A 72,089-nucleotide genomic window follows, 5' to 3' on the forward strand; every position below is an offset into this window, starting at 1 on the left:
GAATTAGCATGGTTATTCACACCTTGTTTTGTGATCCTCGGCATCCCAGACACAAAACTTGAAGGGCACAATCGAGATTGAAACATGCCATTGAAAAGTTCAATGAACCTCAAAAAAATCTAGGAATTTCAAATCCAATTAAAACATAATAATTCATTTCGTTTTTCATGGTGGAAATTGGTGAATCGTCATTCACCTACCTTTCAAATATATTATTACTTAGATTACGACATCCCTCTTCTAAGTATAATATAATGTGATTGGATCCTAACCTTAATATTACATTTGGGTGTCTTATTAAGGACTCTATATATCTAATTTAAACTTGTTTTCTTCTTTCAGATGTCTTCCAACACTAATGCTTCGGGCTCTAACCCAACTGGCTCTTTCTCTCTCATGAATCTTTGTGGGAGAGTCATCTTTGATGGTTCCAACTTCATGGACTGGATCAGGAACATCAGGATGGTTACTCGTTATGAGGACAAGGAATATGTCCTCGATAAGGAGTTAAAGGAGCTTGATGAGTCCACTGCTACTCTTGAGGAGATCGCTGAATTCAGGACACATGAGAGAGATGCTACTAAGGTGGCATGCATCATGATGGCCACGATGACAGCCGAACTCCAAAAGTCCTATGAGGACTTCTACCCTTTTGAGATGCACCAAGACCTGATGGAAAGGTACCATCAGAGTGCTCGTCAGGAGTGGTATGAAATAATCTCCTCCATGATAACAACCCACATGAAGGACGGTGAATCCATCACAGGCCACATGCAAAAGATGTGTATGTGGACCGTTTGCTCAAGCTGAATGTGAACTTCCCTGAGGAGTTGGCAATTGACATCATTTTGCACTCCTTACCTTCTTGTTATGACCAATTTCGTATGACATATCATATTGTCACACCCCGAAACCGAAGGCAGAAACGTGTTGGGGCGGACTCCATGTTGAGTATCAAATCCAATGTACATAGTAAGCAAAGTAAACAACCATTACATTACATATTAGAATTTACATCTATTCGAAAGTAAAGTTGTACAAGTGTTATACATATGTATCATATTAATAAAAGTAAAGACGAGATCTTCAGTACGCTCTGTCTTCTCCAAAAAGGTCCCTGGGTACCTGTCTAACGCGGACCTGAGAATACAAGCAGTTTGAAAATTAGCATAAAGCTGGTGAGTTCATATGATGTTTGTTTTTCTGAAAATGTTTAAGATTCCTTTGTTTTTCTGAAAGAATACGAACCCAAGAAAATCCCATATTTTCTTAAAAGTAATGTTTGGTTAACTGTTTTGTTACACGATTCTGGTTATGTATAGTGTTATCCCAGGAAAATCCTATATTTTCCTAAAAGTAAAGTTTTAGTTAAGAATCCCATCGTATAGTTTTGTACATAGAGTTATTTACTGAAAATCATGGGATTACTATCCCGCACCCGATATAAGATTAGCCTTAATACATGAAAACTCAAGATAGATATAGATTGAAAACCATGGGACTATTATCCCGTACTAGATATAAGATAGTTTGATATACACAAAACTATAGATAGATATATATTGAAAACCATGGGACTATCATCCCGTACTAGATATAGATTGAAAACCATGGGATTATCATCCTGTACTAGATATAGATTTAAAACCATGGAATTTATCATTCCGTACTAGATATATAAGATACAAAACCATAGGATTACCATACCGTACTAGATATAGTTGAAAACCATGGGACTACCATCCCGTACTAGATATAGATTGAAAACCATGGGATTATCATCCCGTACTAGATATAGATTTGAAAACCATGGGATTATCATCCCATACTAGATATAAGACACAAAACCATGGGATTACCATCCCGTACTAGATATAAATGAAAGTAGGTATAAGATATCATCCATGAATAAACTTATATTAATACGTATTGTGAGTCGGGTAACCATGCTGATACAACAACGAGACCTCCTTGACGTTTGTCAGACGTCGGACGATATCCAAAATTTGTCACCCCAGGCGTGCCCACCTAACTGTAGCTAGCAGTTTAGGTGTGGGATTGTCAGTCCCGAATAGATCTATCCACAAATTCCACGCTCTCCCTCCAGGAGACTCTGGTTACACTTCCAGGGAGGATTTACTAATAATGATGACGAACCTCACAAGCTAGTATTATATTATTCATGGTGTTCTCGAACGTTATCAAACATACTAATCGTTTAGAAACATAATACAATACAAACAGTTTGATACAATGAAATGATCTGGCAATATAATCTAATTAAACAGAGATAAATTGAATTAAACATAGTTTATCTATTAACTTTACGTAAGTCTATATTCGTAAAACAAGAACTAAAGATCCCAAATTATTCCCATAATAATTTAATTGGTTTGATTGTTTCCTTTACAGAAATCCACGTAGTTATAGTCGAGAAAACATCCCTTATGCTCAACATAATACATAAGGGGTAAAGATATCTAAAGGTTAGCCAGATATTTATAGAAATACATCAGTTTTAGGTTTTGGAAAACATTTGTAGTTTTGCTTGTATTCTCCCCTAAAAACATTGAAAAACATTGAAAAAGGGTAGGGGTATGAACTAACCAATCGCGGAAAGTGTCGGTTTGGATGCTAAACGTCAGCTCAAGGCTTGAAAACGTGCGTGGTTCCTATGTAATGTGAAATGATACACATTTGTATCTAATTAGACTTTAGTTCACTAATTATATATGATTATTTACTCTAGGACGTGAAAACACCTCAAATCAAGCGTTTGGAGCGACCCGGGTGACATCTAAGGATGTATATGGCTTGGATATTGTGTATACTCTTCAAGAGTAAACTCCTTATGGATTTTTCGGTCCTAAGACCATGTCCACATGAGTTCACGGCTGTGAACTCATTGATGATGGGTTTTAAGGTGCTAAATGGTCTTATTTCACTTGGGAAAATTGGCTAGGATCAAATCTATGGCATATGAGTGGATTAAACTTACAAATGGACCATTTAATGGAGTTTATGGTAGTAAACTAGGAGTTTACAGCCGCAAACTCCCCCATACCCATTCCTTATGTGTTTTGGTGGTATAAGGACAATCACATGTGATTTAAACTCATTTTACAAGCCTTGGATGGAATTTAGGGCATCATTTGACCATGTTTTAAGAGTTTACTGCCCAGGAACCCATCCTTGGGGGGTTTACGGTCGTGAACTCCTAAGGGAGGGGTTTTCATTGAGTTTAAGGCTTCTAATTCAATTGTGGTTGATTCTAGAATTTAACCCAAGGCTATTGGTGTGTTCAAATGGCATTTTAACACTTTAAAATGAGTTTACTCTCCAAGATATGGAGTTTACGGCCCAAGCATGTTCTTGGGCAGTAAACTCATGTTTACTCTCCAAAAGCTAAGTTCAAGGTGTTCTAAGTCCATTTTGGTAAGCCCCTAAGTCATATCTAAGCTCCAAAGGTCGATTGGAAGGGTTTAAAGGCTCAAAAAAACCCATCATATGTGTGGTTACAGTCCAAGCATGTTCCAGGGCCGTAAACACATGAAAATGGTCCTAAATGATTGTTTGAACTCGGATTTTAAGGTCTAAGATGCTATACTAAGAGTTAGGGAAGTTACCTTGGTCATTTAGAGCTTAAATTTGAAGTTTTTGGACCTTAGATTTGGTTTGAGGAGAGAGGTTAGAGAGAGAGTAGTGAGAGAGAGAGAGAGAGAGTAAATGCTTCAAATGGAAGCTTAAACCACTTTAAATGTGTTCCAAGTTTGGGACACGGTGGAATTCTACCCGATACCGACGTTAGACGTGATTTTTGGTCGCACCCGATTGAATTGTCGTAACCCGATATGGTCGAAACTAAAAATTTTCTAAGTAATAGTTTGGGATAATTTCATGAGTTTCTAACATGTTTGGATACTAATTAAGTCACAATAGAAGCCTCAAAAATAATGACTTAATTTAAAACTTTAACGGAAACAATTCGAAAAAGACGAATTTTATGGATGGAAACGGGTTACGGCGATGGAGCAAACTTCGGGTTGTCACACATATGAACAAGGAGGAAGTTACCCTTAGCAAACTTCAAGGACTCTTGAAGACCGCTGAAACCGGTCTTAAGGGAAAGGCGGTTGTTACCTCTACTACTCCTACTCCAACATCTACCTCTGTTTTGGCTATCGGGCAAGGAAAAGGGAAAAAGAGGAAGTCCCCTTCAAAGGGTACCAATGGAAAGTCTCTTGAAGGCTCCTTATCAAGGACCAAGGGTGGTTCTGTCACTCCTTCTGCCATTCCCAAGGAAGCTAATTGCTACTATTGCCAGGATAAGGGGCACTGGAAGCGAAACTGCCCTAAGTACTTGCAGGATCTAAAGGATGGGAAAGTGAAACCCACCCATGCAGGTATTTACACAATATTATCTAATTACTCACCATATTCTAACTCTTAGGTGCTTTATACAAGATGTGGTATTCACATATGTTCAAATTTGTAGGGCCTAAAAAGAAGTGAGGATGTGGAGCACGGAAAGATAAACTTGACCATGGGGAATAGGAAGGCTTCACATGTTTCCAAGATTGGAGTTTATACTTTGTTGCTGAATAATGGGTTGAAATTAGATTTGAATAAATGCGTGTACTCATCTGAAATGGCAAGAAATATTATTTCCTTTCATGCTTTGTACAAACAAGGTTTTACCTTTTCGTTTGTTAATGAATGTGGTGGTATTAATGCTTTCTTTAATAATGTGTTTTATTTTAAAGCATTACCTTGTGATGGTGTGTGTGAAACTGTGTCGATTGTAGACAACTCAGGAAATAATGTGTTGTATATTGATTCTTCTACTGGCCTAGATAAAGCATCACTGTGGCATTGTCGTCATGGACATGTAAACAAGAAACGCATAGTCCAACTCCAAAAGAGTCGAGTCTTAGAGTCATTTGACCTTAAATCAGATGATAGTTGTGAATCTTGTCTACTTGGAAAGATGACAAAATCACCCTTCACTGGTACTTGTGAAAGGGGTGAGGGTTTGTTGGACCTAATACACACTGATGTATGTGGGCCATTCAAAACCACCACAAGGGATGCTAATCGGTATTATGTGACTTTTATTGATGATTTTAGTAGATATGGTTATGTCTACTTGATCAAACATAAGTCAGAAACCTTTGAAAGGTTTAAGGAATTCAAACAGGAAGTAGAAAATCAATTGGGCAGGAACATTAAGATGCTTCGATCCGATCGAGGTAGTGAGTATCTTAGTACCGAGTTCCTTGACTATCTTAAGGAGTGTGGGATTGTCTCACAATTGACTCCTCCCAGGACACCACAACTAAATGGTGTAGCTGAGAGGCGTAATCAAACCTTGTTAGACATGGTTCGCTCTATGATGAGTCGAGCTTTGCTACCAATCTCTTTTTGGGGGTATGCCTTAGAGACTGCCGCCCATATCCTTAATCTAGTCCCTACAAAGAAGGTTACCAAAACACCTCATGAGACGTGGACTGGGAAGGTTCCCAATTTAGACCACATCAAGATTTGGGGTTGCGAGGCTTTCATGAGGCGTGAGACTCATGATAAGCTCGAACCCCAAAGTGAAAGGTGTATTTTCATCGGCTACCCTCAGAAATCCTTCGGTTACCTCTTCTACAGACCCAGTGAGAATGTAGTCTTTGTAGCAAGAAGAGGGGTCTTTCATGAGAGAGATTTTATGAACCAAGGATATAGTGGGAGGCAAATTGATCTTGAAGAAATTCAAGAATCGATTGGTGAAGGAACCTCAGACACTAGCAATCAACCTGAGGAGGAAACTCCTGTTGAGCCACCTGACGAGTCTGTACCTCCGAGGCATTCCACACGGGTTAGGAACACACCTGCGTTTTATTATGGCTTTCATATTACTACGGAAGGTGATATATTTATCAGCGATAGTACACTGGTAAATTTAGATGAACCTAGCAGTGTTAAGGAAGCTATGGCAAGCCCGGAGTCTGTTAAATGGAAGGAGGCTATGGACAGTGAGATACAGTCCATGTATGACAATCAAGTTTGGAACTTGGTTGACAATGTACCAGGCCGTAAAACAGTCGGGTGCAAATGGATCTTCAAGAAGAAGACCGACATGGAAGGAAAAGTGCATACTTATAAGGCTCGACTGGTTGCGAAGGGTTTTACTCAAACTCAGGGTGTTGATTATGATGAAACCTTCTCAACGGTAGCAAATATTAAGTCTATTAGGGTTATGCTAGCCATTGTTGCATTTCATGATTATGAAATATGGCAAATGGATGTCAAAACCGCTTTTCTTAATGGAAAGTTGGCTGAGGATGTGTTCATGAATCAGCCAGAAGGTTTTGTCAGTGCAGAGTACCCTAATAGAGTATGCAAGCTTGAGAAATCCATTTATGGATTAAAACAAGCATCTCGTAGCTGGAATCTTTGTTTCAATGAGAAGGTCAAAGAGTTTGGCTTCTCGAGAAGTGAAGATGAGTCTTGCGTGTATGTCAGAGCTAGTGGGAGTATAGTTAGCTTCTTGGTACTGTATGTAGATGACATACTACTTATAGGAAATGACATCCCAACCTTGCAGGAGGTAAAGTCCTGGCTTGGGAAGTGCTTTGCTATGAAGGACCTAGGGGAAGCTGCCTATATCTTAGGGATAAGGATATTAAGAGAAAGGAGTAAAAGACTAATTGGACTTAGTCAGAGTACCTACTTGGATAAGGTGTTGAAAAGGTTCAACATGCAGAATTCCAAGAAAGGAGATTTACCGATCCAAAGCAATGCCAAACTAAGTAAGACTCAGAGTCTGAGTATAGAGGTCGAGATAGCAAAGATGATTCGATTACCGTATGCTTCCGCTGTGGGCTCGATCATGTATGCTATGACTTGTACCCACCCTGATGTGGCATTTACTTTGAGCATGCTCAGCAGGTATAAGGGGAACCCTGGCAAGGCTCATTGGTCCGCGGTAAAGAACATTCTCAAGTACCTACAGAGGACTAAGGATTGGATCCTTACCCTTGGTGGGAGTGATGACTTGAGAGTATTAGGGTATAGTGATGCTAGTTTTCAAACTGATAGGGATAACTTCTGCTCTCAGTCGGGCTGGGTCGTTACCTTAAATGGAGGGGCAATCTCTTGGAAGAGTTCCGAGCAGGAGACGGTGGCTGATTCGACTTGTGAATCATAGTATATAGCAGTGAGTGAAGCAACGAAGGAAGCGATATGGCTGAAGAACTTCATCGGAGACCTTGGAGTTGTACCAGCTATTAAGGAGCCTATAGAGATTTTCTGTGACAGCAATAGTGTGGTTGCCTTAGCCAAGGAACCAAGAGATCATGGCAGATCCCGACACATTGATAGAAAATATCACTTCATAAGACACAAGATTTAATAAGGACTCCTCGTGGCAAAGAGGGTATCGTCAGATGAGAAACCTGCAGATCCCCTTACGAAGGGACTGACGAGGGTTAAGCATTTACAGCATGCGAGGCGCATCAGGCTGAGGGATGATATTAGTTTTACAGATTAGATAGCCTTTTCTGAAACTTGTAAAATGTAATCGATGTTTGATGATGAATAAAATTTTTGATTTATTTATGAGTAAAGTGTTACTATCATTGTCAATTATTTACTATTGTTTCAGTTTTGCATGTTTTGACTTCAAGAATAATTAATTTATTCAAACCTCCACAATCGGTCATACATTGGACGTTCGTATGAATCAAGATTGTCATGAATTGGGTTTGTAGATGGCTAAAGGTGTTTAGACATGGAAATGGTTGCTACAACGTTCATGAGTGCTCATAAGTTATGAGTATTGGAATAAACCCACGCTCACTTGTATCACTTCACGGAATTTATCTCGAGTGATCGTGAGACGATAATATCATATAAGTCTTCAAACCTAGAGGTATGAGTTGTTACCTATGAGTTGGTTGTGCATTGATTGCACGTAAACGTATCAGTAACTTGATGTTATAAAACGTGCCTTTGTGTACAATTCAACAAGTAGTAGAACAAGCATATGAGTCGAAGTTTATCTGCTCCTTCTAGAAATAGAAGCGATATGTGGGCCCCTCGATAATTATGTGTTGACCCATGTACCGGGCCCGGTCAGAACTAAATTGATGTGTTCAGTTAAGCTCTTTGTCAAACAAATCGGAAATCGAGAAACAACTGCCAGACAATAAGTAACACATTGTTCCATGTATTTGTCCGGCTGATATCATGAGAACAGAGGATTATGTGATCACTTACCATAAATGGCGCTTCATAGTTCAACAGACTTTTCGAGAGTTACGATTGTCGGTTAGTTCCTGAAGTAATATAGGCAAATACACTTATTATACTTATCCAAGTGGGAGTCTGTTGGATAAGGTGTCTAAGTCCATAACTTATTTGGTATATACTTGACCCGACCCGGCATGGTCCATTTGGGTTGCACTTCACCCAAACTGTTTATGGATTATTTAATGAGAATTGTATACCTATGATTTATTAATATATTATAAGTTATAAGATATTAATATAAACTCATGTTATTTAATTAGTTTTAATCTTGAATTAATTATGAATTAATTTAGTGATTAAAAGGAAGACTAATTAAATCATGGACTATTATATTTATATGGTGTGGGCTAACACTCATTTTTTAATGTGCTAAGCTTATATGGAAGTCCATGGATGATCCATGGAGCTTTTAACCCATGGATCCTTGGAAGAGGAAAAGACATGGGTTATTAGGGTTTCTCCCTAACCATGCACAATATATAAACAAGCTTATGTTGCATGAAAAACACCCTAGAGTGTGTGTGTCTGTGTAATAGTGGTGGCCGAATTCTAAGAGTTGGTATACTCTCTCATAGTTTTTCCAAGTTTGTGGTGATTTGTGATTTCCATTTGAGGCATTCACATTATTGGCGCTTGGCTCTCAAACTTCAAGGAATCAACAATCAACAAAAGGTATGTAATTCATCTAGTTCTTTTATGTTTAAAAGTACCCCATGCCATGCTAGATAGGTTATAAACCTTGGAAAATTAATATTTTGCATGTACTTTAGACAAACATAGATCCAAGGTTTATTAGGGTTGCATGTACACTTAGGAAGTGTTAGAATGCTCAAAACCCAACAATATCTGGGGATTATCTCCCTAAATTCAAGGAAATGTGTTAGCTTCAAACCTTGTTACTTTAGATAGCGCCAAACGCTTGGCTCAAAGACTCGTAGACCGTGGAGTTCGCCAAGGCGTAATGACCTATGTTCCTGAGTCAACAAAAGAGGACAACTATAAGCAAAAGTCTAGGAGCAAGAAGAAGAGACAGTCAACACAAGAGACCTCGAAAAGGCAACAAATAGTTGTTGTCCATGCTGCCACAACACCTGCCACTCCAACACCTGTTAGTCGTTATGTTGGAACTCTTCCGAAGTGTAACAAATGTAACTTTCATCACACCAGAGCTTGTCGGGAGATGCATTTCAAGAATTGCAATAGGAAGGGGCACAATGCCCGTTTCTATAGGGCACCGGCACAACCAATCTCCTAAGTCCCCAGCATTAGAGTAAACCAGGCTTGTTACGGGTGTAGTGAAACTAGACACTTTAAGAGGGATAGTCCAATAACAAGGAACTCTGGTGGAGATGGAAGAGTACTAATGATCACCACAGGAGAGACTATCCCGGAACCACCTACTAATATCGGTACGTTCCCCAACAATAATGTTTAGGCCTAGAAATTTTCAGAAACTAGTGCCAATTGAATCATATCATACTACGAGATTCCATCACAATTCTTAAAAGCACTCTTATTGGTAGCACTTGCTAAATGCGGTACGAATTGTTAGCAGTAGTAATAACAAGGATAAAACTGAAAGTACTAAAAACATACACGTAGAATGCACTATCACTCTAACAAATGTCTTTCCTAATCGGCTTAACACCTAATACTAAAAGGAACTCCGACATCATCATTCGACATGAGTTGACTTGATCCTCACTGAACCAATTTCATGTGTTACGAAAAGATCCTTCTCCATAACAGACCGACTAGCGAAACCATTTTCAGTCATTTTAAACACAAACCTTTCATACGTCTCTTTCTTCTAAACTCCTAAGTGCCCATACGAGTAGTGTCATATCTTTCGTAACCTTCCTGACGTATTCCCAACAAGCCTTTCAAGAATACCACTCGCACAGTAAGTCAAGTTTAATAATGAAGACCAAGGACCCATGCGGTTAACCTATCACTATTTAGTGTATACACGAGAGTGGTACATAATTAAGGTTCTACATGCTTAGAATTAATGATTCTGCTTTAACTCCTTTTCCTTGTTTGCATGTGGGCTTAGAGAAGGATCATTTATTCGGTTGCCTTTTCAATCTTAATTATATACGACTCGTATACACGAGACTGTGATAGATGAACCATATATGAGTTCTGTCATGAACTTCATGACAAAAGCTACCCATGACTGCGAGTGGACTCGCTACCATTCAGATAAGCATGAGCAAGTAAGGCAAACCAACCCACTCTCCCAACATCAGAATAGAAGACACAACGGTGAAGTTCTGCTGGAACACCAAGCAAGGCTCTAAATTCACTTGAGAATGAGAAGATCAAATGGAACTAAAGTACCCACCTTTTTCCCTAGTCATGAGTAACCACTTAGAATTATAATTTTGGGACGAAATTCCCTCTAACCGGGGGGGGGGGATAATGTAACAACCCATTATTTTCAGTTAATTAATGTCAACAAAAGTCAACCAAGGTCAACATAAGTCAAACATGGCAAATAAAAAGTCAAATTTGTTGTTTTGTTAATTTATTAAAGTTAAATTAATGATTTTTGATATAAATGAACCTTTAATAAAAAGGTGTTGCAAAAAGTAAAGGTAAAAGCCCAATAGCCGAGAATTCTTGCATGGGAACCTCCCCACCGAAAACCCTCAGATTGGCATTTAGCCTCGCACCGAGAACCGTTTTCATCCAAGAACTTCGGACTGAGAACTCTCCTTACCGCAAACGACTCCTGACCGAAAACTCGCACATGCCAGGACCGAAATCTCTCGGTCTTATCTCTTTGGCTCGCATTTTAAGAAGCTGTGATACACTTTCCAATGTGTCACAACTGGAAATTTTGTGTCTTGTAAACTATACACTGAAGCTAAAGTGAATCAAAAGCTTAAGAACATGTGTAACACCTATGATTGCGACAACAAAATTTCAATCAAATACACCATACAAGCATTACAAATAGTCAACAAGCAATTGGAAACCCTAGAAGTTCTTATTTAGGTCCATTTTGGACTAGAACTTCCTTATTGGGCCTAATGGACCAATAAACTTCCAATTTGACTATCTTGGGTTTAGAACTCTTAAATGGGCTCTAATTGGACCCACATATATTTGTTTCAACATTTTGGGCTATATTGGGCCTAGAATGAAATAAATTCAAAATTTTGAACCATGATTAACCTAAACTAGCCCAACAAAGTGTAAGAATCATATTATAACTTTTTTTAGGTTAAAACTCACCCAACTTAATATACACATGGGCTTATGGGCATTAAAGCCCAAATTTTCCCTTTTTCCTTCCAAAAATCTCGGCCCAAGGCCCAAACCCAATGATAAGATGAGAGTTGACTTTGTCTTGCCACTTCATTATTGCCTTTTGGATATCCATGCAACTCATCCCATATCTCCATGCATAGCACTTCAAAGGTCACCTCCTCTCCTCTCTCGTCTTGCTCTCGGCCGAACACAACACACACACACTCACAAAAATCCATTTCATTCTCTCTAAGTCTTGAAGGACATCTCCTTCCTCCTTCTTCAAAAGTTTCGAGAATCAAGAGCTTTTCAAGGAGGTTTTTCCCACAAACACATCATCTAAGGTAAGTTGATGACTAATCCATGATCTAGCTACTTCATTTCATCAAAAATCTCTTCTAAATCTATTCCAACTTGTGATCATGCACCTTAGAAGTCACTAAACTCGAGATCTACCAAGGAGACTTGCTAGGATCGAAATTTTCTTCTTTTCTCTCTTCAAAACCGAAACTACAACTCAAGGTGAGATTCATACCCCCTATTTTCTGTTTTTATGAGTTTTTTTTTTTTTTGGGGGGGGGGGAATACAAGTGAAAGTGTAGATCTATATGTGTTTTGTATGCTTTGTATGATTTCCATGCTTATATGTGTGCTTTTGTGAGTTATAATGTTGGATTTAGCCATAAAACTCCTCAAAACCGAGATTTACCTTATGTTAAATGATTTTAGCCTCTACTATATTTCTACATACTAAGTGTCTCTAGAAAAATAGCTAAGTGGTTTAGTAATAATTTCTTTGGACTAAAAACACAATTTTTGGACTTAAAATGTGAAAAATACAAAATTTGAGGGCCTAAATTGACCAATCACGAATTCTGATGGATGAACTGTGTCAAAACAGTTTCAATAAAACAATTTCTGGAAATATACTCATTTAGAGGATTAAAAACATAAATTTCAAGCTTAATGGGCTAAAAATGACATTTTCGGCCCAATGAGGCCCATTATGCGAAATTTTCTGTTTTGGAGGGCCAAAACTGTGTTTTTCTGTAAAACAGTGGACTATAAGTGATCCAAGTCCTTTTCAAAGGTTTAAAATGCTTTTTAAATTTAAAAAGGACCAAAGTTGCAAAAAATTTACAATTTGGGCCAAAATTATCAAACTTTCGAAAAAGAAGGGTTATAACTGAGAAAACTGAAATTCAGGGACTTAAGCTGTTTTCTATGAAAAATATGCTGGAAAATATTTATTTCAATAATTTTTGGTGTTAAAATGTCAAGAAAATTGATTTAAGGACCAAACCGGAAAGTATTTAAATAAAGGGTTGAAAAAGTAAATTTTACAAACAAGGAGGGGCTGAAAACAGAAAATTTTCATAGCTAATTCAATACATGCAATTTGACCAACTGATGGTACCACAACTATCGACGAAATACAATACATTACAACACCAAAAGTCGTTGTTAAACGAATTGGTTCGATCTCGAACCAATAAAAATCTGAAACTACTAACACGACGACACTATGATACTACAACACTACGATTCATTCAAATAACGATTGGGAATTCATTATACATGCGAGTGTGCACAGACGTCTATGCACCATCTTTGGGCCCCAAAAGTGTAAAATCTTGTTTGTTGAGCCTAGCTAGCCCAATGACCTGATCTTAAGGCCTGAAGACCTCTATCTTACGAAGTGTTGGGTTTTACCGATCCGACATAACGTAAAAGGACTTTCAATGGCTTGTATACTACTGGTCCCCAAGGGTCCTGTGGTATTGCTAGTAGAGTCTACTTTTTTATGCGAGGCGGGTCTGGGACCCCTCGTACCTTTTTATCCCCAACCGGCTAATGGAGTAATCGAGGCCTTCGTGTCCTCGTTCTCTTCGGGTGTGGGACTACACGTAGTCAGGGCGGTTGGATAACGTGATTAGTACGGACGACGCCTATGGGATCGTTAGTATTGCTATAGACTAGTCGTTTGTGTAACGTGTGTTTGTAGCAAATAATCATGCTCAAAAATAATCCAACGTCGCCTGGTACTGATAATTTCACGCGTTGCAATTGTTTCAATGTACATTCATGTAATTCAAAGAATTAGGAAAACATCAGGTTTTCCTAGGGTATTTCAATACATACGGATTCGGAATGCACACAATTTTAAATGAACAATTTTTACAAGTATAGAAACAAACAAGCATACCTATGGATCTTCACACCTTTTTGACTATACTATTTTCAGAAAATATCGGATTTTCTGGTGGTTTTTCAACACATTACAAACATTGGATTTCAAACATTACTTATGAACTCACCAACATTTCATATGTTGACGTTTTTCAAAATACTTGTATTCTCAGGTAACAGATAAAGTGAAGGATGAATTGTACTCTATGACGTTTTGTTGTGGTTTAATTTAGTATCGAACAGTTATTTTTGAGAATGTAATGTTTTGGAACAATCTAATGGATGTAAACGCTACCAGTTGTGTCATTCCAAATGTTGGTGATGTATAATGTTATGTCTCATGTATATTCATTGTGATGGTATTCAATTGAGTCACGACAGCCCCCGGACGTTTCCGCCGCCTGGTTCGGGGGTGTGACACAATGCAAGTGTCACATCAATTATTCCTACTGTAAAAATACATATGACCGAAAACACAAACTCATTCATACACTTCTTAACCGAAATCATCTCAAATCCTCTGAAGAACACAACCGAAATCGCCCTTTTTTCTCTCAAGTATCATGCGAAATATACAAGAATCTTCTTAGGATCTTGCGAGAATCATCAAGTGTTCTTAACATATTTTGAATACACCTTCCAAGCTTGTTAATTCACACCCAAAAACACCCAAATCTATTTAGTTACACCAAGAACACCAAAAACTATTCTAAAGCTTATTGTAAGTTTTCTTACAATAATTAAGTGTTGTCTAACACTTTAACTTACTATTTAAACTATTGCGTTTGATTTAAATACGATATTGTGTATTAAAATTTTTAGGGTACGATTTATTATACGAGTTCTAACTCGGGGAACTACACAACGAATCGAGAACTCACACAAAAGGTGAATTCATACCCCTATACTATTCTAAACTTTTATATGTTTTAAAGGGGGGGGGGGGATACAAGTAAAACACAAAAATTATTCTGTTTAAAAATATAAATTGTTTATTTCGTTCTTTTATACTTTATAAACTCTTTGGTCAAAAATGCTAAATAAACATTATTTACTAAACTTATAAACTTTTAAATTTGTTAAAATACCAAGGTTTTTCTTTCATAGTTTATACGCTTATAAACTATAACAAGTATAGTTTATGGAGCTTACAGACTATTTTACTAAACAGAAAAACGATATGGAAACAAACATATAAATTATAATAGGTATAATTTATGAGTCAGTTCACAAAAATTATCCTCTTAAACATGCATGAATAAAAATTACATTTATTTCCAAAAAGGTTTTTCACTGTATTACTCGTGAACCCATTGAAGCAATAAATTTGTGAGACACGTCTTCGCGTACTTACCTAAGTACCAATGGAAGCCCCAGCTTATTAACCAGAGTCTCCTGGAGGGAGAGCGTGACTTTGTGTATAGATCTATACGGTAATGATAATCTAGCACCCTGACTGTTAGCTACAGTTGTTCTGGGGTGACAAATGTCATTAACAATACCGACGTCCGCAAAACGTCCTGTAAAGATATCCGTCATATTAGTATGGTTATAAAAACTCACATGGAGAAAACAACGACACATTTACATAGTAATATACTTTTAAACAGTCATAAGGGGTAATAACTCTGTGATTTCTTAGGATATACGTCAAGGTTATATATGATGAAGGACCGATAGTTAGTGGAATGTGTTATTTCCGCCTTACTTCCTTTTCCTTGTTTGGATGTGGACTTAAGGTTGAATCACACAATCGGTTGTCCGTCCGATCTTGATTATATATATATATATATATATATATATATATATATATATATATATATATATATATATATATATATATAACATGTATGTACTAAGAAATCATAGGGTGGTATTAACATCTCGTACTAATTTACAACACGGAGAAACATAACAATGCAGAAAACAGTCTTTTATAGTTTTATTGAGAATTAAAACTACGTATACTATTACATTGTACAACAACACTTATACAGTTTGGTTTTAAGGTATTAAAACTACTTTTCAGTTATATTAGAAAATATTGGATTTTCTGGGAAAGCCATCATCATTTTACAAACGAGCCGGTATAACATAAAGGACTCTTAATGGATAATATTATGATTCATTAGTTTATAAATCCGAGTTATATATAATGAAGAGCTGATAGATATTGGAAGTTGTAATTACTGCCTTACTTCCTTTTCCTTGTTTGGATGTGGACTTAAGGTAGAATCCCACAATCGATTGTCCGTCTGATCTTGATTATATATAACATGTATAAACTAGGTGCATACAAAAGGAATTTAGGAACCTAATTACAAAGGGTTCAACACTTAGTTACAAACCAGTATAACATAAATGACTCTTGATTATTAATTTTCTGGTTCCTTAGCTTATACACCAGAGTTATATATGATGAAGAACTGATAGACTGGGGAATGTGTGATTTTCATCTTACTTCCTTTTCCTTGTTTGGATGTGGACTTAAGGTAGGATTACACAATCGACTGTCCGCCCGATCTTGATTATATATAACATGTACAAACTAAGTGATCATAGAAGGAACTTGTATTGTCACATTCTTATTAAGAAAACATAGGATTTTTTGGAGGAACACTCAAACATATTCATAGAAGCAAATAATATATCTTTTCAAAGAAAAATGCTTATGACCTCACCAACTTAAATGTTGACAGTTTTTCAAACCACTTGTATTATCAGGAAATTAGTTGACACGTACTCTCGCAGGCGTTACGAAGATGGAGCATAATATATGACATCTTATCTTTTGCTATAGTTATAATGTTGAATAACAAATGTTTTGAGCACAATTTAAACCCTTTATTATCAATAGAATGGTTTTTGTTGTAACGATGAGATTTTCAAAACAAAATTTTCATTTTTCAACAACCAAATTTGTATAAAAATATTCTCAAAAAGTATTCCACAATAGTTATAAAATCAAAACATATCACAATATCACAAAATCAAATCTCCTTTCTGTGTGTACAGGTCACGCCGGCACCTTTCCACGGTCCTCGCTAGTACCTGAAACACATAACACAACAACTGTAAGCATAAATGCTTAGTGAGTTCCCCAAAATACTACATACAACACATACGCCACTTGAGGCTACTGTACGACCCTCCGATCGATGTGTCTCAACGGGACCCTCCGGTCCCGTAGCTCGTTGGACCCTATGGTCCGGTCATAGCTTGTTGGGCCCTCTGGCCCAGTCTAAATCGTTGGACCCTCCGGTCCGGTATGTATCATTGGACCCTACGATCTGGTCTATACCATTATATAACATACATATATCACGTAGCACATAACTCATTCGTAACACATAATCTCATACATAGCACATAGGACCCTCCGGTCAACATATAAATACCACTCTAGGTAACGTATAGTGGGAAGACTCGCCTCGTGTAACTCGGTAACTCGGAAATCTCGGACTCCGTGAAAATAGGATCTAGCCTCCGCCTAATCATACGAAATAAACACTCGGCATCAACAAATTTCCCAAGGCTAGACCATTCCCTCTCTTAGCACTCTCAGGAGGGTAAAAGACCATTTTACCCCTTTCAAGGCTCAAATACTCTAAAGTTGACCAAACCCTAAAAGTCAACAAAAGTCAACCTTCAGGGGTATGCGGTGCGTACCAGATCTGTACGCTAAGCATACCCGATGGCTTCAAAGAATCAGGGTACGCGGCCCCTTACATCGCGCGTACTGGGATTACGCCCGGCGTAACTCCCAGCTTTCTCCTCCTCTTCATTCAGGTCTTAATCGGTTAAGTCTTGCATCCAAAATCCAGATATGACTTCTCTAACACGACTTAATCCATAAAGTTGGTGACTTTAAGCCTTTGCATGGCTGTGGAAGTCACAAACACCCAAAACACTCTATTTCTAACCTTGAAAGGTCCATATCTTATGCATGAACAATCTTTAACAACCAAGACTGGATTTTTATCAAATAACAACACTAAATGAGCTAGTATGGGATAGATCTCGGCTTCTAAGTGCTCAACCACTCAAAAAGCTATGAACTTGGGGACCAAAAACCCTAAAACTTCTCTCTACAACGTATGAACAGAAAATATGCAAAGCTTGAAGCTTTTTACCTCAAAAGGGATCTCCAACCACTGTAGAACTCGGATCTATTCTTGATCTTCCACTTCTAGCTCCAACAATGGCTTCCTCTTATCCTTCTTCACCTCAAAAAGGTACCTTCAAGCTCAAGAACACACACACAAGCTTAAACACAGATTTATGGACTCTAAGGGCTCACTTAAGGGGGTATGGTGGCTGGGGAAAAGGACTAGACGTTCCTTTTATAGTGCACAAGCCAGAATTTAGGGTTTGAATCTGGGCACACTACACCCAGTGTAACCCTGGGTACGCTGGGCGTACCCGGGCTAGTCCGCATCCAAAATAAGCATGTGAGTACGTGCGGCATAAGCTTCTTTACGCCCAGCGTACTCACAAATCCAACATATAAATATAAGGGGCTCATCTTGCCAACTCTCAAAATAGAAGGGTCATAAGGCTTACCTGAATCTCGGGCTATTACAATTCTCCCCCACTAGAACTAGACTTCGCCCTCAAAGTCTCATGCTGCGAACAACTCCGGACGTTGTTCCCTCATCTCCGACTCCGGCTCCTAGGTCAGCTCGGACCCTTTCCGATGTTGCCACTGGACCTGTACTAGGGGCACTTCCTTGCTCCTCAGAACCTTGATTTTCCGATCCAAGATTACGATCAGCTTCTCAACATAATTTACACTCGTGTCCACCTGGATATCCTTTAATGGTACCACTGCCGACTCGTCGGCTATACATTTCCTCAGTTGTGACATGTGGAAGGTATCATGAATATGGTCCAACTCCGCAAGTAACTCCAAGCGATATGCTACTCTGCCCACCCTTGCAATCACCCTAAACAGCCCAATATACCGGGCCCCAGCTTGCCCCTCTTCTTGAAATGGATTACTCCTTTACAAGGAGATACCTTCATGAGCACAAGATCCCTGACCTGAAACTCGAGCTCCGATCGACGCATATCCATGTAACTCTTCTGGCAACTCTGAGCGGTCAATAACCTCTGTGTGACTTGTTGTATCTGCTCTGTCGTCTGAAGCACTATCTTTGTACTACCCATCACACGTTGCCCTACCTCACCCCAACAAATGGGGGTCCAACACCTCCTTCCATACAACAACTCAAAGAGTGGCATACCAATGCTCGAATGATGGTTGTTGTTATAGGAAAACTCAGCCAAAGGCAAATACGTTCCCTAACTCCCACCAAAATCCAGTACACATGCCCAAAGCATGTCCTCGAGTGTCTGAATCGTCCGTTCGCTCTGTCCCTCAGTCTGTGGTTAGTATGCGGTACTAAAATGCAGCCTCGTATCGAATTCCTCATGAAATTTCTTCTAGGATCTGGAAGTGAAACGCACATCTCAATCTCAGATGATCGAGATCGGTACTCCATGCCACCATACCGCATCCCTAACGTATAACTCTGCCAGCCTCTCCGCGGAAGAGCTCTCACTGATGGCAAGGAAGTGAGTGCTCTTCATCAACCTGTCCACAATCACCCAAATTGCATCGACACCCCTAGCAGTCCTCAGCAATTTGGTGATAAAATTCATGGTAATCTGTTCCCACTTCCACTCGGGAATCTCTAACGACTGCAACTTACCATGTGGACACTGGTGCTCGACCTTAACTTTGCGACATGTCAAGCACCTCTCTACGAACCATGCAACATCCCTCTTCATACAGGGCCACCAATACTCCTTCTTCAGGTCCAAATACATCTTAGTGGCCCCGGGGTGGATTGAGAACTTCGATCTATGCGCCTCCTCCATCAAGATGGTATGTGTTCCGCCCACAAACGGTACCCAAACCCGACCCTGAAAGGTCATAAGTCCTCGATTATCTGTAACGAACTCCGATACCTGCCCGATCACTCGCTCCCTTTTGCGGTTCTCCGATTTCATGACCTCTGCCTGGGCCCCTCGAATGGTGTCCCACACCAGAGTCATCACTGTCAATCTCATGCAAACATCTCGTATCGGGGCGCCCTCTGCCCTACGGCTCAGGGCATCGGCTACAACATTAGCCTTTGCCCGGGTGGTACAGGATCTCACAGTCGTAATCCTTTACCACATCTAACCATCTCCTATGGCGCATATTCAGGTTGGGCTGATCCATTAGGTACTTCAAGCTTTTGTGGTCCGTGTATATGGTACAACGAACCCCATACAGATAGTGACATCAAATCTTGAGGGCGAACACCACTGCCCCAACTCTAGATCGTGGGTGAGATACCTCGACTCATGAGGTTTCAGCTGCCTCGATGCATACGCTATCACATGCCCCATCTGCATAAGCACCGTTCCCAAACCTGATATTGATGCATCATAGTACACCACAAAATCCTCCATCCCTTCCGGGAGTGCGAGCACCGGAGCTTCGCACAATCTCTGGCGAAGTGTCTCAAATGACGTCTGCTGCTCTGGACCCCATGAAAAAGCAACACCCTTCCGGGTCAACTTGGTGAGTGGCACGGCGATCTTAGAGAAATCCCCGATAAATCTCCGATAATAACTAGCCAACCCAAGGAAACTCATGATCTCGGTAGGTGACCTCAGCACCACCCGACTCATCACTGCCTCGATCTTTGCTGGATCAACCAATATCCCCTTCTAGTTAACAAGGTGCCCTAGGAACTGAACCTCCCGTAACCAAAAATCACACTTGGAGAATTTGGCGTAAAGCCTCTCCGATCTCAGAACTCTGAGTATCTCCCTCAAATGCTCCTCATGCTGCTCTCTGGATCTCGAATACACTAAGATATCATCGATGAAAACAATCACCGAACGATCCAACATCGGCCTGCACACCCTGTTCATGAGATCCATAAACACTGCTGGTGCATTGGTGAGCACGAATGGCATTACCACGAACTCGTAACGCCCGTAACAAGTCCCGAACGCTGTCTTCTGGATATCTTCATCCCGAACCCTCATCTGGTGATATCCCGACCTCAAGTCTATCTTGGAGAACCAAGACGCTCCCTGCAACTAATCGAACAGATCGTCGGTCCTCGGTAACGGATAACGGTTCCTAACCGTCAACTTATTCAACTCTCGGTAATCAATACACATCCGGTGTGAACCATCCTTCTTCTTGACAAAAAGGATCGGCGCTCCCCAAGGTGAGCTACTCGGTCTGATAAACCCCTTCCCCAACAACTCCTGAAGCTGCGAGGATAACTCCTGCATCTCGGGCGGCACAAGGAGATAGGATGCCTTGGCAATAGCTCCCCCACCCCCCTGATACCAAGTCGATAAGAAACTCCACTTACCTCTCGGGAGGCACACCCGACAACTCCTCGGGGAAAACATCAGGGAACTCCCGCACAATCGGGACCTCATCAATCGAACTTGGCCTCCCAGCAGCCACTCGTGTGTCCATCACATAGGCCACAAATCCCCTACAGCCCTGCTGTAAACTCTACCTCGCCCTAGCAGCCGAACAAAATGCTGACTCAGGACGGGTACCCTCACCGTACACCGTAAGTATTCCCCCACTAGGGTCTCGAATTGTCACCAGCTGACGCTCGTAGTCTATAATAGCTCCAAATTGGCTCAACTAATCCATGCCCACTATGACACATACGTCCCCATCGCAATCGGGACTAGATCGATCGGGAACCCCACATCGAAGATCTCAAGTCTACATCCTCGAATCACCTCCGTGGCATACACCGCTCGCTCGTTAGCTATAGAAACTCGCAAAGGTCGACTCAAAGCTTATCAAAAATACTGATATAACGACTAAAAGCTAACGACACAAAAGATCGACTCGCTCCCAAGTCAAATAGTACTAAGGCAGGTACAGAATTCACAAGAAAGGTACCTACGCATAACATAATATAAGCATAATATCTCAGACTCAAATAAATAGAGAGAAGAATACATACCTGCCACAACGTCGGGTGCTGTGTGGACCTCCTCCGCTGTCAACTGGAAGGCTCTCCCGCGAGCCTTCGGCGCCTCGACCGTTGCTGGCCGAACCTCGGTAGCCCTAGCAGCAGGCCTAGGTCCCTGCGCTGATCCCTGATGTAGCTGAGGGCACTCGACCTTCCGATGGACAGTCTGGTTGCAATGGAAGCAAAGAGAAATCCCTTGGGGCAATCCCTTGGGGCAATCCCTCGCGATATGCCCCTCCTTCCCGCACTTGTAGCATACTCCCGCTCTGCACGAACCTTCATGACTCTTGTCGCACTTCCCACAAGTGAGGCCCTTCGCACACCCAGATCTCAAATCAGCGGGCCTGGCCTGCTTGGATGTCGGCTGAGACTGTGCCGGTCATCGATCCTTCCCCTGAGACTCCATCTCCTCCCTGGCCTGAGTCTCCAGCTCTATCTCCCTCTTCAGGGCATTTTCCTGGAGCTCGGAAAATGTCCGGTAGGTCGAGTTCACCACGAACTCCCAAATATCTCTCCTTAGAACACTCAGATACCGACTCATGTGAGCCTGCTCAGTAGACACCTGCTCAGGGCAAAACATCGCCCTCTCATGAAACTTCCGCGTAATCACATTAACTGAATCACTACCCTGCTTGAGGGTCAAAAACTCTTGAGCCAGTCGTTCCCTTTCCACAAGAGGAACGTACTCATCATGAAACATGGTGGTGAACTTTTCCCAGGTCACCTTAGAAATCTCTGCCAGAGTGAAGCTCGTCGTCACGAACATCCACCAATCCTTCGCTCCCAAGCGGAGCTGGTTCAGAGCGAACCATACTCTCAAGTGCTCCGGACAAGAACACATGTAGAAACATCCCTCAATGTCAGAGATCGACCTCATCATAGCAATCGGGTCCTGCATCCCATCGAACTCTGGTGGCTTCGTGTTGTTGAACTCCCAAATCAACAACAAGTCACCTCCCTGAGGTCTAGCAGCAGCAGCAATAGCAGTAGTTGCAACAGCCGCAGCTTGAGTCACTACTACATATCGCTCGTCAAAGGTCTCAATCAATGTGGTCTTGATGTTCCTGAACATCTCTGGAATCTCGACCCGGATGGCAGCAGCCACCTCCTCATGAATCAATCGACGGATCTCCTCATCGCTGACACCACTACTCTCAGGTGTGTGTTGTGTCCCAACCATGATGTCTCTAAAATACAACATAAAAATATCATAAAGTGCTCAACCATTACTTTTGACTTCATAACTCATCCAAGATGTTTTTGGTGACCTTTGGTGGATTATGGTTACATCTTCATGGCTTTTAACTTCTTCTTTAAGATTCTAGCGGTTACTTTTGTGGTTCCAAATATGTCGTTATTCCATCAGATGTGGCCTTGTAACGCCCACGATTGAGCTCGTGAGGCTAAAAAGCATATGAGGAAGATTCAACTACTGATTATAACCCCAACCCACCGAGCCTAAATGGTAACGAAGCCAGTCGCCATTGAAGGTCCCCAAAGAACGGACCCCCGCAAACCACAATGTCCTCAATCGATCTACGTAACCCTTTATCAAAACACAAAGCAACCTCTTCTATGTGAACGAGTTGGCACATTCTCAGGCCAAAGAAAAGTTTGGCGATGCTCATACAAGATCAAAGCAAAATGAGTTCACTCTGTGGTCATGTAAATGTGGTAGAAGGTGCATCAAGGTTAATTTGCAGGGTCCTAATCTAGTTCATAAATGAAGATGGTTTGTGTTCCAAAAATGGAAGGTTCGTATCGAAGAACAACACCACGAAGTCCTTATTAGATTGAGGACAATTCCTTTCCAAGAAGGAGGGAATGATCCACGTATAGGAGTGAAAGATTCTAAAAATAGGGATGTGTTGACACTTATCACGTTTGATGGTAATGTGGTATAAGATGGGATCAATATGATGACGTGGAAAGGGATGTGACCAAGCATGTGAGAAGGTTAATGATATTAATGGTGAGTTAAGAATATAGACGTTACTAGTTGGAAATTTAAAGTGGGAGTTTTATTTCAGTTTTTAATAAAGCTTTGTGCCAAGAGATGTCATGGCTAAATTCACTTGCATCATAAATTGGATGAATTAAGGGTTACGTTTTAAGACTTCTTAAATTGATTAACTGCTACTCTTGTCTTCATAACCCATCCCAGGTGTTTTTGGTGACCTTTGGTGGATCAGGGTTACATCTTGATGTCTTCTTAACCCCTTCTTTAAGATTATAGCAGTTACTTTTGTGGTTTTTCAAGTCTTAGATGTTTTTTTATTGTTTTGAGGAGTTACTTTTAGCTTCCTTTACTAACTTTTAATAAGTGGTTGGTTGGTTTGATTGTAACCTCTACATTTGTAATAAGTCTTCATATAAGCCAAGTTCTTGTATGGAAAAAAGATACACACAAAATTTTAAGAATACGAACCTTTGCTCACTTGGAATGGTTGTTACAATGCACTAATTATCTTTTTGGGATGTGTTCTTGACTTGATACGAACTCAATCAAATAGGTATTGGATTGTTTTCATCGTTATACAACTTAATAGGTCTTGAGTTTAAACTAATTTATCCATTTCTCTCCATACACACATCATTTGTGGTTATTATTCTCTCTTAATTTACGTAAACACTACCCTACTCACTAAATCAAGCCCATACACGTATCATGAGTGGTATCAAAGCGCCATATTCATATCATAAGTGGAAGCAATCATCCAAATCCCAAGTATTTTTTCATTGGAGGGAATTCGCAATGTTTGGACTTCGATTCTTGTGGTTTGCTTCAAATTGGGAAACCATGATTTTGGGGTGTATTACTCATCACTTTAGTGATATGAACCATGATCCATTCTTTCAACTTACTATGATTAACCATATAAATTATTACAAGGTTAATTTGAAGGGTCCTAATCTAGTTCATAAATAACAGTGGTTTGTGTTCTACAAATGAAAGTTTCATATCGAAGAACAGCACCATGCAGTCATTATTTAATTGAGAACAATTTCTTTCCAAGAAGGAGGGATTGATACGAGTATGGGATTGAATGATTCTAAAAATAGGGATGTGCTGACACTTGTCATGTTGGATGGTGTTGTTGCACAAAACGGGTGCAGTATGATGTGGAAAGGGACATGCCCAAGGACGGGAGAAAGTTAATGATATTAATGGTGATTTAATAATAGAGACCTTACAAGTTGGAAAATTAAAGTGGGAGTTTCATTTATGTTTATAATAAGGCTTTATGCCAAGTGATGTCATCGCTAAGTTCGATTGCATTAAGGGCTACATTTTAAGACTTCTTGAAGTGCTCAGCCGTTACTTTTGCCTTCATAACTCATCCTAAACGTTTTTGATGACCTTTGGTGGATTAGGGTTACATCTTAATGGCTTCTTAACTCCTTATTTAAGATTCAAGCAATTACTTTTGTGGTTCTTCAAGTCTTAGATGTTTTTTTACTGTTTTGAGGAGTTACTTTTAGCTTCCTTCACTAGCATCAATATTCACTTTAATAATTTGTTGGTTGGTTTGCTTGTAACCATTACATTTGTAATAAGGCTTCCTATAAGCCAAGTTCTTGCATGGAAAAAAAGATTCACACGAATTTTAAGAAAAATAACCTTTGTTCACTTGGAATTATTGTTATAATTAAGGGCAAATGTCATATTAGCCCATCAAACTCTTCGTGTTCGTTTTAAAAGGCCCCCAAACTTTTTTTGCACATTAAAGAAATATACTTTCATTTCTCTGTTTTAAAATACCCTTATGTTACCTTCTACCGGGTTGATAGGTAATATACATGCCACGAGGAGAAATGTCGGTGACACGTCATTTAATCAAATGGCCACATGTGTTGTACTTATATTAATTTGTTATAAAGTGAATCGTGTGTGTTATACAATCCCATCCCCCTCATTGAAGAAACCCCTTGTCATTAAAGAAAATCCTTGTCGTCCCACCATAGTAACTGAAGATCGATGGCTATATTCCTGTCAATCAAAGTTCATTTCCAAGGTGTGTTCATCAACAAACCTTTTTGTTATTTTGATGGTGTTCATCATGTGTTCGAGAACGTCGATTTTGCCGGTATGTCATTTAATGAGTTTGTGGGTTTTCTTGAACGATTCACACAAGAGAAGTGTGAGAAAGTTTATTATTGTCAACCCAATTTACAAATCCCAAAAGGTTTAACCTTGATTTTGAATGAATGTCAATATCAAGAATTTATAGACATTGCTTATCAATGTGGAGTACAAGTTTCTATTTACATGGACCATTTTGGTACTACTGTGCATGTAACGAAGGCAAATGAAAATGAAAATGAGGATAATTGTTCTGTCAAGTCAAACATGTCAATCGAAGGGGAAGAAGGTATTGACCTAACTGAAATTAAGAGTCCACAAGAAATCAACATGGAAGGAATAACCTATGAAGGAGTAAGTCATGGTAATGAAAATGAGGAGGCCACAGAAGGTGATCCAAAAGACGATGAAGATGATAATGTCCCAGATATGAAAGGAAAACTAATGTTTAATGAAGACATACCTTGGAAGAAGCAGTTGTCAATTCTAGGTATGAGGTTCACCGACCCTAAACAATTAAAATTTATGATTTGTAATTATGCTGTAGCAAATTGATATCAATTGTACTTTGAAAAAATCGATAGTAAAAGGTTATTGGTTAAGTGTAGTAATGGTCAATGCACATTTAGGCTTTGGGCATCATGGATGAGCGAGGAGCAGTCTTTCCAAATCAAGTCCCTTATCATTGACCATAATTGTGCAAGAAATTTTAAATTAGGGCCAATTGTTAATTACAGATGGATTGGTAGTCATTTCACTCGGGAAGTGCTTGAGAATCAGAAATTCAATGTTAGGATGTTAAAAGAGGAAGTAAAGAATAAAATTGGCATAGAGGTTAGTATGGGACAATGTAGGAGAGCTAAGCAACATGCAATGTCTCTTGTTGAAGGTACCATAATGGAAAATTATGCAAAGTTGTGGTCCTATGGTGAAGAGATAAAAAGGTCTAATCCAGGGTCAACAGTCAAGTTGTCTGTGAACTCTATGCTAGATGGGAAAACTTACTTTAGCAGGATATATATATATATATATATATATATATATATATATATATATATATATATATATATGTTTTCATGCACTAAAGAAGGGTTGGAGAAGTGGCTGTAGAGGGATAATAAACTTAGATGGGTGTTTTCTAAAAGGAATGTGTACTAATAAGTTATTATGTGTTGTTGGTAGGGATGGTAACAATCATATATACCCAATAGATTGGGCTATAGTTTGTGTTGAAAATAAAGACAACTGGAAATGGTTCTTAGAAAACTTGCAAGAAGATATGCATCTTGAAGGTGGTTTTGGTAGGACATTGATGTCAGATCAACATAAGGTATGTTTCTACTTTATAATGTCATACCTAATTTCTTTCAAATGTGATATAATTCTGAATATTATGATGATATAAATGCAGGGGATAATTGAAGTTGTGAAAGATTTATTTCTAGAGATATAACATAGGCACAGTGTCATGCATGTTCTTTCCAATTTCAAGAAGAAATTCCTTGGGTCTAAGTTTGAGAAACTATTTTAGAAGGCTTGCAAGGCCTCAACTGAACCTCTTTTCAATTCTGCAATAAAAGAGATTCAACTGATTAGCCCTGCTGCTTATGTGCATCTAATTGGAAGGAATCCAAAATCATGGTCAAGAGCATTTTTTCAATTTAGAAGGGGGTGTGATGCAGTTGAGAATGGGTTGTCTAAAAGCTTTAACAATGTTATATTGGAGACTAGGAAGAAGCCAATTATTACAATGTTGGAGGATATTAGACTATATGTGATGCAGAGGATGTGTAGTTTGAGGCAGAAAATAGAGTGGATAGGGAAATCTTGATGTATGTCCAAACACAAGTCTTGCCCTAAATGCATTAAAGATCCAACAAAGGTACTATATTATTCACCATAATTGAATTAAATATCCAGTAAAGGTACTTTAATTACCCCTGTTAACTTTGATTATTTGTAGGTACTGGCAAGTGCTTCCTAGTGGCCTGAATACATTTGAAACAAAAAACTTAGGAGAGTCTTATGGAGTTGATCTGGAAAAGAAAACATGTTCTTGTAGGATTTGGTAAATGAATGGGTATGGTTGTGTACACTCAGTGGCAACCATTAGTTATGTAAATAGAGATGTAGAGGTATTTATTGATCATCTATATCGTGCTTGCATATATATGAACACATACAAGTACACAATTGGAAGCATGAATGGGAGTGCAATGTGGCCCCCAACAGAGTACATACCACCTTTGCCACCATTGAAAAAGAAGATGTCAGGGAGACCTACTATTAAGAGAAAGAGGGACAGTACTGAGGTTACTGGATCACACAGAGTATCCAATACAGGCAAAAAGATGTTCTGTGGTGTTTGTAAGAAATCAGGCCACAATAAGTCAACCTGTGATGTAGTGTCAAAGCCCTAAAAAAGTCATGTGAAAAAGAGGAAGGCTGAAGGTGAAGGTGAATCTAGTGCATCAAAGAAAAGGAAGGGTCAAGGGCAAAATGGGAAGGGAAAGGGTGAAGGTGATGCTAGAAGTGGAATTGGTTTCAAAATGGGAGAAGGTGAATGTGAGTCAACAAGTGGTGTGACTAAGAAGAATGGTAAAAAAGTAGATACATTGAAATTAAGAAAAAATTCAGAGGGGATACTAAAGAAAAAGTTGGCAAAAAAGGTTGCAGGCAAAAACGGTGAAGGTGATACATCAACCAAACCAATGGACTTGGATTAAAGATGTTTTTGGAGTATGTTAGTTATGGATGTATGGATGTGTCACAACTAGAAATTTTGTGTCTTGTAATCACAACACTCAAGTAAAATGTTGAATCAAAAACTTAAGAGCATGTATGATGCTTACTTTATGACAACAAAAAAAAATTGCAACCAAATACACCATACAAGCATTACAAAATACTCAACAAGCAATTGGGAACCCTAGAAGTTATTGTTTAGGTCCATTTTGGTCTAGGACTTCCTTATTGGGCCCAATGGACCAATAAGCTTCCAATTTGACCATCTTGGACTTAGAACTCTTAAATGGGCTCTAATTGGACCCACTTTCATTTATTTCAACATTTTGGGCCATATTGGGCCTAGAATGAAATGAATTAAATATTATGAACTATTATGGACCATAATTAACCTAATCTAGCCTAATAAAGCATAAAAATCACACTTATATTTTATAAGGGCTAAAAATCACCCAACCTAACTATAACATGGGCTTAAGGACAAAAAGCCCAAAAATCCCCTCTCTCCCCTCTCCATTCTCGGCCCAAGCCCAACCAAAGAAAGAGAGTTGACTTTCCTATGCCACCTCATAATTGTCCATAGGATTCCCATGCACCATCTCATGTTTTCATGAAAATCAATTCAAGAACCTCACTTATCTCCTCTCTCGTCTTGCTCTCGGCCGAACACAACACACACACTCACAAAAACTCACTCCACTCTCTCTAAGTCTTGAAGAACATCTCCTCACTTCTTCTTCAAAGATTTCGAGATTCAAGAGCTTTTCAAGGAGGTTCTTCCCACAAACACATCATCTAAGGTAAGTTTATACTTAAATCTATGATCTAGGTTCCTTGATTCATCAAACATTTCTTCTTAACTCATAATAAATCATGATCTTGCATCTTAGAATTACCTCAAATTCGAGATCTTCATCAAGGTGTTGCTAGGGCCAAACATCACCTCCCTTTCTCTCTTTTTCTTCTTCAAACCGAAACTACAACTCAAGGTGAGTTTCATACCCCCTATTTTTCGGTTTTTTATAAGTTTTGTGTGTGTGGGGGGGGGGAATACAAGGAAATGTGTAGATCTATGAGTATATGTATGCTTTGTGTGATTTCTATGCTTATATATATGTTCTTATGTGATTGTGATGTTGGATCTAGCCAAAAAGAGCTTAGAAATCGAGATCTACAATGTGTTGAATGAAATAAGTATAAATTATGTTATTTTACACAAATCATTTCAAGAAAAGTAACCAAGTTGGTTAATATGAATCTCTTTGGGCTTAAAACCTATTTTTGGGCTCAAAATGCTAAAAATATAAAACTAAAGGGCCCGAAATGACAAAATACAAATTATGAGGGTTGAGATGAGTCAAAACAATTTCAAAAATGTATTTTCTGAAAATTTACTCTTTTGAAGGATTAAAATGTGAACTTTTAAACCTAATGGGCCAAAAATGAACTTTTCGGCCCAATAAAGCCCAAATTGCGAGATTTTCAAATTAGAGGGGCTGAAACTGTACTTTTCTGTAAAACAGGGGACTACTAGTGTTCCAAGTCCATTTCAAGGGTTAAAAATACTTTTCATATTTAAAAGGGACCAAAGATGCAAAAAATTTCCATCTTGAGCCAAAAGTGTAAAACTTGCGAAAATAGAGGGTTCAGCTGAGAAAACTTCATTTTGAGGGACTAAAACTGTTTTTCAAATAAATTTGAGCTGAAAAATACCTTTTCAACAAGTTTTGATACTAAAATGTCAAGAAAAATGGTTTAAGGACTAAAATAGAAATTCTTTTATTCAAAGGGTCAAAATTGTAAATTTATCCAAAAGAAAGGGGCTGCAAAAAGAAAATCCTAATGTTTAAACCAATAAATCCATTATGATAAAATACTAGTACCACGACTACCGACGAAATATAATACACCTTCAACACCAAAATCGTTATCAAACGAATTGATTCGGTCTCGAATCAACCACGAATCAAAAATTAATACACGGCGAAACTTCAATACACACGCAGAAATTCACCAGAAGTCAATACACACGTGAGAATTCACCAGACGTCGATACACCATCTTGGGGCCCGAAAGTTTCAAATCGTGCTTGTTGGGCCTAGCTAGTCCAATGACATGATCTTTAGGCCCAGAGGTAACTCGCTTACATGTCGTTGGGTCTTATATGACCTAATTTCGTGTAAAAGGACTTTCAATGGCTTTTGTGCTGTTGGGCCCCAAGGGTCCTTTGGTACTGCCAGCAAAGTCGAGAATTCACCAATGCGAGTCGGGCCAAGGGCCCTTCGCATTCACGATAGCCTTGAACAACCTATGGAAATATCGGGGGCTTCGCACCCTCTTTTCTCCTTGGTTGTGGGGCTATGAGAAGTCGGGGTTGTTGGATTAAGTGAATGATACGGACGACACCTAAAGGATCGTTTGTATAGTTGTAAACTAGTCGTTTTCATTAATGCATGTTTATAACGATTCACAAACCATAATTAATCCAATGACACTTGGAATTATCGAATATACACGTCGTAACGGCATAACAAAATATATAATGCGAAATTCAAAGTACTAGGAAAACATCGGGTTTTCCTAGGGTTTTCAATACATACACCTGCGAGATGCATAACAAGTCTAACAATTTTTCTTACATTTATAGAAACAAACAAGCATACTTACGGATCTTCACACTTTTTTTTACGATACTCTTTTCAGAAAATATCGGATTTTTTGGTGGTTTTCAAAACAATACAAAACATTATATTTCAAACATTACTTATGAACTCACCAACATTTCATATGTTGACGTTTTTCAAAATACTTGTATTCTCAGGTAACAGGTAAATCGAAGGGAAAAATGTACTAAGTGATGTCTTGCTGTTTGTTTATCCAGTATCGAACAATTTACTTTTTGGGAATGTAATGTTATTAAACAATGTACTAAATGTAAACACTACCAGTTGTACTATTTCAATGCATGGTGATGAATGATGTTATGTTTCATGTATATATTCACTGTGATGGTATTCAATTGAGTCACAACAGCCCTCGGACGTTTCCGCCGTCTGGTTCAGGGGTGTGATAGGATGTTTGTTTTCTGTTTGTAACATGATTATTAACGTGTCTTTAAAACACCAAGTTATGATATTAATGTATGTATGGATGTTTGTTTTCTGTTTGTAACATGAATGTTAGTTTCTTTAGTTTAAAACATAACATGATTTTTTTTTATAATTGTACTTCCAATGCAATTCCATATAACAATGGACTTGAATTATAACAATGTACTTCCACATAAGGCTATAATGGGAACTTCACATTTTGTACATTTCAAGTTTAAAACATAACATGATTTTTTTTTATAATTGTACTTCCAATGCAATTCCATATAACAATGGACTTGAATTATAACAATGTACTTCCACATAAGGCTATAATGGGAACTTCACATTTTGTACATTTCATTACAAACCATACTTCAAGGGGAAATTGAAGTCCTGCAACATACGACCTTCACATTTGGTACATTTCATTACAAACCATAACATCATATGCAAAGCAAAACAAAGGTTAAAATAGGAACTAGATTTCATTTCATTCATCCATTATAACTGAGGTTATTGTCTTAACAACCCCCCCCCCCCCCCGAAAAATAAAAAATAAAAAATTGGGTTCTAAACACCATTACAGCCTCAATGGGCACCATTGCTCAAAACAACCAATAACACATAACCTAATACATATATACTAGAAGATGATGAAATTAGACAAAAAGACACAACCTTCGACAAACCCTGATAACCCAAAAGATACTAATCACCATCGTGCTACCTACGAACTAAACTACACCCACTAAAATCCCCATCCATTGCATTCGACGCAAACACGAACCCCAATCAACGACATCAGTGCAACTCTAACAACATCCATCATGGTCACTTTCCTTTTCAAGTTGCGTATCTCCTCCCTAAACTCGCCAAGCTGTTGATGTATCTTATCTCGCATTTCCTCAATCTGTAATTGGGTTTCCATGGCATGAATTTCGTAATCAGTTATTAAGTCTAGTTCCGAAGCTCTGAAACCACCATAGGAGAAGTTTTGTTCTGAGGCCATCTTCTTGATTTATACGTGGGAAAAAGCGAAGTCGATGATGTGAATGTTACGGATTAGGGTAACAAAGTGGTGGGGAAGATGGATTTAGGGAAGATGGTTTATAAGGGGACCATTAGCAATGACTTGGCAATTCTTGGGGACCAAGATTTCAATAGTAATATTCCACGGTGGTGTCCATGTCACGAAAACAGGGGATAAACCTTTTACAATTGGTAAAGGGATGTAATTAAATGGTAAAATGAAAAGTATATTTCTTTAATGTGCAAAAAAGAAAGTTTGGGGACCTTTTAAAACAAACACGAAAAGTTTGATGGGATAATATGACATTTGCCCTATAACTCACTATCTTGTTGGGACATGTTCTTGATTTGATACATACTCAATCCAATAGGTCTTAGATTGTTTTCACTGGTATACATCTTAATAGGTCTTGAGTTGTTACTAATTTATCCATTTCTTTCCATACACGTATCATATGTAGTTGTTATTCTCTCTCAATTTACGTAACCACTACCCTACCCACTAAATCAATCACATACATGTATCATAAGTGGTATCAAAGTGCCATATTCGTATCATAAGTGGTATCAGAGCGCCATATTCGTATCATAAGTAGAAGCAATCATCCAAATCCCAAGTATTTACATGGGAGAGAATTTGTGATGTTTGTACTTCTATTATTGTGGTTTGCTTTAAATTAGGAAACCGTGATTTTAGGGTGTATTACTCATCACCTTATTGATAGGAACCATGATCCATTCTTTCAACTAATTGTGATTAACCATCTATATTATTACAAGGTTAATTTGCAGACTCCTAATCTAGGTCATAAATGAAGGTGGGTTGTGTTCCAAAAATGGAAGGTTCGTATCGAAGAACAACACCACGAAGTCCTTATTGGATTGAGGACAATTCCTTTCCAAGAAAGTAGGAATGACCCGAGTATCTGAGTGAAAGATTCTAAAAATGGGGATGTGCTGACACTTGTCACGTTTGATGGTAACGTGGGACAATATGGGTGCAATATGACATGGAAAGGGATGTGTCTAAGGATGTGAGAAGGTTAATGATATTAATGGTGAGTTAAGAATATAGACGTTACAAGTTGGAAAATCAAAGTGTGAGTTTCATTTCAGTTTTTAATAAAGCTTTATGCCAAGTGATGTCATGGATAAATTCGCTTGCATCGTAAATTGGATGAATTAAGGGCTACATTTTAAGACTTATTAAATTGCTTAACTGCTACTTTTTGGCTTCATAACTCATCCTAAGCGTTTTTTGTGACCTTTGGGTGATTAGGGTTACATCTTGATGGCTTCTTAGCTCCTTCTTTAAGATTACAGCGGTTACTTTTGTGGTTCTTCATGTATTAGATGTTTTTTTTTTATTGTTTTGAGGATTTTCTTTTAGCTTCCTTTACTAGCTTTAATATTAACTTTAATAAGTGGTTGATTGGTTTGCTTGTAACCACTATATTTGTAATTAGGCTTCGTATACGCCAAGTTCTTACATGTAAAAAAGATACACAATAATTTTTAAGAAAAAGAACCTTTATTCACTTGGAATTATTGTTATAATTCACTAATTATCTTATTGGGACGTGTTCTTGACTTGATACGAACACAATCCAATAGATATTGCATTGTTTTCACCGATATACAACTTAATAGGTCTTGAGTTGTTACTAATTTATCCATTTCTTTCCATACACGTATCATTTGTGGTTGTTATGCTCCTTCAATTAACCTAAACACTACCCTACTCACTAAATCATGCCTATAAATGTATCATAAATTGTATCAATGCGCCATATTCGTATCATAAGTGGTATCAGAGCGTTATATTTGTATCATAAAAAGAAGCAATCATCCAAATCCTGGGTATTTACATGGGAGGGAATTCGTGATGTTTGGACTTCTATTCTTGTGGTTTACTTTAAATTGTGAAACCATGGTTTTGGGGTGTATTACTCCTCACTTTATTGATATGAACCATGATCCATTCTTTCAACTAACTGCGATTAACCATCTATATTATTACAAGGTTAATTTGTAGGGTCCTAATCTGGTTCGTAAATGAAGGTGGTTTGTGTTCTAAAAATGGATGGTTCGTATCGAAGAACAACACCACGAAGTCGTTGTTTAATTGAGGACAATTACTTTCCCAGAAGGAAGTAATGATACGAGTATGGGAGTGAAAGATTCTAAAAATAGAGATGTGCTGACACTTATCACGTTGGGTGGTGATGTGACACAAAATGGGTGCAATATGACATGGAAAGGGACGTGGTATAGGACGGGAGAATGTTAATGATATTAATGGTGAGTTAAGAATAGTGACGTTACAAGTTGGAATTTTAAAGTGGGAGTTTTATTTCAGTTTTTAATAAGGCTTTATGCCAAGTTATGTCATGGCTAAATTAGCTTGCACGGTGACTGTTACAACCGTCAAAATTCGAGATAGTGTTAGGTAAACTTAGTTGCACGCATAGGCACGAAAAATACTAGACTTAGTAACTAGAAACTAAGTTATAACCTACTAGATACTTGGAAACAATTAGAAACAATGAATAGTGTACTTAAATTTCACATTTATACGTGACTTCTATAGTTTCTTTAACTGTAACAACTATTCAAATTCGGGTCATTCCTTGACTTGAACACCTTTTCATGAATCATATACACACTTCATGCACTTGACCTAGAAGTAGAAATTAGGTTAGAGTCTCATAGAAACTTAAGTCAAAGTTGAAAATAGGATTAGTATACCTGAGTCCTCAATTTCACTTGAATCTCGAAACCACTACATAGAAATGCCAATAAACCGATAAAAATAAATTACAAACATTATTTCTAACTTGAATAAAAGTTATGAAACTCTAAAATAGTTTGAAGTCTCAAATTTTATATAATTTTGATATCCAAAGATTTATTAAATCTCAAGACACTAAAAACCCTAATACCTCAAATTTATAAACTTTGACAAAAATCAAGATTTTATGAGTAAAATCTATATTAAGATGCATATTTTATAAAAAAATGATATTTTTATAAAGAATTTGAAATTTATAAAAATGGAAGAGAGGGAAACCCTCTCTTTCCTCCTTCATAATTTCGTTCTCCTTTCCCCAATACCATTCTTCCCCAAAACCATAATCATTTTCACTCTTTCACACACTCCACCTTCCACTTTTCTCTCTAAAATTTTCTCTCTATCTTCACCAACATCAATTCTATCTTCTACTACATCTAAGCCACGAAAATTACAGCCAATAACACCCATTAAACATAAAAATCTTCCCCATTTGGTAGTGTTCATTAAGGTGAACATAAAAGTCCTTCATTCCCCTTCACCTTTCTTGAAAGTTTTCACAAATTTTCTTGCATTTTTTTCTTCTACACCTTTTTGATGATTTTTCATGTGCATGTTCATGCACTTCAGGTTTGATGATGATGTTGGTAGGATTTCATCCAAAAACATCATGCATGTTGTTTGATGGTGAAATCCAAGGACCAAAATCTATGTCAAACCCTAAAATATGGATTTTTTACAAGTTTTAAATGTTTATCCACCACATGCATCCTAAGTTTTCTTTCAAAAATGACTTTTGAACATTTCAAATTCATGAATGGTCTTCAAACCAACATGCATGTGATGATCTTCAAGCTTAGATGCTAGATGATCAAAGTTTGTTGTTAAAAACTTTCAAATATGTTCATAAAGGATTTATTCCCAAATAAATATCTAAAACTTATTTTCTATTCAAATACGATTTTTCCCATAATCGAAACAACAAATTAAGATGTTTTGTAAAATTTCAGAAAATAATTATTTTTTCTCGAATTATTATAATTATTGCAAGAAAATAGAGCAATAATTCATATAAAATACTTTCCGAGGTTCATAAATCCTGGATAAATTCGTGGATGACCCTTATAGTTAGTAAACATCTCTCATGAAGTTTCATCAATTTTTGTTACTGTTTTCTATGATTTTTAATTTTCTTTATGATTAACTCAAATAAATCATAAACCAAGTTCCGAGATATTAAAAGACCATTTAATATTTTTTTCTCTTCTTCTAGGTCATATTTCATGCACATAAAACTATTTTGGGGATTTTGAATAATGTATTTATATTTTTCCATGACTTTTGTGTTTACAATGGACTAAAATCGGAAAAAATAGTTTTACCCATCAAAAAATCATGAAAATTTACCAGAAAATTTTATATTACCTTAGGATGTTATATAAAAAGTTGTATGATTTTTCTCTTTTGTATGTTATTTTTGTTCTATTTTCATAAGATTAGACATTCATAAATCCAAAAATCGGACTCCACTATTTACAAATGACTCTTGTTTTCCCATATTATATACAACATCAAATAGTTTTACAAAAATTTTCAGGAATTATCCTAACTGTTTACTATTTATTTTATTTTTTATTTATTAAATACACATAAATTATGAATATCAGACTCCTATATATGAAAATCACCTTTGAAAATTTTCCTATATTATATATGTTTAATAAAAGTGTAACACCAAGTTTGGGAAATTTTACATATTGTTTTCGAATTATCTTCATTTTTGCTAAAATAAACACATAAAAATAATAAAATCAAGTTACGCTATTTGAAAACCAATTTTGGTATTTTTTTCCAGATTATATACACTGTATATGAAGTTTACAAACATTTTGGTAATTTTCCTTAACTGTTTAATAATTATTCACGAATTAATGCTTATTTAAGTGAATAAAATAAAGAAAATATCTATACTGTTTAGAAACCAACTTTTATATTTTTTTCAACTTTTATATATGTAACAACACTAGTACAAAAAGTGTAGGGAATTTTTGAAACTATTTTCTATTCATCTCTATTTTAATAGAATAAATACACAAAAATCTGAAAAGTCATGTTGAGCTATTTAAAAATAAATTTTTATATTTTTCCTAGATTATATATATTGCATATCAGTGATGTACAAAGTTTGGAGAATTTTCTCAATTGATTGCTATTTTTCATGATTTTTTTTTATCTATTTAGAGAATTAAATATAAGAAAAATGGTTATACATATCTATAATCCATGAAAATGTATCTGGAAGTCTTTTAATATAGTTTTAACCAAAATCATAAGTTTGGTTATTTTTTATTAATTGTTTAGTATTTTTCATGATTTTATGATTATTCAAGAAATTAAAATGATGAAAAATAGCTAGACAAGTAAAAAATGCAAGAAAACTTATCTTAAGGTCTTTGACTTCAATTAAAACTAAAATGCAAAGTTTGGGAAATTTTGGAACTAAATTGACTTAATTTTAAAATATTTAATCATTGAAACACCTCATAAAATAAATGTTATATTTTAACATTTCAATAATGGGAAATTCCACTTGAATTTGTTTTACAACAAATTGATTCATAAAAATCTAAATTTCACAGAAAAATGTTTGTAACTTAACAATATTAAATTTAGAGACAATATTAATAAAATTCTATTATAGTAGTAAGTATATTAATGTTAGATTTCGTGTATACCATTATTGTAAGAATGGTTAGTGGTACAAGTGGAACATAAATCAATGAAACATTTGCATCATCTCAATGCATGCATTGTGAATATTCACAATTCCTTTTTTTTTTTCGATTTTTATGTTTTGTGGTGGAAAAGCATATCCGAAAAACTATTTATTGTTCTTTGTATTTAAAAATTGATTTGTATCAAACATGATTACTAAATTCACAATATTAACATTATTGATGATTTTGTGACTAAAACTTCATTTGAAAATGAGTTTTTTTTTTCTAGTAGCGTGCATAATCATCATCATGCAAACCTTGAAAACAAACATATTTTTTATTATTGTAGTTTAATCAACCTCTTCTACCGAGATGAGTATTAATATAAACCTCAGACTTCCTTTCTTCTTATCATAACACCTCCTAAGGATTTGCAAAGACTTTTTTGCTGATATGCTTTCAAGAGACTCTCACGTGTGCATCCACATGCGAATCACGTGCTAATTCCTAAATGTTCGAAGCGTAGTAGTTTTGATCATTAGATTTGAAAATCTCTTGTCATCTCACACAACTTTACCTTCTTCCTCTCTCCTTTTTCTTTTCTCTTTCACACACTTAACACCAAAAACACACAGATACCAACTTCCTTTTTTGAACAAAAACCATTCACTAGGGTTTTCATTAATCCCTTTTTCATAGCCAAACCCCACTAAAATCTATCTTCCTTTCTTCTTGCCTAATAATTACAACGCTCCCAATCATATATGCTCTTGTGGGCTCTCTGGAGTGGAAATTAGAAGTCATCCTTGTGTGTTCTCTGCCTTTTTCCGATGCAGTTGTTGTGATGACTCATCTCCTTCAACGAATTTTTTGTGATGGCGGGGCATCTTTTTTCGATAATCGTACTAATTCTGTTTGTCCTCTTCGTAACAAAATCGACCTCGATCAGTGGGGTATCGGATTGGGATGATGACGGTGTTTATGATAACGACGGGTTTGGAAGACTGTTTCGTCAAGACTACTCGCCGCCCGCGCCGCCGCCACCGCCGCCGCATCCGCCGTCGGCATCTTGTGAGGATGACCTTGGTGGGGTCGGTTCCTTGGATACTACTTGTAAGGTCGTTTCTAATTTGAATTTAAGCCGTAACATATATGTAGCTGGGAAGGGAAATTTTTATATACTTCCCAATGTGACTGTGAATTGTTCGGTTCTTCCTGGGTGTGAAATCGGCATAAATGTCACGGGTAACTTTACATTAGGTGAAAATGCCCAAATACTGGTTGGGTCGTTTGAATTAGACGCTATGCATGCGGTTTTTGCGAATGGGTCTCTTGTTAATACCACTGCTTTGGGGGGTGATCCGCCTGAGCAGACTAGTGGTACCCCTCAAGGTGTTGACGGAGCTGGTGGAGGGCATGGCGGAAGAGGGGCTGCATGTTTGGTTGATGAGAAGAAGCTTCCGGATGATGTTTGGGGTGGTGATGCTTATGCATGGTCGAGCCTAGCAAAGCCATTGAACTATGGAAGCAAAGGTGGGACTACAAGTAAGGAGATAGATTATGGAGGAGGTGGCGGTGGGAAGATAATGGTTGTGGTCAAGGGTAATATCGAGATGGATGGTACTTTATTGGCTGAAGGTGGAGATGGTAGTCCTAGAGGTGGAGGTGGTTCCGGTGGCAGCATCTACATCAAGGCTTATAAGATGTAATCTCTTTTTCCTTTTTTAGAGTATTATACCTTTACCTTATCTAGATTCTAGATTGCATACATGACAAGTGATCTGATGTATTATTTTCCATCATAGCATTCTTGAACAGGGCAGGAGGGCGTTCTGTTTTTGCTAGTTTTTAACACCTGTTGGATTCTTTGATCTTTGTTTCATGATAAATAAATGGTATTTTTGAAATTCCCTAGAATACTAAACCGCTAACCTAACCCTCTTTATTTGTGAACATGGCTTCATTCATTGTCAATATAATATGGTTGTTTATGAATTGGCAAATTTGCATTGAAGTCCTTGCTCATATGGTTGTGCCAATTATATGAACTTAGAAAAGTAATCTGATACATTAAACAGCAAAAAGTTGGTAATGTTCTTTGAATCCTTTTGATGCCACCAACTTACTCGTTCTGATTAGTTTCTTTCTGCCTAAAATGATAAGAGCTGTTATCTACAGCAACTCACTACCTCCATTCTACTTGATAATCTAATATCTTGTATATATGTCTGATGATTTTTTTGAAAACTATGGCTACAATTCTTAATTATGTGTAAAACTATATGTGGGGTTGGGTTGGTTTTGCATTTATGCTCGAATGCCTGTAATCATCAATTGCAATAAAGGAAGTAATCTTGATGATATTAGAAGGTTTGGTAAATGGTAATGCAAGCTATGATGCTTCAACTTCCAAAACAACTTTTGTAAGTGGTGGGTAAAGATGGTAAATAAGAAGGAAAGATTACTCATTTATTTAAAAGATTGGTGTTTGATGGTTCTTGAGTTTCCAATCATATGTAGATTAAACATTCACATAGGATTGTGGCTTGATATGTGAGTGATTGTTGTACAAAGGAAGGATAAACACATGTGGAATCTCTGTATGATGGAAAGGAAACCTTAGTTTCATGTGTGGGGATATGGCCTTGTGTTTGATGAGCATGTTTTTACACGTTGCTTGTACAAATAATCATGTGTAAAACACAACTTAGTGCTGATTTCTTTTGACTTAATAAACTTAGGGGACAATATTTACTCTGCTAGGGCTAGGCTATTATATATGGGTGTTTCTCTTTGACCTAATGCAGAAAGAACGGTTTAACAGAGAACGTCTAGGAAAAGAGGGCTCTAGGATTGAATGAATAATCTGAATGACCATTAACATTTTACTGGCATGTTGAAGGTGGCGATTAGTTTTAAAATGCATCGCTTTGACCTTTGATTCTGAAAGTTGGTGTAAAAAATAGTGTTTACAGTCTGACTTAAACTGAAGTTGTTGTTTTGAAGTGCAGGACTGGAAATGGCAAAATGAGTGCTTGTGGAGGTAGTGGTTTTGGTGGTGGGGGTGGAGGAAGAGTGGCTACTGATGTGTTTAGCAGGCATGAAGACCCTAAAATCATTGTCCATGGTAGGAATGTCTTAACTATTCATATGTTATTATCTTTCTTTATTTCATGGGTCATCCCAGAACCCCTCATTTGTGTTATAAAACCATATGGTCATCCCAGAACCCCTCATTTGTGTTATAAAACCATATGATCAATTATTATTATTATTATTATTATTATTATTATTATTATTATTATTATTTATTTATTTATTTTTTTTAAATTTTTTTTTGTGTGCAGGTGGAAGTAGTATTGGCTGTCCAACAAATGCGGGTGCTGCAGGAACTTTTTATGACGCTGTGCCCCGAAGCCTTATAGTTGATAACTTAAACATGACAACTGACACAGACACACTATTAATGGAGTTTCCATATCAGCCTCTTTTGACTAGTATTTTCATTCGAAATTTTGCAAAGGCTGCAGTCCCCTTACTTTGGAGTCGTGTTCAGGTCAGTCAAAAATAACTTATATATATATATATTATGTTTGCATAATATCTGTATGTTTTTTTTGCCTTTTCTCTTTTACATTCAGTTTAGCATTATATGATTTTTATCATACCTGTTTTGTTTCTGGAAGAACATTGTGTTAGTGCACCCATGTATGATACTAGCTTGCAGTTGGTGGTGTTGCTACACTATGACTATCCTCTTGCATCTAATGTTAAAAGAATTTGGATGATGAGCGTGTTTTGCTTTTTGTTACTCAACACATGTGATGGTCTTTTAAGTTTCATTATGCATTCATTGGACTGGCCACTGGGACGAGACGAGTGTCAATAGGACATAAGTTATAATTAATTTATGTCCCACCCAAAAAGATGGAACGAGATTCACTCTCGATCTCGGCCGTGCAAATGCCCCTCCTTATAAAAAAACAGTAACAGTCCTGTGTAACAAACTCATACATTTCATGAGTTTGTGTGTATATAAGTATAAGCTGTAGTAAATGAAGAAAGTGACTACCGGGTAGGTTTGTTTATTGTAATTCTTTTTAGTTCATATCATGAGGAAGCTTCAAATGATGATTAACTTACCCGAAAAGATGGCAATGAAGTGCTTCCTTGTATAACTTGTACCCTAGATCCACATCCAGTCATCCACTAATAGTTCTCATTGTGTTTGAATAAAGTAAAATGATAAAGTACTATCTCTGTTGTTTTTCTCTTCAACTTTTAACCATGGATGGCCAAATCTTACTGCAGTACATCCTATAACACAGGAATATGGGTGTAACTTGTATTTTCTGCTTTTTGACTTGTTCTATTAAGGACAGAGTACAGAAAAACACTTGTACTTTCACCATGATTTGGCCACTTAATGATTTTCTGTAGTGATTATACAATTATAGAGCTTTTACCATTAAAAAACAATTATTCCCTCGTACTTTTCTTAATCAGTTTAGCCGTTGAACTCTATACACACACACACACACACACATATATATATATATATATGTATATCAATTTAGCCGCTTAGCTATTTACACGACTAATAGTTCAGTGGCTAAATTGATAAAACAGTGAAATTACATTGTGCATTTTAATATTTGAACCTGTTTTTAAAGCTGGGTAACTGAGAAAAATGATTATTTTAAACTTTCAAAGAAAGTAGAATGGTATAAATTATCATAAGAAAAAAAATAAGTGCCTGAATCAATAAAATGATGAAAGTACATTGTGTTTTTCTAAATTTTTCCTTGTGTTAAATGATAGCCTTTTATGAGGGGATAAAGTTAAAGCTTGCTATTTTCATTGAATAGGAGTTCTTTTTCTTTTTCGATATTTGCAGTTGCACAAGTTTAGTATGTTGGGTTGGGTGTCTAGAAATGATGGTTAGGAAAGGTTGAGTATTGTTGCAAATGGAAATAATGGAAGTATTATGGGTTGGGTTTCTTATGATGTGGAGTGGTTGATTTAGGTGCAAGGGCAAATAAGTCTTTTGGATGGAGGCATCTTGAGCTTTGGGTTGGCACATTATGCTTTATCGGAATTTGAAGTATTGGCAGAAGAGCTGCTGATGAGTAACTCTATAATCAAGGCAAGCAAACCACTTACGTTATCCAACTTCATTATTTAAATTACAGTGTTTGGTATTGATGTCAATGTACAAGTTAAGTGTTTTTCTGTATTCTCGCATTTGTGCAATATCCCTCCAAAGCTTGTTCCTATCCCTTGTAACTTAGAGGATATTATTTTATTGCTTAATGAGTTTTGCTTTGATATTTTCAGGTTTATGGGGCTTTGCGTATGTCTGTAAAGATGTTTTTGATGTGGAATTCGCAATTGCTTGTTGATGGTGAAGGTGATAGGAATGTCGGGACTTCTGTTCTTGAGGCTAGCAATCTTATTGTTCTCAAGGTACTATCACAAACTATGCTTCATACTTACTTATTTTTTGGTGATGGATATTATTAGAATGAAAGAGAGGTTTTTGTTTTGTCTGATCTCGACCAATGTGATTGATTCTTTCCATTTTGTTAATTTCGTTTCCAGATGGCGATACAACCCAACTTTATTTTTGTAATTTATTTTGTTAATAATACAAATTTATTTCCTAAAAGTGTATTGAAAAATATCTTTTAATGATGTTTGATTTTAATATTTGTAAATAAGTTGATTGATTATAATTAAAATTTTTTAATGTATAAAGTAAGATTTACAAAAAATTCATTCCGGCCAACCCAAACATGATTACAGAATGTAGTGAATGATTCATTCCAGTAATCATATTCATATTCATATGTCATCCAACCAAACAGAAACAGCACAGCCACTGCCCTAGTTGCTCTGCTTGCTTGCTATTTTTTATAGTATGAATGGCATTTGTTTTGATCACATATTTATTTCTTAGGAATCTTCTACAATACATTCTAATGCGAATCTTGAGGTTCGTGGCCAAGGATTACTAAACTTGTCAGGGCCAGGTGATTGTATTGAAGCACAAAGACTGGCTCTTTCACTGTTTTATGGGGTCAATGTAAGCATCTATATCTTTCTATTTTTTATTTTTTTGATTTAGTAATGTTACTTATATAATATTGACATGACCATTGACCTTGAACACTTTTGTCTTATTTGATATGGATTGTGACTTATCCACACACACTTCATATGTTGTCCTTGTTTTATATAGCATGTAAGTCCTTTCTGTTAGGATTTTGTTTTTATGGTCTTGGTAGAAACTACAAACTTGAGATTCTTGTTGAAATTAACAATGTATGCTACCATCTAGCCAAGATTTCCTAGCAGAAACTAAGGTGCTATTTTTATTTTTTATAATTTAGTGGAGACATTTACTTGATTCAGTAAGCAGAATATGATTATTTTTTTTACTTAATGCAGAAACGACTTAATACATAAAGTAAACGGAAGGAGGGTCTCCCCATTAAATCCTATTTTAAAATAACCCCTCCTTACATTTCCACTACTTTCCTAGCAGAAACTATTCTTATATGCACAGTGGTATTTACATATTTTTATCATTATCTATTTACGTCTTGTATATATATTTTTAAAGTTACATATTATATATCAGATGATTTATCTTTATTTAAGTAATAAATTTATAATTTTATATACATCAATCAAATGTGTAATAAATTCATATATATTATATATATAAATAACTTTTTGTTTAAATCTATTTGTTTTTGTCGTTTACAATTTGAATTAAGAACAATTATTAAACAGACAATCATTTCCATTCAGCAAAAGTTCCAAACAGAAGGTCCTGAAATGAAAGTTTGGAAAATGGCATGCAACGATAGCAAAACTTAAATGAGTTGAAGTTTTTATGCATGCAATTAATTAATGATAAGACAATTTAGTTGGTCTTACTTACAGGTGCAGCCTCTTCTAATTTGCATCATCTGTCATTTTTTGTTATCATGACATACATCAATCAGTATCAGCTAAATATCACCCTCCATTCCATTTGGCTGATCCTTATTTATTTATATATATATGTTTGAAGGTGGGTCCAGGAGCTGTTCTGCGTGGTCCGTTAGAAAATGCTACGACTGATGCTGTGTGAGTTGATTATTGCAATCTATGTTTGCCATTCTTGGTTTGCTACTGAATACTTACTAACCAGTATTCAATAAAAATAATGTGGCCTGGCCTTAGGACGCCCAAATTGAATTGTGATTCTCAGCAATGTCCAGAAGAACTGCTTCGCCCGCCTGATGACTGCAATGTCAATGCTTCACTCTCCTTCACTCTTCAGGTGAGGTGATGTGATGTGATGTGATTCTACAATTGTAACAATTGAAAAATTGCAATCAACCAAACTTCTAGTTCTAGAGAGACTTTTTGAGATTTGTTAATAATTATTATATTTGTTGTTCCCTTTTTAGATATGTCGTGTTGAAGATATCCTGATTGAAGGACTTGTAAAAGGGTCCGTCGTGCATTTTCACCGGGCAAGGACTGTAACTATTCCGTCTACTGGTACAGTCAGCACATCTAAGATGGGTATGTATGCTGATAGACTCTTGAATATAGGTAGTATAATGGTAACGGATTTGAGGAACTGAAAAATGATATTTAAGAATTACTTCACTTGAGTTGAGAAAATGGGTTAGGAGGACTTAATCTGTTAAGTCACACTCAAAAGGAAATACTTGTAAAATTAATTGTATTTTTAATTTGATGATTGGGTGGGTGATAACACAGGTTGCACGGGAGGTGTTGGCAGGGGTCGGATATTAGGCAATGGCATTGGCAGTGGGGGAGGTTATGGTGGCACAGGTGGATATGCTTATTATAATGGGACCCGCATTGAAGGTGGTCTTCCATACGGCGATGCTGACTTTCCTTGTCATCTTGGTAGCGGAGGTGGAAATGATACTATTGCTTATTACCCAACAACAACGCCTACGCCTGGTGGTGGTGTTTTAGGTTTGAATCAAACTTAATATTCCCTTAATACCCTGATAATAAATATAAATAAGGGGGTTTGGGCATTTGATTGTTTATGCAGTAATTGGTTCATTAGAGCATCCTATATCAAGTCTGTGTGTGGATGGATCACTTACTGCGGATGGGGGAAGTTATGGAGAAAAAAGCGTGAGAAATGTGTATGATGATATATACAAATCCGGTGGTGGCTCTGGTGGCACAATTCTTTTGTTCTTAAATGATCTGTTTGTTGGTGAATCCGGTTCTCTTTCAAGTGCTGGAGGTTATGGTAATCCAAATGGGAGTGGTGGTGGGGCCGGTGGGAGAATCCATTTCCATTGGTCACACATTCCAACCGGAGATGTATATCAACCAATTGCTACTGTCAAAGGGAATATCTCAACTCGGTTCGTTCTTTCAAATTCAATTCTTCATCTGACCTTACCTTAATAAACTTTTATCTCATACAGGTTTCAATGAAAAATAGCTATCTACTTTCATACATATTGTGATTTATAGCGCACTTATTAAGGCATTATAAAATAATAGCAGCTTACTTCAGTTGACAAATCATTGCTATAATTGGGTATATTTTTCAAAGTACATTGCTGATGTAATAGAAAGAAACGAATTTCACAAACTGATCAACTTTATTCTACTCTTAAAACATTTGTGCTACATCCATTTTGATCTGTTTGTTGTTTGTTGTAGGGGAGGGCTGGGTGGAAATGATGGTGGTGCTGGACAAAATGGAACTGTCACTGGAAAATCGTGTCCAAAAGGGCTTTATGGGACATTGTGCGAGGTATATAATATATTGGCCCTTCACCAATTTTTTTTTTTTTAGTATTTCGATTTTGTTAGTTATCACTTAGCATTGGCATGTATGGTCTTCATATTATTATTATTATTTTTTTTCCGTGTATCTATATAGGAATGTCCTGTTGGTACCTACAAAAATGTTACAGGATCCGACAGGTCCCTATGTTTCAAGTGCCCACCCGATGAACTTCCTCACCGTGCTCTTTATGTTGCTGTCAGAGGTATTCAATTACGACTCAAATTCATCTCTCTCTCTCTCTCTCTCACACACACACACACTTACACTCTCTTTCACCTTTTAACTTGCACATTCCTCAAGAATGGTACTAAAGTAGACATTTGTCTCTTCCACTGAAATCTAAGGTTGTGTTTGGTTGTGGACAACTGTTTTTAGTTTTCTAGAAAAAGGAATCGAGTTTTTATTTTCCGTTTTCGAAATTTAGAAACGTGTTTGGTTGTATATTTTCTATCAGATTTCATTTTCCAGTTTTTGTTATTTTAAATAGGGTTTATATTGTTTTTGAAAAGAAAGTATTAAAATGTCTGTAAGTTGTTTTAAATAGGCCAGGTGAGGGTGGGGTATTGGTTAGTTAGTTATGTGGGTGGCTAAGGTGGGTAGGGTATGGGTGGCGGTGGGGTGTAGGGGTAAGTATGGGTCGGTGTGTGTTGTTGGTATGGTTAGGGGTGTGGGTCTCAGGTGGAATGTGGGTGTGGGTGGGAGTGATGGGGATGGATGGTGTGTGTGTGTACGTATGGTGGGGTATGGGTGACGGTGGTAGCAGAGGTGAGGGTGGCGGCAACGATGGTGGTGATGGGGTAGGGGCGGAGTGGTGGATGTGGTGGCGGTAGCGATAGCCGTGGTGGTGGTGGTGGCACTGGTGGTAGTGGTGGGTGGGTGAGGGTGTTGGAGCTTAGGAGAGGGTGGGAGGGGTGGTGTGAGGGTGGCTTGTGTATATATTTTAGAAAATTTTTGGAATTAAAAAATGTGGAAAACTCTTGGAAAACTTTTGTGGGATACTACAGGATATTCCACAACCAAATGCAACCCAAGGGTCTGTTTTATTGGACGGATTTGAATGTTAAAGTAATTGAACTTTTAAAGGTAATGGCAATGGAATGAGTCGTGTTTGGTAGCTTGTAGTTGTAGGAATGAGATGAACTTTTATATTTTGTTTACGCACAATGTATAGTTTTAACTCTACTTTTTACATTATTGAGTTATAATTACTAATTTGTGATTTACAAAATAAAAATCAAACACAATCAAAGCTAAAATAAAGAATATATTTTTAGTTTTGATAAAAAATAATTGTAGTTAATTTAAAATCATGGATTTTATTTTTCAAATTGTGTAATTTTTTATTCAATTCAATGATGGAATGAAAAAGAACACCTGAAAATTAAGAAGATGGAAGCAATCATATATGATTTGCATCATATGAAGCAGTAGCCAAGGCAAATTTGCTTCTTGAAGGACAGTAGACTAGAGAAGTTTGATATGTATATATATATATATATATATATATATATATATATATATATATATATATATATATATATATATATATTTGTTTGTTTGTTTTTGATGACAGGGGGTATTGCTGAAACACCATGTCCTTACAGATGCGTTTCAGACAGATATCATATGCCAAATTGTTATACGGCTCTGGAAGAGCTGATTTACACATTTGGGGGGCCATGGTTGTTCGGTCTACTTCTATTGGGTCTTCTTATCCTTTTGGCCCTTGTGCTTAGTGTTGCAAGGATCAAATTCGTAGGCTTTGACAATGACAACTCACCTGGCCCTGCTCCTACACAAATGGATCACTCTTTTCCTTTCCTTGAATCACTCAATGAGGTTTTTTTTTTTTTTTTTTTTTTTAAAATTTTTTTTTTAAAAATTTTTTTAATCCATTTTGCACAGATCAGATAAAAGATCCCTGACATGACATCAATGCATGCCAAATGAATGCAGTCTGGCCTGTTTTAATTTTCTATTATTTAGCTTTTAACATTTTTATGGATCTTTCAGGTTCTGGAAACTAACAGAGTGGAGGAGTCACAAGGACATGTTTATCGAATGTACTTTATGGGTCTGAATACTTTTAGCGACCCTTGGCATCTTCCTCATACACCTCCAGAGCAAGTCAAAGATATTGTGTAAGTGTAACTTCCTTTCCCTTTTATTTCTCTGTTAAGATGTTGGTTGAGTAGCAAGCAATATCTCTGCGATTGGTTTGTTTTGAATGATACAAAATACCGTTTTATCATGATATTCTACTTTTTCATTCATTTTCTTGTCAAAGCATTAGCATTTCGCTGTTCTTTCTACCCAAGTTTATGTTTATCCATGCATTTGATTTGAAAAATCTATCCAATTATAGGCAGTGCAATCAAAACATGTTGGCATTGGCGATGGATGATTTTCTTTATTAAATTGAACGTGCAGGTACGAGGGGGCATTTAATAGATTTGTGGATGAGATTAACAGCTTAGCGACTTATCAGTGGTGGGAGGGATCAATGTATAGCATTCTTGTTTTTGTTGCTTATCCTCTTGCATGGTCATGGCAACAATGGAGGCGCAAGATGAACTTACAAAGACTCAGGGAATTTGTTAGATCCGAGTATGACCATGCCTGCTTACGTTCTTGTCGCTCACGTGCTCTCTATGAAGGCCTTAAGGTTGCTCCTTTATATTGCATCAAATTCAATTGTTTGTTGGTTGGATAAATGATGTTTGTTTATGGCTAAGAAATGGAAGAAAAAAGTAAATTTGCATAAACTTCCGTAACTTAATGTCAAAATGATACATCTTAGGGTTTGTTTGGCTTACACATTTTTTTGAAAGGAATTTATTTTGAACTTGTGAAAGGAGTTGGAATCTGTAGTGCCTTTGGCTGGCAGGATATAATCACAATCAACTTATAATCAGAATCAAACTTATCGATAGGTAAATAAAATTATTATTATTATTATTATTATTATTATTATTATTATATTATTATTATTATTATTAGAAGAGTTTAATAAGATACAAAAATTCTTTTACATCAAATGTTAAATCACTTTATACTCATTTGCAACCAAACACAATGAAATCGAACGAACTTCAGTCCGGCCAAATCCCATGAAATCCAGCTTTCATTTAAGCATTTGATTCTTAGGCCATGATGCTGCAAATAATACTCCCTGGTTACATTGTCATCTTCAGTTGTTGATAACATATGTAGTTTAAAACATCTGTAATCTTATTTTGTAGATGAATGGTGGTTTTGAGGTGTTTTCTTTGTATGTAATTGTAATGTGTAGGTAGCAGCGACATCTGATCTAATGCTAGCTTATGTGGACTTTTTCCTTGGTGGCGATGAAAAGAGAAGCGATCTCCCTCCTCGCCTTCACCAAAGATTCCCGTTATCACTATTGTTTGGTGGTGATGGAAGTTACATGTCGCCTTTCTCACTTCAAAGTGATAATATCATTACTACCCTCATGAATCAGGTTTCCTCCCCTCACCAACATTACATATATAATTTGTGGCGTTTGTCAATTGTTATAGAATTTTATTATTTTATTATTTTTTAAGAAGCTTAAAAAATGTGAGGTGACATATGAGTATGGTTGGGTCTTTTCCTTTCCAGGCGGTTCCTCCTACGACATGGTATCGGTTTGTGGCGGGGTTAAATGCACAGTTACGGTTAGTTAGTCGGGGTCGGGTGAAGGCAATGTTTGGGTCAGTAGTGACATGGCTTGAAAATTATGCGAATCCTACTTTGAAGGTATATGGGATACGTGTCAATCTTGCTTTTTTCCCAGCTACAACGGGTGACTATCATCAATATGGACTTATTGTATCAGCTGTTGATGATCTACCACAACCACAACCCGACTTTATTTCCTCCAACTTGGAGGAGGATACCAACACAAGGACAAGGTAACGTTTATTACTTATCAACCTTAATTAATGCTCATTGCGTGTAAAGTAAAACGAATGAAACTGTCATTCATTAAGGCACCGTTTGTTAAGATGTCAATGGGACAAAAATTGCCAAAAACGTGGGAGTGGGATGAGAGAGAATTGTCCCTTCTGACAACAGTGGCCGAGGGACGTGACGTGATTTTGATTATGGAGTCTTTCTTTGTCTCACCTTTTTGGGTTGGACAATTAATATTAGTGTCTGGCTCTGGCCCAAGTCCTAAGCTAAATTGATTGATTCCTTGTGCTTCCTTTCCTTTTGACAGTAATGATGAAGATGATGGTGATTCAAGAGAATTTATGAGGTTAATAGAAAATAATACGACGCAAAAGATCAGGAGTTATGGTAGGATATTAGATCTTAACAGTTTTCAAGCCTTCAATGAAAAGAGAGATATATTCTTTCCCCTCTCTTTTATAATTCACAACACAAAGCCCGTTGGCCACCAGGTCTCTCTCTCTCTCTCTCTCTCTACAAATTACAAGAAAGAATCGCAATGTATTTTCCTTTATTAAGGCATTATATATAATAAAGAAAAGCATGGAAGTTTGTTTTTAAAGATATATAATACAAAATAATAATGATAGGTTGGTTGTGTTGGTGCAGGATGTTGTGGGGCTGGTGATCTCGGTGCTACTATTAGGAGATTTTAGTTTAGTGCTACTTACACTGCTCCAATTATATTCGTTTTCGTGTGCGGATGTGTTTCTTGTTCTCTTCATCTTGCCGCTGGGGATATTGCTTCCCTTTCCTGCCGGGATTAATGCTCTCTTTAGTCAAGGAGCCAGGCGCTCTGCTGCTCTTGCTCGTATATATGCTCTTTGGAACATTACATCCTTCGTTAACGTTGTATGTCTTCTTTCTTTCTTTCTTTCTGCATTAACTCGAAACCTTTCTTGTTTCTTTTTAATTTGGATAATTAGTGTTTACACTTTACACCACACTTGAGGGAATGAAACAGAATTATATACCAGGACATAATCATATTGGTTGCTTTTAATCACTTTCTGGTTGGAGGCAGTAAAAATAAAAATTGGGATGTTAGGTGGGTTGTGTAACAGCGACCTCAGGTCAAAACCTTTTTACAAATGTACCAACTATTCTCTCTCTCTCTCTCTCTCTCTCTCTCTCTCTCTCTCATCTTTGGATTAAAACAAAGAGGTTGTACTTTAGGCATTTGGATACAGTATCGGCAACTTTACTTTTGAGCCAAGTTTCGGTATTGGGGCTGGGGATAAAACACAATTCATAATTAACCAGCTTTTATTTTAGGCAAAACTCATATTTTCCTGCCAACTCCGCCAACTTTTTCGTGTGAATTAAAAAAAAGCGACTTAAGGTATTAAGTTGGTCATATAGAAGTGCATGTGTTCATCAAAAATAACTTTCATATGTGCATGTTTTTTTGAGTTTTTTTTTTTTTTTTTTTTTTTTTTTTTTTTTTTTTTTTTGCGAATGCACTTATATATGATCGACTTAAAGCCTTAAGTCACTTTAAAAAAAAATCAAAACAAAAAAGTTTGCGGGAAAATATGTGTTCGCAAAAGATCCTGATCCTATATAGAGACAGGTTCTGTTGAGATTCAAAATAAAATAGAGTTCTTGAGATTTAAAACAAATCACATCTGCCGCTCTAACCGTCTGGCGTACCGACGCAACGGGTCAGTTATAATCGTAAATGATTATGTAGCGCCGCCCGTTCTTTTCACCCCTGCCACCATCCCCACCACAACCGCCATCGCCACCAGCCGACCATCACTGTCACCTCCATCACTTATACCACCGACATCTATGCCACCACCACCTCTTTTGCCACCAACCATTATAATCATATATGATTTACTCAATCTGTGAACAGATATATATGTATAATCATTTATGATTATACCTCTCTGCCATATAATCATTTATGATTAGGCATACCCCGTTGCTGTTGGTATGCTGGAACGTTAGAACGGCAAATGAAAAATATATGACTTAGGTTGAATCTTATGATTTTTATTGTAATTTGAAAATCTACCTCTCTCTCTCTCTCTCTCTCTATATATATATATATATATATATATATATATATATATATATATATATATATATATATATATATATATATATATATGATTTGTTTCTTTTCACTTTTTTAGGTGGTCGCCTTTATGTGTGGCTATGTTCACTACTGCAGTCAGCCAAGTACCAAACTTCCTGAGACATGGAACATGTGAGGCAGCTAGCTAACCTTATCATATCATATCATCTCATATTACTATCATTATTATAATAATAATTATTATTATTGTTATTATTATTATTATAGCATTGCATCCTCATCCTACTACCATTTCCTCTGATTACAGTTGCTCAAACATTTGTTATATAGCTATAATCGGGTAGATTTTCAAATTACAATAACGCCCTAATAAGAAAGAAAATTACAAGTACAATGCTATATAACTGGATATATTTCTCTTCTCCTAGGCCATAGCACAATATATGTAGTGAAAACACAACGTTGGGATATAATAATAATTAATAATAAGAAAGTATGTAGCTATTTATTACATTAGCCCTTGTTATTATTAAATATATGCTTATTAGGGATTGGATGGGTGGTTGTTTGTTGGTGCAGGGAGGAAAGTGAGTGGTGGATTTTTCCGGTTGCACTTGTTTTGTGTAAATGCATACAGTCGTGCCTCGTGAATTGGCATGTTGCCAATTTGGAGATTCAAGACCGCTCCTTGTATAGTAATGATGTCCTTGCTTTTTGGCGATCTTGATCTTGAGACCACCCCTATTATCGTTATCTTTTTGACAGACAGACAGTGTGGGTATTGGTATTTTCCGGATTTTTAATATAGCTAACACAAAAGAGAGAAAAAGAGAGAGAAAGGTGTTTTAGATAGAGAAATGTGTATTAAAACTTGAATAATAAGTGTTTATTTGTTTAGGTCGATGCTTATTTTTCTGTGTATATAAATTCGGGCAACTCCCACACACCATACCTACCTTGCAGATGAAAAACAGACGCAAATCTTAGTTACTTTGTTGGACTTAATGCCTAAAATGTGGATGTAAGTTGTATATGCTTTTTTTTTTCAACTTATTGCAGAGTTCAGGGTTTGATAGATAAATGTGGTTTTTTGTTATTCATTTTTGTTTATTTTCTTTCTTGTATTTTATCCAAATGTAGATGTTCGCTTTGTTGTACCTCTTCTGCTCTAGGTATATTTCGTTGCAATCTTCGCCTCATAACTCTAGCTATTTCAAATCTGTGTTTTGTTTCTATGCCTACTTTCGCAACAAATGACTTTTATTTAAACTTAACAAATTTTCCTACAAGTGTTTTTCAAGCTTCACGATTTTTTTATTACTCTTTTCTACCTTGTGCATCCCCTTGAACAAGTTTTTATTTATTTTTCTTACTCTTATGCGCATCATTGGCATGCTTTGAAATGGGGTTCGTCCTCTCTTGAAGCACATCTTTGAACATCGTTTCATAATCTTACATCTTGTAATATCTTTTGCATTGCTTCCTTGATTTTTCTTTACCCACCTATGGTTCTTCAATTTTCACCACTTTCTTATTTGGAAACGCAAGATGACCATAGATTAATCATTCACTGAAACTTCATTTGTTTCGGCTGTAGACATATTAGCCTAATCATCTTTTATCCATCAATGATGTTTTCATGCCTGAGGTATTAACAACTGGATATGCAATTGATCTCCAACTTTAGAAACATGTTCTCACAATTGGAATGGAGTAATAATATTCGCATGCTAATTGATCTCTAACTTTAGAAACATATTCTCAAAATTGGAATGGAGTAATAATAGACCATCAAAATCAACTGTTATTTTTATTGGTTTGAATTCTGAAAATTTTCAGATTTGATATCACTATTTTGGAAGACTACAAGTCATTGAATATGAAACCTAAAATTACAAGATTATAACCTAAAATCATGTACAAACTCTAAACAGTTAACCCGGTTTCAATCGAATGAGATATGCATGTTTTAAAGTTTTCACATAGTACAAAATACAAAAACAATTAGTTGAAATGCTAAAAATTTCCAGCATTAATATTCGTACTTTGGTGGACTGTAATCCATATAATATGAAACCAAAAATTGATAAAATTATAGCCTATTATAAAGTACAAACTACATACAGGAAAAATCTACATGCAAATTTGATTTCAAATGGATGAGATATACATGTTCTAAAATTTTCATAGAATACAAAATATAAAAAATTGAAAAACTAAAAATTTATAGTTTTGATATTCCCGATTGTAAGTCATTAAATATGAAGCCAAAAATTAAAAAATTACAGTCTAACATTAAAAGAATGAGATATGCATGTTTTAATTTTTTCATAGAAATCAGTTTTGGTTTATAAACACGTTATACCTTAACCGGACCGGACATACCGGATTATCTGAAACCCAAATAAATCCATTCTTTAAACCCATAACCCATATCAATTCTACATATTTTGGGTCTAATGGTTTTGGTTCCTATTTAGCGCTTTTAAATCTCATCTCTATTAGAAACGATCTACATTAGTTTCAAATTAACGAATAAATTTTGATTTATCAGAGAATACACGTGATAAGTATATATGATCCTCGATACTCTTCCTAATAGTAAATTCATTTTAAACTCGAACCTTCGACGTCCAATATGCTATATTACAACACATTCGCCTGTTGCATGCTACCTTATGTTGCTCTCTCTCTCTCTCTCTCTCTCTCTCTATATATATATATATATATATATATATATATATATATATATATATATATATATATATATATATATATATATATATATATATATATATATATAACATCCAAAAATTTCAAGCCAAATTAAAACTTTTAAAAACATTTCAAAACCGATAAATATTACAACTGTATTTCCAAAATGGTTTATTATCAGAGTTTCCTGGAGACCATAAGTCCAAAACACGAGGATGTGTACGATCACGCTTTTGTCTTGCCGAGACATCTGAAGCACCTGAAACAATAAACTTAAACCGTAAACACAAAGCTTAGTGAGTTCTCCCAAAATATCAACACCATACAAATATATCCATATCATATAACAATTTCAGAACAACATGCATAATGAGCTGTCAACTTGACTAGACTGCCTTACAGGCCTTCAGTCCATCTGGACTATTCTCCAAGCCTTCGGCACGTCTGGACCGCCTCGCAGGGCCTACAACCTATCCGGATCGCTCGTCGGGCCTTCGGTCTAACTGAATCCCTTTGCAAGGCCTTCAATTTAACCGAACCACCCTGGGTATGTTGGCCTTCAGCACAAAGCAAGACCGCCTCAACCCAACCTTAAATCAAACAAACATGTGTACATAAATATCATACATTTGCATATATATATATATATATATATATATATATATATATATATATATATATATATATATATATATATATATATATATATATATATAACAGTCATACCAATGTAATAGATCATCAATCATAGCAACATCCTATAATCAGGATACCAACCTAACCAGGCCACTAACATAGCATCATCCTATATACCAGGATACTGATCTAACTGATCATCATAGCATACAACATCCTATCTACTAGGATACCGATCTAACAGATCATAACAACATAAAACATCCTATCTACCAGGATACCGATCTAACAGATCATAACAGCGTAAAACGTCTTATCTACCAGGAAACCAATCTAGCATATCATAATAGCATACCAAATCCTAACTACCAGGATACAATCTAAAGGGCCGAACTTGGTGCCTTAGACCCTGTTGATATAGTGAGGAGAACTCACCTGGCACTGCTGAAGTCCCGCAGATACACTCCAGCTGGTGGTTGACAGGTTCCCGAACATCACTAGGACACACACACACCCATGGTGGTGTATGGCGGCAGCCACCACCTCATGGTGGTGGTGGAGGCTGTTCTTCGTGAATCCCGACCAAGAGTTGCTCCCACAACCGCTTACAAGCAAAACACACGCACACAAACATCATATCACACTCATAGCCACCCATATATGGCGACTAAAGGGTGACATAAAGAGAATAGTGGCGGCAACCACTATGGTTGGAAGCCATGGTGGTTTTCTCGAGTTTATATCAAGCCAAACGAGCATCCCTAAACTTCACGGTGAAGCAGCAATCGACACACAACACCGATGGAAAGTGGAGAAAGAAAGAGTCGGAAAAAGCACCCCAACCGTCGCTATATCCAGTGACAGCCACGACTCCAACAGAAGCGGGGGGCGGCGACAGCAGCAACTCCAATCTTCGACTTCGTGAACATGGTGTAGTGGTGACGACTTTAATCGGGTTCATGGCCCACGTGACGGTGCTCACGGCTCTCAAACGATCTTAACCAGTTTCCCTTTCGGCCGTTCTCGGCATCCTGCAGGGAGGTTGGACGCGAGAGGGTCGTCTAGCGGCGATGTAACAGTGGAGGAGATAGCGGTGGCAAATGGAGAGCAGTCAACGAGCGGCAATCGGCGGTAACGCATGTCCTCGTTTCCCGGTGGTCCTCGACCCCGGCTGCAGGTGCTCCAGCGGTGGTTTACGACGCGACATATGCTGGTGACGGCGTCGGAGGTCAAAGAGAGAGAGTGGCGGTTGGAGCTTTTTCCCTTAGGGTTAGGGTTACCTTAAGCTATATACCCGATCCCTCAAAACATTATGCCACAATAACAACAATGGCCCCTCCTTACATTAATCTTTTCAAAATAAATATGATATTTATGATTTATCCCCCTGTCTTCTACAAACATTTTCAACATAGGTCCAAAAATTACACTTCAGCCCCTGATTCAATAAAATCCTTACAAATTACGTCCCAAATTTATGCTTTAGCCCCTAGAGATTCAAATCATGACATTCGGCTACAAATTAAGAATAAATTTACCTTTTGTGGTTCCGAATTTATTATTTACCCATTTTATTTTAATCGGGATGTTACAACTCTCCCCCAATTAAATTTGATTTCGTCCTCGAAATCGTTTCTCCTCATTCCTTACATGCCAAACAACTTAATCCACAATCCCGAGCATAACCCTAGCCTTTCCAAGGCAACCGCAACTAAACCTCACAGGGTTCTAAAACCTGAAAGTAAACAAATCCCTTGCAATGTGATTATATTTACTCGATTCGAATCTTGAAGTCTCGAGATGGTTTGGCTTCCTGACGGACCTCTCATACCAAATCATTATTGTTGAGTCCAGTCCACTTGCCTTTCATCTAACTATTCAACTTCTGATATCTATGGGTTCTGACGTCTAGATACTTCTTATACACCTGAAGACCCAATTCATCAATACCGCCCTAAATACAGAAACTGATTGAACACTGATCTTTTGTAACAACCCGAAATTTTCATTCGTACAAACTCTAAAGTCAATCACTTCAATTAAAAGTCAATTACATTTCTAATAAATGTTAGCCAATTTAAAAGTCTGTTTGAGTGTTTTTAGTGTTTATTCTTCAAACGAACGAAGGAAAGGAAGTACCGTCTCGGGTCTTGAAGTAGCAAACCCACCCAATGCACCCTAATAAGGAGTTCACGGCCAAAATTTTAGAGCTTGGGCCGTAAACTCCCAAGTGGCCTTGAACTCATGCCTTAGGCATGAGGTTACTCCCAAACTCTTCATTTCTCACTTCCACCCTCAAGTTTACTCCCCATTCTCTCTCAACTATCATCCTGTTCTTAACCCGATCTTCCGAAAACGTAAGTGTTTCTCGAATTGATTTGTTGTTATAACCTAACATCTAGTTGTTATACATCATTTCATCCATTCATTATTGCTTTTTAACTAGATCTTCAAGTGTTCTTCAAAACACCAAGAACACACACTAGTGTTCTTGGACCTTAAACACCAAATCAAGCTTCTATCTTGTAAGTACACTTGTCCTAGCTTCTTGTGTGCTTAATATGAACTTGATAACACTTGAAAATCATCAAGAATCATAAGAACAAAGGAGTTTACGGACAATGATGTTCTTGGGCCGTAAACCCCTCTTAAGGTGGTTAAATGGACCCTAGTCCCTTCCTAAGCCTTGAATGCCAACCTTGATCCTTCCTAGAAGTGTTTACGACCTTAAACAACAATCAAAACAAGTCCCCATAAGAGTTTATGGCTGTAAATACATTAGGATATGGTCCTTTGTCCGTAAACTCTACAAAGTAGTCTTATTGTTCCCTTAATGCTTTCCTAAGGCTTGGACTTGATCATTGGATGCTCAATCATGACTTGTAAGACCTCAAAACACAATAGGACACTTAGTACCATGAGTTTACGGCCATAAACTCATGGGAAAATGGTCATGGGCTGCAAACTCCATAAGGAGTGGTCCTTGGGCCATAAACTCCAATGCCATGCCATACAACCCTTAGATGCAACCCTTTGGTACCTATAGCACTTGAATCAAAGTGTTTCCATGTCCTACGGGTATATTAACTTGATTAATTAGTTGTTAAATGACTAATTAGATACATATATGTTTATTATATGATAACTAGGATCATTGTGTGTGTTCAAGTCTTCACTTGACACCTAGCACCTTGTCCGACACTTCTGTACAAACCACTCACTACAGGTGAGTTCATACCCCTTAATTAACCTTTGAAATATTTTTAAACATTTTTAAATGCTTTATGGGGGGGGGGGGGGGAGAATACAAGTTGAACCATGTTGGTTATTAGATCAATCACATGTGATTAATAACTAGCATACAAATGGATTTTTCATACTTTAAACTGTTTTACCAAACAAATGACTTCAAACTGTTTATCAAACTATTTTACATGTCAAACTCTTTATCAAATTCACTTTTGTATACTAAACCTTTCTTTTACAGTTTTTAAACTTATATATTGTTAAAACCATGTCTACTACATATATAGTTATATAAATAAGGTTTAAAGGACTTAGGAGAGATAACCCACTTTACTTCCTGTCCTTGTTTGGTTGTGGACTTAAAGTACCCGGTTGTTTGTCCGATTGTCGTTGAATCCTTACTTATATATTATGTATATATGTACAGATATAAAGACTTTTATCTCAGTTCAGTACATTCAGTCATACAACAAGTCTACTAATAAACTATAATAGGTATAGTTTAGGGTTATACTACATACTACTTCTAGTTCAATGAAGCATACAAGAGTCAGTTCATTTATGAGTGATTACTTATTACTATGAGAACATATACAACTATACTAGGATGAGGAAATATAAAACTATAGTAGGATGAGAACATATACATCTATATTATGATGACAACATATACAACTATACTATGATGAGAAACAATACATTCATTACATGAGTACATACATTACATATACAAGTATACTATAACATAAATGTGATCCACTGTATCGGAGCATGCCTTCATTGTCATGGCCCGAGTTGTAACCAGAATCTCCTAGAGGGAGAATGTGAGTTTGCGTATATATCAATATTAGATTGACTATCCTACACCTTACTGCTAGCTACAGTGGGACCGACAGGTCTTCGGGTGCCAAATGTCACACCTTTTGACGACATTGTCGTGTTTTCCCGTCGATAGTATGGTACAATTAATCACATAATACCTTGATATAAATCCGGTTTAAGGTAGTTAGTACATCAGTAGTTCCTATAATACAACACTATAGTACTACATTAATTTACCCGTTACATTTATTTGGTGTCACTTCACCTAAACTTTAATGTACAAACTATATTTTGATAATGATAGTTACACTTGGGAAAATTACACACATTTACAAGAAACAAACATACAAAACAGTTGTGCCTTGGTAGAAGGCTATTTTTAGTAGAAAATATAGGATTTTCTAGGAGTTACAAACACTTACAAACAATCACATACTTTTACTACAATCGTTTACAAACTCGTACTTCAAACACCGTTTCAAACATTTTGATACAAACATAGACACTAAATACTTATGAACTTGCCAACTTTAATGCTGATAAACTCTTTCAAAATAACTTGTATTCTCAAGTCATCAGTAGACAGGTACCGATGCCAGCTTTTGAGAAGATGGAGTGCATACAAGACTCATCTTGTATTTTGATTTATGTTTTGGTGTCTTATATACTAAAGAACACACTTGCATTAAAATTATATATTTAATGCAATGGATGATGTTGTTTACTTGTTTGCTATTATACTGTGTTGTGATACTATACATGACATCCTCCGCCTAAGAACGTTTCCGCCGTTCTTGGTTTTGGGGTGTGACAGATTGGTATCAGAGTGTTGTTTATAGTGAATTGAGTATATCAACCCATAAAAGATATACTAACTATAAACACAATGGGATTAAAACACTCTGACCAAGATTTTATACTGTTAAATAATAAAATATTTAACTAAGTATACAAGTCTGCATTCATACTAAAATCAGTGTCACAATGACAAACTAAATCTGACATAGTTTATATGTTTGACTTGTATGAAGTTTGAATCTGTAAGACTGATAATGAAATCCCAAACTATACCTATTATAGTTTGAATGGTTGTTACGTTCGTGTATGGTTTTGAAATCATGCAATTATAAATTGAAAACATCCCTTATGCTCCGCATAATACAAAAGGGATAACTCTATTTAAATGTTTGATAGAAAATCGTTGTAATTGCATCAGTTTGTAAGTTATGAAAACCTTTTGTGTTTAGCTTGTATCCCCCCCCCCCCCCCCCCCCCCCCCCCCGAAAACATGAAAAACTTAGAAAAGTGTAGGGGTATGAACTCACTATTTATCGTAGGTTCCGAATGATCGATTGGTTATGAGCATTGAGTGTCAACTGATGTTTTGTACGCGAGTGGACCCTATGAACATATATTGCACATATATGTATTAGATTGAGTATCTCATGACACATCATGAGGGAAAACTACCCTAAAGACTTGGAATGTCACACCCCCGGCCGAGGCGGCGTGTGACAACCCAAGTTGTCCCGTTACATTTCTCCGTTACTGTTAACGGAATCTTCCACTGTTCAAAAGTTCCGTTAATAAGAAGCCGTCAAATTTAATAAACATTTCAATTGTGTATGTTTACATGTCGTTAAGTCGTGAAAAAGGAAATAAAACACAGGACACACATTTTCATTCATTTGGAAAATGTCAAGTTTTATTATTACGACCACTAGATCGGGTGCGACCTAAAGCCCCGTTTAACGGCAGTATCGGGTAGAATTTCACTGTGCCCCGACTCAAAACCCTATATAAGGGTGAGTGGAGTCTATTGGAGACTTTTTACACTCTCTCTCTAGACCCGTTTTCGCCCCGAATCCGCAACCAAACGCTTCCAAATTGTAAGTCCGCTTACCCTAGCTTATTCTAAACATAGTGATTTATGTTTATAGCCCAAAAATCATCCAAGAAGGCATGGAATAAGGAGTTTACGGCCCAGGAACACTCTAGGGCCGTAAACCCCTAAAATGGTGCCAAACATGCCTCTAAACTTGTCCATAAGCTTGGGAATAAATAGGGGATATAGCCTAGGGGTGTTTAAACACTAAAATTCATGGATTTAGGACTCAAAGAAGAGTTTACAGCCCAAGCACATGCTTAGGCCGTAAACTCCCCAATTCATGGTCCCAAATGCACTCCAAACTCATCCTAGGGCTTATTACATAATTTAGGGACTTATCCTCTTGAGTTTAGACACTTGAAACACTCCAAAATGATTTAAAGAAAGGAGTTTACGGCCCAGACAAAGGTCAAGGCCGTAAACACCCTAAATCATGCCCAAAAGTTAGTTTTTGTCCCCCAAATGACCATAGGCTATCTCTATAAAATGTTAGGAAGGATCTAAGGGCTTAAACACAAGGAAAATGAGGGATTTCTTGGAGTTTACGGCCCAAGCATTTATCTAGGCCGTAAACTCCCCAAAACCCCCTCAAATGTTGGTTTTAATCACCCAAAATAGCATCAAACTTCATAAGAAAATTCTAGGAAGGCAATAGGGGCTTAAAACTTCACTAAACTCAAAGGTTGAGAGTTTACGGCCGTAAACTCCCTTGGGAGAGTTCCTAGGCCATAAACTATTGTTTAGTACCCTTAGAGTCCTCAATTCCACTCATGCCCTTTAGGAAAAATGCTTAGAATAATTCAATGAACAAGCTAGAAGCATCAAACACCCAAGAATAGAACCTTGGGAGTTTACGGCTGTAAACTCCCTTAGGTTGGGCCGTAAACTCCTTGTTTGGTCCATGTTGGTGTTTTAAATCCATTTACACACTTGACATGTGAGTATAGCAAAGTCCCACAACTGATAAGAGACCCTTAGCACCCGTAAACGCTACCCGGGACCCCAAACACTCAACCAAAAGTGTTTTTCCATTCCTTTGAGTGTGTATAATTGTTTAATTAGTATATTATATGCTAATTGTATGTGAACATATGTTATCATATGTTAAAATAGGTCCTTGTGTGTGTTCAAGTCCTTGCGTGACCCCGAACGCCCAATCGGCACTCTCGTCGGACCTACTTACACCAGGTGAGTTCATACCCCTGAATGAACCTTTTAAATGCTTTTAAATGTTTTATAGGGGGGAATACAAGTTAAACATGCCAGTTATCATGTCAATCACATGTGATTGATAACCCGCATGCACAAGATTTAACCACTTTACACTGTTTTACCGAGTGGGACACTATAATGATTTTTACTTATTTCATAACTTTTACTTATACTGATTTATTCAAATTCATCCTAAATTGATTTATGAAAGATCCTCTAAGGTTTTAAACGTATTTTACAAAGGAATACAATTTGTGATTTTCTCTGTACATAAAGGCTTTTCATTAAAGATTTCCCTTTTTGATGTATACTTTTAGTTGTTAAACACTGCTGCTTCACTTATACTTATTTTATACTCTGACTCGGTAACACTTTCCCTTATAACTATAGTCGCTTATACTTGATGACGCTTATACTTATTCACGCTCTTACTTAGTGATACGATTTCTCCTTCACTTATACTGTATAACGACTTTACTCCACTTATACTTGATAGACATTCTTACATCACTTATTGTCGTCTCTGCTTCGTGATACACTTAAACTTGGTACGCTTATACTTCATGGTTCGATTATCCCACACTGTACACGTATACTTCACGACTCAGATGTTCCACTGTACTCTTATACTTCACGACTCAGATGTTCCACTGTACTCTTATACTTCACGACTCAGATGTTCCACTGTACTCTTATACTTCACGACTCAGATGTTCCACTGTACACTTATACTTCACGACTCAGATGTTCCACTGTACACTTATACTTCACCGTATGATACACACTCAAGCGTAGTTAGATGTATGTTTATGCGTGTATAGATGTATATAAATAATGATTGAAGGACTTAGGAAGGCTTGTACGCCCTATTTCCTTTTCTTCGTTGAGATGTGGTCTGGTGGGATCGGATGTCCATCTGAAGGTCATTCGATTCATTAGTTATATATTACGTATACGAGCATAGACATACGAGTTTTCTTCAGTCAGTTCAGTTAAGAGTCTATACCTCTAGTCTACACTTACATAAGAAACCCACTCCCTCCTAGTAACACGCTATCCTCTATTTGGGATGCATCTTCGGGATGCGGCCTTCTCCGTCGTCTAGTTGGTAACCAGAGTCTCCTGTAGGGAGAGCGGACATTGTGTGTATAGGCCTATACAGGATTGACAACCCCGCACCCTGACTGCTAGCTACAGTCCACGGCCTACCAAGCCAAGGGGTGACAAATGTCACATTATATAGATGCTTGTAGGGCGTCTAGTACTCTAGTCAGTATGGTTACGAGTATCCTGGGTTGCCTTATAATTCATGGCTTTAAGGTAACAGTATTTCGTAAGCGATTTACACTGTATGCTGATGTCACCTTTTTCAGAGTCACACTGTTTTGACCTTGCTAGATGTATCTTCATTTGATACCGTCTGGGGTCTGTTATCTCTGTTTGACCTTACAAGATGTATCTTTCATTTGATACCGTCTGGGGTCTGTTATCTCTGTTTGACCTTACAAGATGTATCTTTCATTTGATACCGTCTGGGGTCTGTTATCACTGTTTGACCTTGCAAGATGTACCTTCCATTTGGTATCGTCTTCGGTCTGCGTTCACTGTTTTAGACTTTACCAGTTGTACCTTTCATTTGGTACCTTCGGGGGTCTGTTTCTCCATTTGTTAGACTAAACCAGGCGTGTCGTTAGTTCAATACTTTCCTGGAGTCTATGACTCTTTTGCCTTAGTCAGCAGTCCTCACTGCTGAGGCATATGTTATTCCCTGATGCCTCTGCTTTCTTTAATAATCAAATTCAGTATATTGATATTATTAGCAATTAAGGGAAACTTCTTCTTACCACATTACACTGACCAGTCTTGGTAGAAGGCTGCTTTTATTAAAGAAAATATAGGATTTTCTGGAAGGAACTCTAATACACTGAAATCTCTTAAACTATCACTTTATTAAGTTATTTGAATGAAATGTCACTAAATGCTTATGAACTCACCAGCATTTGTAAAAATGCTGATACTCGCTTTTCAAATAACTTGTATTCTCAGGTTAGCATTAGACAGGTACATCCCCGGAGCTGTTGATGAAGACAGCTTTGTACCACGCTGTATTTATACTATTACTTGTATTACTTTAAAGTGTTGTAATGTAACCTTGTAAAAACTATTACTATTAATGCAATGTTTTGTTGTACTTTGATTACTATAATGCATGTGTTGTGATACTTGACATGACGTCATCCACCCCAGAACGTTTCCGCCGTTCCGGTTTCGGGTGTGACACGGCGGAACACGCCGGGCTATATGACTAAGTTCATGGATCACAGACAAATTGAATATATAGAACAAGTACAACAATAAACAAAATAGCATTCATGTTCTATCTTGATATTTAAATACAATGTTTTTTTACAAATAATAATAATAATACATTAATTGCCTTAACAGGTAGGCATATGATACAACGACAAATAAACTTGGTCACCTGTAATCCAATCTGTCTTGAATGTCTGTTTAGTGTTTTCCTGAGAATACATGTAGTTTTAAAAGTCAACACAAAGGTTGGTGAGTATCACAGGTTTTCTGCTAACGCAGTAATACTTTTAATAAGTCTAAAAAGTAGTAACTTTGTATGTATAACTATAACAATAGTTATAAACAGTATTTGCAAGGAGTCTTTAAAATCCAAGAATGTATTTTGATATGAGTAAATTCATGTTTTTAACATTTACTTGCAATAACTCCTTAAAAGTCAAAATGAATGTTTTGTATAAGTAACTTACATACTTAAAAATGTACTTGTAATGACTTATTGAAAGTCAAAATGAATGTTTTGTATAAGTAATTTCCTTACTTAAAATGTACTTGTAGTGACTTCATTAAAAGTCAAAATGAATGCATTGCATAAGTAATTTTCATACTTAAAAATGTACTTGAAGGCAACGAAGCCTATGGTTGTAGTAAGAGAAAGAGAAATTTGTGTTTGTAATAACTTCATGAAAGTTTAAATATATCCATTGTATAAGTAACCACTATACTTAAAAATAGTTCTGACAACAACCAAACCTATGGTTGAAATGAAAAAGTGAGAGAGATTCGTGTTAATGTTTTTAGTGAGTTCTATAATCGAGCTATGGACGAAAAGTACCCCTCCCTACGACGCTTCATTGGACGTCGTAGTAACGATCGTAGACACATATCACCTGCTTCGATTGATCAGTCGATGGTTGTAGCTAGCAACCGCAGGTGGGGTTGTCGACCCCATATAGATCTATACATATGTACCTCGCTCCGAAGATTAACGATTATAGCAGTGTGGGGCAGGCTAAGTAATTAAACTCAGCTAATGAATAGTAGCGCCTCACTCAAAAACCATTAACGAAAAGTTTGTGAATAACTCTCAGCCCTAACTTAATTATAGTTAAGTACCGGGCATAATGAATTTCGAAGTATAGCATTTGTAAAAGCCGAGTATGGTTGACGTATTTATAAAAGTATAAATTACTCGCTTTTATAGAGATATGTATTTCAACATAACGGACTCGTATATGTGTGTAAAGCCATGCATAAAAGTATTCATGTATAGAAGTCTTGAAACTTTGAAATACTTTAAACTGGTAGTATGCATATCATATAAGACTAAAAATGAATGTTTCAAATTAATGAACATATGTACATGTATAAACTTAATGCATATAAACATATAAATATACATGTATAGTAATATCTTGAACCACTGAAATACTACACAATTTCATAACGTACTTGTTATAATATAAAAATCATAAAACCTTGTATCATGTAGTATTTGTTGTGTGAAATCGTTATTTCACAATAAAATAACCATAATACGTATACGAAAATTTATACTACTTTATTCGTAACAATATAGTAAATTGTTAAATAATAATATTTTTATAAACTAGGTTTTTCGCATAAAAAGGTAATATATTTGTATAAACAAAATATATAGGCACATGTATTCCCCCCCAAAATAATATTGAAAAGGGGCCGTAAGCACTCACCCTTGAAGCGTGAGTTCCAATCGTTCAAAGTCGGTTCCTTTTGAGAAACTTGTCGTGAGATTTGTTACGTGACATTTCTCGTTTCTATAAAACGAACCAGCAGGTGTATTTATATTACCTAATAAAATCAAGAGATTACTTTTGGTATTAATTATTAAGTGTAGGGTGGTTTTTGTGAATACAAACAATTTCAAAGAATTGATTTTGCTAAAATCATTCAACAAGGGACTGATCTTGTAATCTGTTTACAAGACAGGGACTGAAACTGTACATTCTCAGTCTAAATTACAGTTTTTGGACCCATCTTGCTAGGATTTTCCAAGGGAGGGTATGTTTTTGATTATTTTGATGGTAGTTTGACTTAAGTGAAAGTCATTTCACAGGAGGGACCGATTTCGTAAATTCATCTAACTTGAGGGTTATATTTAATTAAATGGGATTCAAGTTTGAACAGTTCCCCTTCATTTACCAGTCACCATTTCTTTGCAGTTCAGACAATTTGGGGACGAGACCATGACCTAGGTCTAGCGCTTCCGACTTGAGCAGTCAAAGGACAACCAATTAGTAGAAATTACATAGTGGTGGTGGTCAATCGAATACTCACAGTGGCAGTGAGTGGTGGCTGGTCGAGGTTCCATAGCAAAGACAATAAGCGGAGCAAGCGGCGGAGGGTGGCTCTGCGACAGCAGCAGACGGAGGAGGGTCGGACGTCAGCTGCTTCTCGGTCGGCTGCTAGGTGCGAGCGAGAATGTTCGACCGGCAACAAGAGAGGTGTCTTCGGGTCTTGACGAGACGAAGAAAGAACCAGATGGGGGTAGAGCAGCAACGAGGGTCGATGGGGTCGTGAAGAAGCAGTGAAGTCTTCTTCGTCTCTTCTGGGTGCGAGGTGTGAGGTCCGGACATTGCAAGCAGGTGGGGATTCGGTGGTGAAGGCCAACATGAGAGGGCAGGTGCGATGGGGGGTGTGCGGGGTTGCTATTTGCTCAACAATCACAAGTTTCCCTTCATCTCTCTTCTTTTTACTCTGACTGTAAATCCATGGGGTTTAGTCAACAGATTTACGTTAAGATGAATGTTTGTTGATTGATTCTTGGCAGTGGAAAGCTCGAGGGGCACAACCGGGGCTGCTGTGGTCGTTTAGAAATCGAGAAGAAGATGAGCAGAAGCAACCATTTCAAAAGGTGTGTCGATGGTGGCTAACAGGTACTCCTCTTGATTTATCTGTTTATCATTTTTGTGTGTGTGTATGTTGATGAACACTGATGAAGGGAAAGATGATTTGGGTTTATTGTTTTACAGAAATCAATGGGTGAAAAGGATTAATTGGGTTTGGTGTGTTCATCTTGAACAGAAAGGAGTAAGGGGGTTGACTGGAAGCATATGGTGAACAGGGGATGTTTGGCTCGTGGCCTTCCATGGAAGGAGGAGTGTGAGCTGTCACAGGTGAGAAAAACGTGGGAAGGAAGGAAGATAGTGGAGTGCAAGAATTGGTTTCCTTTTTGAGTGTGCAGAAGATGGAGCACAAACTTGCGTGTGTGATCATATGAATAATGAGTCAGAGTATTAACTTATGGGAGTAGCACGTGGGGTACGAGTGTGTAGGATATATATTTTTATTTATCAGATGATTTGTTTATACAGATTGTATCCATTGTAATTGTATGGTAGTGTTTGAGTTTTGATTTGGATAAGGAAGAGTGTAAGCAACTTGAGGCATACCAACATATTTTCTTTGTGTGGAATTTTCTATATGCATGGTTCAATATTTTGTTATTTATGTATAATATATTAATGTGGATAAGGAAGAGTGTAAGCAACTTGAGGCATACCAACATATTTTCTTTGTGTGGAATTTTCTATATGCATGGTTCAATATTTTGTTATTTATGTATGATATATTAATGTGTGTAAATTGGTATACAATAAATTTCATTATGTATCTTGTGTATGTATTAGTTAAATTGAAATGTGAAGAGAAATAATATACTTAACTTGTTTTCTTTTGCCCATAATTGTATATACATTTGATTAAACACTCTTATTAGTATCCACATATACTTAAGACTTTTTCAAATCATGTCTTGATAAATGAAATCTATTTTCTTTTGTCATAAATTTGTTATATATATATATATATATATATATATATATATATATATATATATATATATATATATATATATATATATATATATAGTGATGTTATGTTGTAACTTTAATTATAACGTATATGCATTGTGATTGCATGATAAATTATTTGTTATACACGTTCTTCACACATATATGTATGTAGATGTACATAATTTTAGAAATTTTGAGTTATCTCTTCGTTAAGATCCATCATAACTAGACTAGATAACAATATATTATTTCCATAATATATTGTCAATAATTGAAATCATGTCGAAATCAATAGTTTAAGCTTTTGTGATTAATAAATTTGAAAACGAATGATTTTTCAACTTTTTATAAATATTTTTACTAAAAATAATTCAAATATGAAATTAGATATTAGGCTATAGCCTGAGTCCAAAAATGTTTTCGGAAAAACCATTTGAGGTGTACAAGTCCCTCAACGTTTAGAAACAATTTTAGCGATTTTAAGAAAATCAGTATTTTACTGTTTTTTTTTCTTAAAACGATCGTATCTTTTGCAGATGAACTCCGTTTTGGACGTTGTTCATATTTTCGGAATCAGGGAAATGCATACTACGAGACTAGAATGTTTGTATTTCTCACAACTGCTTAACACAAATATTTAGTTTTTCAGACGCATGCTTATGGTTGCAATTTGAGCTGTTTAATTGGTTTATCAATTTACACATTTGGAAGTAAAATACTATCTGGTATCTTAAAATAGTTGAAATAACTCATTTATTTTATATTAGATGCGCCAAAACTCAATGATTCAAACTACAAAGAGACTTATTGTGAGCTTGACCGTTCACAGTCCTTGACCAAAATTCTAAGATGTCACATGGAATCACTAAAACTAAGTGTTCTATGTCCCATACTTAGTCATCTTTGCAAGTTTAAGGCCAAATATGAGCATTAGAGTGGGTGTATGACCATAAAGGTGAGTGTGCGGCTGCACACATGAGTGTGCAGCCGTACATAGGATCTGTGCGGCCGTACACATGAGTGTGCGGCCGTACACTCCTTGTTTGAGCCCGAAATGTCGATTTTTGAGGTGTTTCAAGTTCCAAACCATGTATTAATTCGAATATAGGGGCCATACTCTCACTTTGAAGGGTATTTGAGTGTGTGCGGGCACCTTATGAAGGTGTGTGGCCGCACTCCTTCAATGGATGAAGAACACGAAGAACATGCAGAGTTTTAGGTGTAGATTTTGGTGTTTTACCTGTAATACAAGCTAGATGATGGTGTTAATCACGTTTTTGAGGTCCTTAGTGTGTTCTTGGATGAGATTTTGAGAGAGAGAGAGAGTATTGTGCAGCCAAAGAAGAAAAAGTGAATAAAAGGGGGTCCTCTACTATATATAGGGTAGGGTGTGTGGCTGGGGGAGTGTGTGCGGTTGGGTGTGAGGCTGGCTGGCTGCACGCTCAGGTGTACGGCCGCACACACCTTCTTTGGTGTGATTAGCTCGATTTTGAGATGCTACACACTTTCTAACCCTTCTTAAGGCTCATATCTAGGTTATACTAAGCCTAAAGCACTGACATGGACCCAAAAATTTCACTAAGAGATGATAATTTCGAGTGTAATATGGAATACGGACCAATTGTACAGGATAAAAGTTTCGGGTTGTCACATCATCCCCCTGCTAGCACGAATTTCGTCCCAAAATTCAAGAATAAAGATACAGATCGTGGATTTGGAGAGAGATAAGGGTACTTTTGTTTCATTGAATCCTCGCGCTCTTAAGTGAATTCAGGTCCCCGCTTGGCATTCCAGCGAACCTTCACTATCGGAATTCGACTTTGTTTCGTTCGCTTGACCTCTCGGTCCAGGATTTCAATTGGTTCTTCCACGAAGTTCAGGTTTTCATTGATTTCGATTTCGTCAAGAGGGACCACAAGGGTCTCATCGGATAAGCACTTCTTAAGATTTTAAATGGGGAAGACAGGGTGAATGTTACTGAGTTCATTCGTTAAACGAAGTTTGTAGGCTACGGGACCAATCCTAGCAAGGATTTCGAATGGTCCTATGTACCTCGGGTTTAGGTTTCCACATTTTACAAAGCGTATCATGCCTTTCCATGGCAAGACCTTCAGCAGAACACGATCTCCGGCCTGGAATTCCAAGGGTTTTCGTCGTTTATCGGCGTAGCTCTTTTGTTGATCTCGTGAAGCCTTTAGTCGTTCCTGGATTCATATGATCTTTTCAGTGGTTTCGCGGATGATTTCTAGACCAGTGAGAGTGCTATCAGGGACTTGTCCCTTGGCTAGCTACGTGTCGCCCACCTCAGCCCAGCACATAGGGGATATGCACTTGCGGTCATAGAGGGCTTCGAAAGGCGCAA

The 72,089-nt window shown here is 37.0% G+C and overlaps 1 protein-coding gene across 3 annotated transcripts; it reads left to right on the forward strand.

Annotated features, from left to right (window-relative positions):
* The first annotated feature begins 38,755 nt into the window (after positions 1–38,755).
* Positions 38,756–54,055, forward strand: LOC144997724 (ephrin type-B receptor). Of its 3 annotated transcripts, none has more exons than XM_078957596.1 (22): positions 38,760–39,921; positions 41,228–41,343; positions 41,564–41,772; positions 43,243–43,362; positions 43,554–43,682; positions 44,176–44,301; positions 45,298–45,353; positions 45,450–45,549; positions 45,680–45,797; positions 45,999–46,223; positions 46,306–46,630; positions 46,935–47,028; positions 47,158–47,266; positions 48,638–48,903; positions 49,078–49,205; positions 49,495–49,729; positions 50,357–50,545; positions 50,686–50,978; positions 51,287–51,470; positions 51,628–51,870; positions 53,163–53,236; positions 53,645–54,055. In XM_078957596.1, exons 1-22 carry the CDS (start codon positions 39,092–39,094, stop codon positions 53,790–53,792), a joined length of 4,317 nt encoding a protein of 1,438 aa, XP_078813722.1. In that variant the 5' UTR covers positions 38,760–39,091; the 3' UTR covers positions 53,793–54,055. The 3 variants fall into 3 exon arrangements, with proteins under 3 accessions (XP_078813723.1, XP_078813722.1, XP_078813724.1); XM_078957598.1 differs by having other exon boundaries at positions 39,805–39,921; positions 41,223–41,343; XM_078957597.1 differs by lacking the exons at positions 51,628–51,870; positions 53,163–53,236; positions 53,645–54,055 and having other exon boundaries at positions 38,756–39,921; positions 50,686–50,823; positions 50,903–50,978; positions 51,287–51,462.
* Positions 54,056–72,089: the final 18,034 nt, after the last annotated feature.

This window comes from Lactuca saligna, chromosome 5 (genome assembly GCF_052625555.1).
Source record: "Lactuca saligna cultivar CGN05327 chromosome 5, ASM5262555v1, whole genome shotgun sequence".
NCBI classification, from domain to species: domain Eukaryota; kingdom Viridiplantae; phylum Streptophyta; class Magnoliopsida; order Asterales; family Asteraceae; genus Lactuca; species Lactuca saligna.

Coding starts and splice junctions, on each gene's coding strand:
- LOC144997724 (XM_078957596.1), top strand. CDS start 39,092: ATGGCGGGGCATCTTTTTTCGATAATCGTACTAATTCTGTTTGTCCTC. Junction 49,730..50,356: donor CTCTCTATGAAGGCCTTAAG/GTTGCTCCTTTA, acceptor TGTAATGTGTAG/GTAGCAGCGACATCTGATCT. Junction 50,546..50,685: donor TTACTACCCTCATGAATCAG/GTTTCCTCCCCT, acceptor TTTCCTTTCCAG/GCGGTTCCTCCTACGACATG.